This window comes from Pieris rapae, chromosome 18 (genome assembly GCF_905147795.1).
Source record: "Pieris rapae chromosome 18, ilPieRapa1.1, whole genome shotgun sequence".
NCBI lineage: Eukaryota > Metazoa > Arthropoda > Insecta > Lepidoptera > Pieridae > Pieris > Pieris rapae.
The window spans coordinates 3,439,853-3,511,941 of record NC_059526.1 but is presented as its reverse complement, the minus strand read 5'-3'; the positions used below and the strand labels follow the sequence as shown (position 1 = coordinate 3,511,941).

Below are 72,089 nucleotides of genomic sequence, written 5' to 3'. Positions count from 1 at the left end.
CAAACAGGCTTAGTCGGCCGTATGATTTCACGAACCATTTACTTAATAAGAACAAAAATGTCATTGAAGTTGAATGAGGTAATCTACTAGTTGTGACTCATTCAAAATTGCCATTCATCGTAAGATATATGCCGAAGTTCAACAACATGAAAAAATAACTTATTAATACTTCATTTAATCAATGCATTCTAATTGTGACATATTTCACATTCCTGCAGTTCTTGAATTTATTTCTTAAATACATATAAAATACAAGTTCTTCGTTTTACTAATATAAGTAACAATCATCTAATTGAAATTGGGTTTTATAACTAGTCAAAAGCATTAAATAATGAAAAGTTTTCATCGCACTGGAAATTTTCTTCAATAATCCAATCAAATATCACAGGTTAACACGGTTATGTTTAAAAGTTTCTTCATCCTCCTTAAGCGAATTACTGCAAATTTATTTATTCTTAATAATTAGAATCGATTAATCGACCAAATCTTTCAGAGAACGCGATAATGAAATAATAAAAAAAACTATTTTAAAATTCTGAAAGTATTCGAAGTACAAATACTTCTGTTATGTGACTCAATTAATATATATTTAGGTCTCAAGTAAATACTAGTAAGCTACGCTTTCAAGGTAAAACCTCTCACTCTGACATGATTGTTGAGATAAACGTGCGGGTTCTATTGCGTATTATATCACAATTTACAGGTCTATGGAGAAAGTAAAAGCTAGTTGTGGTTGACATTTGCGACCTATCTCATACTTTATAGTGTATTGTCGAAATAGTATTAGATATTTGCGGTTTATTCTGATTAGCTTAAGGCAGTATAATGTTTTGCTTTTTTTTTAGATCGTTAACGACATTGTATAGCATATTTTTAATTGATTATATTTAGTATATTTCGTAACGGCAAATTTCCACAGATTATTTTAACCTTCACTAGCGGCATACTAAGGGCCTGTTTCACAGTGTATGGATAAAGTGCCAAATAGCTATGCAACACATAAATTATTCGAAAGATAAAAGTTCCGAATAAGATACTTGGCATTTCATGACAAATAGCGCTATCTGACAGTCGTGAAACGCAAAAATACTGTTTATCCTACAAATAAGTAACAAATAGCTTATTTGGAACTTATCCGGACATTGTGAAACAGGCCCTAAGTATAACATTCGCTATTCTATAAAAAATGTTGTTATAAAAAATTTATATTAGAATTTAAACTTCGCATTAGACTGCAAAATTTCTTTATACGAATTTGTCTTTAGTGAATTTTATTTATTTATTTTTTCACATTCTAAAACAATGTGTATGCCTAAAAAATACAAGAAATATGACATCACAAATTTAACACACTTACACATACACATCAATTACATTAGAACTTAAGCAATATATCAAAAGAAAAACAAAAGAAACGGCCACAAAATAAAAATTTCACTATGTTATTATTATTTGTTCAAATTATACACTCAATTGGTTTATTATAGATTTCTATCTGCTTTATAAGATTCACGTGTAATTTAAAAATCTATTGGTGTATCGAATATGTTTGATAAGATTTGCTTCTAAATAAGTCAATGGTTCATGGCATCTAAAGTGCGCTATTGACTTGCTTACAAATGATTATTTAGATCCATATACACAATAATAGCGTTATTATTCGCCGCACCAAGGACATCTGTTCAATCTTGAACAGCACTGAGTGTTTTGAATTCTAGAAACGATTAAATCTCGGTATTCGGTGACCTAAAACCTTGGTTGTTTTGTTGTTGAACACTAATTAAAGAGAAATGACGCGAGCAAAAACAAGCTTACCTGACTTACCTCACATCTTGTTAAAATTGTGACGTTATTAAAGAAGCGGACACATTTTTTATCTCCACTAAGGGTTAACTTAGGGGTTTTCGGTTCGCTAAACAGAATACCTAGATGCTGCAACATGTTTTTGTAATATTTTTAAGGTATTTTAAATTTATTTTTAGAATTATCTTGTATTGTTTATCTATGTAAACTTATAAATAACATTATTATGTAATGTACCACCGTCCCTATTATCAAGCAATTGTTTTTAAATTGTATAACATAGTTTTTTTCTCTTGTCGAATTATCACTCCAGATGATCGGCCAAGGCGCGAAGGTTCATGAAACATTCCCGTTTGATTGAGATTGGTCAACATCACCAACTTGTCCAATAACAGAGGCGTTCTATGGCGTATCGTATGGCAAATCACATATAAGCAAACCCCTGTTCCATCTTTCATTTTAAGGTACATTGAAATCTGGTGACTTACGATAAAACGTCATACAAAAACACAATAAGCGAAAGTAATAAATTAACAATTATTGATCGTATTAGGACTATATTGTATAAACTACGAATTTGCGTGTTGTTCTCACGAGTATGTAAGTGTGTGCTCCTATTTCACTATGCCTCCTGCTGATAGAGGACAAATCTTTGTTTTTAATTTATTTTATTATTTTTTATTACTCAATATGTCATATGGAACATCGTGTTGTGATTGCAGCTCCTTACAAACATTGTGTAAAAAAAAACTTGGCGATTAAAAAGAGTAACGGAGAGTTTATTGCCAGTTCTTCTCTTCCGTTCTACGGCCTTGATTTGAAAACTGGCAGTAAATGTAAAATTAGAATCATTTAAAGTATATTTTGACGTCCATAAGTGTACATTATGTTACCTATATGAATAAATTATTTTTGATTTGATTTGATTTGATATACGTTAGGAAGTTTATTTAAAGACAGCGGATTCGACTCTCGACTTACGGATTTTTCGCTGTCCTTCTATTATGTGTACCCAACCAAAAATAATCGTGCATGTGGGATAATTTTATGACGATGTACACCGGTAAAGGACTGTGAAATAGTAGTTTAGTGTATGCCGCATGGGATACTAAAAACTGGTAATTACCTTTGTGGATACGATACTTTTACGGCCTTGATCGTTCCAGGCGTACATAGCTGCCTGGCTTCAGGTTGTGCAGTATCCTTATACTATTTTTTGTACTTTTTTTTACGACAGAAAATGCTGTTACGCAAATTCCTGCGGAGTATTACACCAGCTGGTATTATGTGGGACTCAAACTTAAAATTTATCTCAAACTTTAATTTACCCAATAAAACCTAACGGATGCCTTTGTAAGTTGCTTTTTCTGTGGCTAAGGTTTTTGTTATATTTTACATAGTAGTAATCTATTCAAGGGAAACGGTAGGAGAACTGATGTGAAACGTAGATAGCTTATTTGAAACGTTGGTACTTTTAACACAGCACCATCTGTTAGAATTATATCAAATAATAAACAAATATTTGCAATAAAATACTATTGCGGGTATAAAGTGAGATGTAAGCTATTCTATCTTATAAGTTATATCAAACTGCACACGGTGTGCAAATTTGATTGATATCGGTTCGGTAGTTTAGGAGGCCATCGCGGACAAACAACGTGACACGTGATTTATATATATTTATACTATAAAGGACCATTGTTTTATACAAGCATAAGTATATCTTCTTTTCTTGATAAGCAAGTAGATGATAAATTTTCTGTTCCCCATTTTTAGGACATCCTAGTTTCTATTCAATATTTTCCTTCGCCGTACCAGCAAGTGTTTTGTGCACAAAGAGCACAAAGAAAAGCCTTGATACAACGATGTTTCAATAGTTGTCAATCAGTTGTTTTGTTTTGTTTAATATTAGATCTCTTCGTGTATGTCATGTTTGTCTATAAGTGCTTGTCACATTAAAAATAATATTTTGTGATTTTTTTTAGCGATGTAACAGTGTGCCAAGCGTTGGCAAGCTTTTTATCAATAAATAAATAAATGGTCAACGGTCAACGGTCGACGGAGCCACTAAACAAATACTGCACTAAACATCTTAAAAAACCTAATAACATTATCTCTAAAATATCACGGTACAGCCAATTACTGATAGTCATATGATAAAGGGATCAATTATACGATCTGACGACAACATACCAGGCTGTTTTTACATTCATACCATTGAGTTAATAAAATGTTTCGATGCGGAACTCCGAGAACTACATCAACAAGATTCCCAGGTGTAACTGTGAAAAAGTCAAGGTTGATGGCAACAACTTGGTTGTAAATGGCCTAGATCGCTAAGGGTTATTATACACGTGTTGTATTGGTCTGTTGAATACTGATTTATTTATTAATAACTTCGTTTCATATAATTCAAGCAAAGGGCCACATTAAAGAACCAATAATCATAAGGAATAAAAAAAAAATTGATCAAGTCTGAATCTACAGATAATAAATAAAAATAAATGTTGTTCGCATTCGAATTGCAAAACCATTTTCCTGTTGGATATTGAAGGCTACATCGTGGTATGACCGAATTAGATCGCAGTCATTTTATAATCGAATTGTTACACTATATTTCCTAATACCCAACATTTGAATACTGCAGTTGTGAACATTGTAGCAAAAAATGTAAAAATATAATTATTAGTATAATATAATTTAGTTTAAAAAAATAAATTCAATCTAATTACTATATATTGTATACGAACTTTAAAAAAACATTAATTGTGCTCAACCTTTGATTGTTTTTAGTTTAATTATTGTTTAACAAAATAAATGTAGCCTTGTTTTGTTGTTTTATGTTTATTAAAATTATTAATAATGAGCATAAAATAAATTCAATCTATATATTATTAAATTAGTGCTTAATTTTTAAGTTTTTTTTAAATGTATTTTATTATGTGGTTCATAACTCGAATAACTAACTTACTGAAAATAAGTAGTTGACATTCCTTTATTTCTTAATTTTAAATTCTCCATACTGGGTAATTAAATAACAATAATAAAAAACCCTAAAACCCATTTTAGGCTAAAGTAATCTTGTTCAATTTATTCATTTTTATTAATAAAATTAAGTATTTTTCTTTCTGTGTACATTATATTGGATATGGACTCAAAGAATAAACTATTACAAACTAGACTTTATATATTAACGAGAATAAAAATGAAACTAAATAAATTGCAGGAATTGACAAAAAAGTTTTGATCAATCCCATGAATTGCAAATTACAAGGCTGTATGTTAAAACTTGAAAACTTTGCAAAATGATTGTTTCAACGAAAACTGTACAGAGATGTACTCATCTCGATACACAATAATATTTCAAATAAACAACAATAAAACACAACATATCACAAACTTCCAACCCATAGTCTCCTGTGAATTCTTTTACGAGGAGTTCGGAATTTATCTGGAAAAACTATCATGTGCGAGTGAAACACAAACCACATGCCACTTTAAAAGGTATCTAGGTTTCAGCTACTGGTATTATTGTAGAGTTGAACAGAAGTAATAATTTTGATTAGTAATCATAACAATCAAATATACAGTAATTACAATGTTCTTAAGCTATATAGTCATAATTCAAATAATTAAATATTATTATAAATAAAAAAATTTATTTACATGAGAAACTTAATATTAATATGGCGAGATACACGTCGCCATTAGCCGTCTCAATTTTAGTCAACTGTGTTCAGATTTACATGCAAGATGCGTACTGCCTTTTTGAATTTGTCAAATGCACCAATATTGCGAATTTTAGATGGTAATTGATAAAATAATTGCACACCCTCATACCTAATAGACTTCTTAAAATAATTTGTACACGGCTTCGGCAAGATAAGCAACCTCGCTCGACGAGTATTGCGTGTAGTTGTGTATTTGATAATATTTAAAACAAATTTATGAATAGAACGAATTCTATTTGAAATGCATCAATATAATATAAATCTAAGCTTAGTAACACATATTGCATAGAGTGTATCGCTTGTAAGATCTGTCAAAATGAACCTTCGGCGCTTCCCACGACTTTTCTGTTTTCTGTTTCTGAACTGAGCGTTTGAATGTTAACACCTATAAAAGTAAAGTTTTCCGAGAAATCAAATTATATATGAACCTTAAGCCTTGATAGATTATGTAAAGATAATGACAAGGATGTATGTAGTCATCAATTTCAATACCGCGTGTTCTTCCGCATACAATTAAACAAAGATTAGATTTATTTGTTGAATGTTTTGATTTATTGGCGAGTAATAGATAAATCCGATAAAATCAAGCTAATAAAAGATAAGTCAAGCAGATTCATCATCAACTTTCTAAGTCAAACTACCTCCATACTTGGCGGCAAGTTTCCTAGTATGATTTCCATTTTCATATAACTGCGTAAGCCCACAACTCATTTGTTCTCGTATTGGTCTGGTAATGGGAATATTACGTGAAGTGATAAAAAGGTTGTTAAATAAACTAATGCGCAAATGCACGGGCTCTTCTGTGTTCATGTCAACTAACACTTTAAAAGACGCCATAAACTCCTTTTTAAATCATTGACCCATCATGACCCATTTGAAGATGGATTAGCTGCACATCAGCACCTTAAAAAGGTGGTCTAAAAATCCATCGAGTAGAACTGTAGCCTTTTATGAGTCAACACTTCCTCCACGATAATCTTTCACTTTTAATTCATCATTCGTAAGTCATCTTTGGTGGTCTAGTATAGAATATCTCATAATATTTCTTTCAATAGACTTCGCTCCACGCCTGTGTTAGAGTCGCCCTTTAACGAGGTATAAGTAAGATGGGGCCAAACGATGGGGAAACAGCGGGGCATGTGAGGCGTCATGCCAGAGAAATTCTTTTTAAAAGGTGGTCTGACGATCTTGCTACGCCCCGCGCTGGTGCATTGACGGTAGGGGCAATCCGCCCAGTCCTAAAAGACTGGGTGAATAGACATTGGGGTGCTGTGACGTTTCGGCTATCGCAGATATTGTCTGGGCATGGATGCTTTGGTCGGTATCTACATAAGGTGCCTAGAAGGGAGATGCATCCGTTGTGCCACCACTGCGGCGCTCCAAATGACACGGCGGAGCATACTGTGGCTGAGTGTGTCACCTGGACAAGGGAGCGTCATGACCTGGTATCGGTTATAGGGGCGGACCTCACTTTACCGGGTATTATAATAGCAATGCTAGGGAGCGAGGAGGCCTGGAGTGCAATGGTCTCCTTCTGTGAGCATGTAATGCTGCAGAAGGAGGCAGCTGAGCGACTGAGGGAGAGGTCTGGGGATGCCTGTAGAAGGACCGGTAGTTCAAGGTTGGGGGCTCGACCTCGAGTAGCCCGGAACCGCAGGTCATGATTAGCTCTCTATGTCGGATATAAGCCCGGGTCCCTGGGGTAGAATGCCTAGCGAACCCCGAGGGCCCATCTTAAGGGCGTGTGATGGGCTGAGGTGGTTTTAGTGGGTAGGGTCTCGCTACCCCTCTGAATAGCAGAGGGTTTTGAGTGTAGATCCAGCCCCACAGTCCCCGCGTCAAGTTCGATTCTTGATGCAGGCCTGCATAAGTGCATTTCCACCTCATTTAAAAAAAAAAAAAAAAAAAAAAAAGGGGCCAAACGATAGCGCGTAAATAATTAGTTTTCACACCAGACAAAGCAGTCTAAATATGCCTAAGAGAATATAATTAAATATCCTATGTGTGAACTGGTTTTAAAGCAATAAATATAACTGTGAAATACTGAATAAAAGTTTCGTAAAAGTTTGTAAAAAAATAGAAACGGAAACAATGATTTCTCATAGCGAACTTTGAGCCAAGTCTCGTTAGCAAAGTTAAATAATTCTTATATAATACATGTGGAAATTGTTTGTTCTTAAAGTCACCAAGCAAGTGGCAATCGGGTCGACACAATGAGACGTTGATATTTTTTGGTTATAGCTAAGGCCCACTTTTGGGCCAACATTTATCCAAATAATCTTGAATGGGAATGGGAAAAAAGATGAGAGTAAATTTTTGCGATACGCGCGCACGCCGTCACAAAAACCCTAAAGAAAGCTAAAGTGAAAATTTTAGTTTCTTTGTGATATATAAATATTCTTTATTTAATTAGACAATGTTCGTAATAAAACTTTCAATGTATTAAATACTTTTTTTGGTAAGTGTCGTTTTTTCTATAAACGTAGAATCATATTTTTTAAAAAGATTTCATCTTGTTACGCCAAAGAATACTTTTACGCGTGTACATAGCATAAGCACGTTTTTTAATAAGCTCGGGAGTATCGCACAATTAATTTCTTTTGAAATATTTAAAATAATATCTCTCAAAACAACACGTTATGGTTAATCTTACAAGCACGGCTTGTATTTTTAAAACGACTACGTTTGAAATTCTATGAACGATTTTAACCCATTGTATTTTTTAACGTTCATCATAATTAAATAACGGTTAATATTTTACTCTTTTCTGATATATGCTAAAAGTACACGTATTATTAAAGTATGTGAAATATATATTATTTGCAATATAATGAAATTTAAAAATAGCCTTCAAATAAAGGTAAGTTTGTATAAATATAGAATATCTTGGCTTAATGCGTTTACGTGGGTGACACTGAAAACATTTAGAACTCGCCAAAGTTAGAAATATTGCTGATGAAAACTTTTTGAATTTCGTTATGAGAACTCTTTGGTAACTTATGTAGTAAAGTGCATTCATTTGTCATTTGTTTTTGTGAATTGACGGCAAATCTAAAACTCTTGTTACACAAAATGAACCTAACGCGAGAATATTTTCGGTCAGTGATTTATTACGATTTTCGTTGTGGGCTTATTCAAAAACAAAGCTTTGTTAGTTTTCGATTAGGATTTCTTAATGTGCCACTTCACTTCATCTCGTGCCTCAATTTACCATTGGTTTAACGAGTTAGCGGTTAAGCGTGGACGACGAAGCGGCGATGTGTAGAGGAGCGGAGATTACTTCGAAAACCAATAAAAGTATTGGCAACTTTCTACATTAAGCCGTCTTCCATTTTCTAATCATTTTCAGTGTTACCTAAGTATAACAGCGGCTGGAATGGCGTTTCCTCAGATCCTTCGAATCTCGCTTCTGGTGGATGGTGAAAAGTCGTCCAAATGTCCTGAGACGAACCGTACAATATTAGGTCAAAGATATCACATCTAATTCCCTTCAGGAATTCCCTTATCAGTTGTAGGCGGGTTAAAGTAATTTATTTTTTGGTAGTTCAATAACCAAGTCGGAGGCAAATCGAATAACGATACGTGTAATACATATTATTTTTTTATGAACAAAGTGGAAGGAACGAATAATATTTTAAGAACACAAATGGTTAACGCTTTCGTTACAGACAGAACATCTGCTGTTTTATACATTTTCCACTAATGAATATTCAGATGGGACTAAAGGTTTTTGACCTTGAATATTCCAGATCTTTTTCTTTCCAACGATTATATTTTAACACTAATTTTGTACAGTAAGTTAAATAAACACAAAGTCATCATAAACTACAAATTTATCAGAATAATGTAAATTAGCCCATTACTACAGACTGATAAAATTATTTGGTTATTTATAATTTAAGTATCACTTGTGCTATTTAGATTATACTTAAACTCCCTAAGCCTGATTATTTAAATAAAGAACAGGATATGCTGAACACCGTTTATTTAAATTCTAATTTACTTTACTAATAGCGAATATCATTTAATTTATTTAGTAAAGAAAAATATACATCCACACATTTTTAATCGACTTCGAAGAACAATCCGTAACTTTTAATGATTCAAAAATAATAACAACTCGGTGACGTTGCAAACTAAAGAAACTAAAGAGCCTCAGATTGCATATCTTTCATTGATCAAATTATTGTAGCTAGCCTTGCCCGACTCATGTCGTCGTTTTTTTAGCCTAGAGGTTTTCTGAGACTACTTTACCCTCAACGTAAGAGAAACAAAATATGGGCAATTAAAAATTACAAGATTGTTTTACGATTGTTATAGAAAGAAAAAAATATCTAAGAAGGTAATGTAAATTTATTAATTCAGAGTCTAGTCGGTCAGCTCTCGCTCGTGATTTTGAAAACAACTCGAAATGTTAGGTTATGTAAATAATTTGTGATGATTTCTGCTTATGATATTATTCGGACTACCGCAGATAACATAGCAGAATGTCATGTGTTAATGCCAGTTTTGGATAATAGTAAAATAGCAATAATGTTTGGCAAGATTACAACTGTATTCAGGTTGAGAGGGTGTTGTTGTTAAGAATTAATTATAGTATTCAAATTACTTAAAGTCTTTACAACGATTTACATCGATTGACGGGTATAACTTCTCAATGTATTGGTATAATAGGAATACCTTCGTACATTCGACGCGATAGAGATATAAATTAGATACCCTAACAAAACAAGGCCCCGTTGTATAATTGTAGATACTTATGTCAGTTTATTTTACATTCTACTCTCATTCAAGTACTGTCCTAACAAAACTTACTTTATGAGTCTACCCACCTTAAATATTATGTTAAATTCTATTTACCTTTAAAAAACCGCTCCATAAATACAAGAAAAAATATTCAAATATTATACTTTGTTTGTTTAAAAGAAAGAAATAAAATCAAAAAGAAAGTCAATCCGTAAGACTTTTGGAATCTTCACTTGTAATGGGAAGTCTTCGAAATAAATTGAAATCCGTCAGTCAAGTTGCCGACGACAGATAGTCTTGCCAATTATTAAGTATACAAAACAGTATTGAGGTTCTAAAAGTCCACGTAGGACGTTTAGGATTCTACCATTACAATATAACTAGTTTTCCGGTAGTTTTACGAATATTTTCTATGTTAGTGGTATCCAACAGACACTAAACTATTGAATTGTATGGGACAGCAACACATAGCAGGTGGAAAATGTATTCATTCAATAATAAAAAAAAACATATTTTTCAGATAGAAATAACAAAATGGGACACTGCGAGAAAAAAGGCACTATAATTCTGGACAATTTCAATTCGACGTAAGTAAATTTTAAATTTATTAAAGTTATATATATATACATATATATATATATAATATATATAGTATATAATATATATATGTATATATATATACTATGAAATTACTTTACGTAACGGTGGAACGACATCGTTTTCACATAAAAAAATATTAACGGAAAAATAACCTTTATATTAAATTTAAAACCAATGCCGTCAATATAGTCGTTACGTCTACAGAAATGCAGCTTAGAACGCATTTAGTCAATGTCCATATATAATATATCCACATATATTAGCTATCCTAGACGTGTCACGATCAAAAAATCAAACAACAAAATATGTTAATTCCTTCGTACGTCTATTATTTATTATGGATTCAAGAAATTAATTATTGTGAGCTAAATTAAACTACCAGCCAGTCCTGGGTTTCCAGGAATTAGTTTTAAATATAGTGCAAAAGGCAAAGACAATAGACTTTGATAGATATTAGAAAGATCAAAGGTCTTAGTTACGGGGAACCGCAGTCACCCGTCTACCCGCCGTACATCACAGCGCCACAGACCATTAAATAAACGAATTTGGTAAATGTTCTGTCGCGAGAACAATGATGAAGTCACCGTATAAAAACGTATTTAAAGGCTAAAATATAAGATCTTAACTTTCTTAGTTCCTTTACAGTAATTCAATATTGCCAATTATTTGATAATACGTCTGTGGTTTTCACAAGTACTACACATTTTAATACTAACTCTTGAGCAAATATAAATTAATTTATTGACACTGTCAATGATATTTATTGCTATATAAAATAATATATTGCAATAAATATCATCATATATATCATAATATATATTACATTGCCTTATATCTTTTGTAACTGTTTTTTTTTGTTATGTGTGTTTTTGTATAAGGCGATAAAGGATAAATAAATAAATGATTTTGAACATGTTCTTCGCGCACGTTGTAAGCCCTCGAGCCTACGGGATGTGTTCAAAAATTTTCATAAGTATTCGTATATAAAATAATAAAAACATTACATAGGCATTAAGGCTTATTATATTTGCAGTCAGCAAGAAGAGTACCACGTTTTATTGCGAACGTCAACCAAGAAGCAACTCTCAAATATATACTGTTACGTTTTTTCATCGAAGCAATACGTGATACGTCACAGTCTTATAGACTTGGAAATGTTCTTGAGTAGTTTCGATCGGTTTGTTCATTTGTACAAGGGGTCAGCACTTATCATTTCCTGCACTTTGTTTTTACATTTCTCATTTGTTATAAATTTGAAATACACCAAAATAATAATATTTTTTTTATTGTTTCTCAAATTTGTACATCATTAAATGAGTATGAGACAACCCCCGTAAGTAGTCAAGAGACACTTGTTTGAGAAATTATGTTTTAGAGAAATCATGAACGCCTAACGTATTGTATAACGCAAATAACGCGTAGCAAGGAATTACTCTCATTTGTTATTATATTATAGAAATTTGCATCCACAGATTAGAGCAATGATTTAGCCAAAATTGTTCTTATTAGTAAAAATTGTCTTTCTATGATTTCTCAGTCACCGCAGATATTTCATGAGTTATTTATTTACTTTCTTATTACCGTTTTAATTATGGGTAAAGGCAAATACCGTGCATAAAAGTAATTGAATATTTTATATTTTCAGTTCCAACCTCACATCCAACCCTGGTTTCCAGTCGACGTTAACTTTGGGATCAAAAGATGCTATTAACGAAAAGGCTTATAATCCCTTTGAGCACAGAAAAGTCGAACATCCAAATTCGTGAGTATTGGTTATTTTTCAATATTTATCAAGTGGATAAATGATTGTATCGTTACGATCGTTCTTTCGCATAAAATTGTTAATTTTATTTTATATTTCTTTAAGAGCTAAAAGACATGGAAGAGCTTTTGTTCAAGAGAGAGGTATGCGTAAGATAAGAAACATACGGCAAAGTGTGACTTCGGTTAGTGAAATCGCGTATTGGATTATCATATACCGGAATCATAGTTAGTTAGTTCATTACGTCTCGTTTCTGATCATTTCGTAACCTTATTTTTTATACTAAAATCAATAAGCAACACAATTCTCTGAAAATATTTGGATTGTTTTCATCTATCTGCTTGATGGTTCTAGAATATTAATCAATATTTTTTTACAGTAATGTACTTCCAAGTAGATGACAAAGTTAAATACCATATTTGTATGCCTACATAGAATTAAATTAATATTGCGTCTGTGTCACTGATTAACAAGTGTGTATTAATAATTTTCAATAACTCTAATTAGCTGGTATTGGCATTCTAATTAAGTGCCAATTAAATTATTATGACATCATCTTAAGACGTCACAAAGTAGGCCTTTCAAATTCCGAAGCTTAATCGCGATTTTAATATTAAGAGAACTTAATATTGGATTGTAATTGAGATTAGATTTCAAAATTATACATAAGCCAATAAAAAATCTAGTTAATAAAACGAATCATAATTATAGATTAGGCACTAAAAAAAAATAATTGCCTACTTTTAGGTTTGGATATATCCAAAAAATATTGAAATTTATATCGCAATATCACTGATTGAATGGTCTTCTAAGTATTAACAATAACAATTTATTTCGACGAACTTTAAAACTCTATAAAATACGTTTAACAGCTTTAAAACTAAACATAAAGCTTCCGAACGCCTCGCCTAAGAGGAATCTCATTCCAAGACAATAAAACACTTTTAACTTCCCTAATGGTGATGTATTCTTTCACTTTACAAAAGCTAGAAAATAAAGTTTACAGAACACTAAGGAATCGGAAGCACAAAGCAACAAATGAATGACGCTTATATCAAAAACATTACTGTGAATCAACAATTTGTTGAGTTCCGTCGATCAATTGCTGAATCATGATTTTATTATAATGCATTGAATTTTACATTACATTTTTTTAAGTCCCTGTATAAAGCCGGTGACTTTGGACTATTTGGGTATACAAAATTAATTACGGGATTAAAAAAGACACTCAAAATACCCAGGACTAAACTAAATAAATACCAAGACTGTTTAATGATTTTTATCTTCTTAATTATGAGTAAACCGTTTCAACTGCATTTGATTTTTTATTTACGAAGCTTGCTGGTTTAAGTACTTCTGAGCAATTGTGATCAGCGACAGGATGTCACTTGTTGAAATTATGATTTGATCTCAGTAGCTGGAGAGTTTTTGATTAATTGTAATACATATATTATTAATAATTGCACTTTTCTACTGTTTAAAAGGTTTCAATTTGCCCCCTGTTCTATAAAAAAATGAAAACATAAAGTATTTTTATGTAGGACAATAATGTGTCGTTCTATGGAATTTGTAATAACTGTGAAGATAGAATAATGAAGAAGTTTTTTTTATATATATTGAATACTATAACGCCTAACTGAAATTGTATACATCGTGCTACAATAGGCTAAAAAAGCATGCTATGTATAACTAACGTAAACAGACGAAAAAGAATAAATAAAATAAGGTTAAATAATGTAATTATTTTAAATAATTAAGAATTTAGTTTGTGTATGGAAGAGCTGTGAACCCCGACACAGGTATGCAATGTTTCGAAGAATAAATGGTCACTTTATGTATAACAGCAAATTACGTTTCAAACTATAAAGTGAATTTAAATAATAAAATGAGATAGAGATCTCTCTTTTGTCTTGAGAACAGAAGGACAATATAATTCGTACGTGTTCCGTAATGAAATTCGGTAGTAAATATTTGAAACGTTCCTATTACCGTTGGTATTTATCATTATTATTGTAATTTAGATGTACCTAATTTCTAATCGTATATAATAAATCTAAATAAAATTCTATATATACAACCAGGTTGTATTAACAAATACTTTGTCTTGCTCCTGGTTTGAATAAAAAAATATTTTTGTAACGCTTAAACAAAATTAAGGGACGTGAAACTCCTACCAACCTAATTACTACACTAACATTAGACTCAATAAGTCGACAGCATGTGTCAGGTATAGAAGACTGGTCACCAAATTGTTTATTAAAAAAACAGATGATCATGAAACGATCTGACTGAGGGCCTTAAAATTTTTTTTAAAACAGTTTCACACACACATACTTATGTTTAATAAGAAATTTGTGTTTGCAGGACAATTGGTTCCCTGGCTCACCTTTTGAAATCCTCACTCGGCTCGGGGATCTTGGCAATGCCGGCTGCCTTCAGGAATGCTGGATTGGCTGGCGGGGCCTTTGGAACGATTGTCGTTGGATTTATTTGCACGCATTGCGTATATGTACTCGTAAGTAGTTTTTAATATACCTTTTACTTATTAACTCACCATCTGAAATACGATATGACGTAAACCATATCGACAACGCCGAGTGCGTTAAGGGTATGCCGCGACAGTGGGCAATCTTCGTGGGCAGTGGGCTTTCATGGTTATATATACGTTCATTGACATCCTGTCAAGGCATTACATAATTTATTACACACAATTAAGAGAATTGAGTAGAATAGTTTAGTCCTCAAAGCTCTTTTGTGCAATACAGATCAATTATTTAATTAATTCTGAATTTTCACTAACATTATTTTATTTTATTTGTTATCAGAATAAAAGCACATTATGAACGTTTTCTAAATAAAAAAAAAACAAATATAGTTGACAAAAACGAGCAAATATAAATAAATGACAAAAATTTAAAGCTATATAACGCTAGTACGATTCTGAATAGGTTGATACGTTTACAGGCAGATATAAATGATTCGTTAGAGTTTTAGAAAAAATTAAAGATTATTTTTATTTATAAAAAAATTAAATAAAAGTTTAATAATAATAAAGTTTAATTTTATCTGACACGTACTCGTTTACCGCTATAGTACTTGAATTCTAATGAAAAGCCCAAACCGCGTGGAGTAATCTTATTACAAATTCATGTACGTGAATTATTTTTCTACTTTGGTTTTACGAGAAAAATAATACTTTATTTAATGCATATTTTAGGGTTTGTACATGAATGTTTCACTTCAAACTTATTTAAATATATAAATGGTCGAATTATCATTCTTTATTTATTGAAGAATACATATTTTATTCATAATAAACTTCACTTGCATAGATGTTACTCTTCTATCTGTAAAGCATCTTTTGGCGATATTTAAAAAACAGAATGAGAAACAGTTTATCCATTTATTGATATCCAATATTCTTACAAAATTATATTACATTTTGTATCCTCATAAGAATCAACTTTTATGAACTCTGAGAGCGAAACTACGATATTAACAAAGTTGTTTTCAGTAAATTTACAGTTCTAGACAATTTTTATCTTGGCTCTTTCCAAACTTCTGTTACCTGTTTTATGTACTCTCAGAATACTGCATTAACAAGGCTTCACGCTAGAGTGACGCGGCATTATTGCCTCTTTGCGTAATTGATATATAACTCCCTAGTGAGTTGTCTTTATATAATTCGCATATAAAACATCGGGGCTCACCAAAACCCTAAATTCTTTCTGGAGTTCTGATGTTTTATCAGCAATATACAAATGTCGTCTTGCCTTTTTGTGAATTGTACATTGACAGCGCAACCGGACGGAACGGAAATCCGAAAACAAAGGATTGCAACCAAGCCATCATATTATAATACTAGAGTTTCTTTGTTCATCTATCATATACTTTTCGCTGGGTTTCAGGTGAAAACATCACAAGAAGTATGTGTAGAAGCAAAGAAGCCGTCAATGGGTTTTGCGGAGACTTGTGGAGCAGCCTTCGAGTTTGGCCCTAAAAGATTGAGACCGTGGGCGAACTTTGTTCGGTTTGTATTTTAGACATGTTTTAATACATTACGGCTTTAACGATGCTCTACGATTTTGCAAATATTTAATAATTATATTTGACTTTAAAAACGAGAGATTTAACAGAGGTACTGCTTTGTTGATTTTTTATGTCAAAACATGCATGTCTCGTTGATATGTTTTTATTTCACATACTAAAAAAATCCATCTGTTTATTGGAACATCAGGGATCAAGTTGGTGAGCACAAAATTGCTGTAATTTAAGATCCTTAATCCAAGAAACTATGTCAATTACAAACTTTATACCTATTGGAAGAATCAGTATACGATAAATTTTAGTATTGGTAACTTTATTAAAAACAGGAAATATTAACAATTCCAATAACAGCTATTAATTATTTCATCTTTATAAGCGATTTTAATCACAGGTTTTTATTATTTATATTTATTATCTAAAAGAGGCATCTATTTCTTTAATGTTTTCCTTTAATATGGACGTAATCAGCCTTCACAAGATTTTTGGATCTAAAGCATGCTAGACTTTTAAAGAATAAAAACTAATTTATTATGATTTAAAAAATAAAGAATGTTGTATTGTTTTGTTTCAGAATCTTTATTGACTGGGCTTTGACATGTACATATTTAGCCGCACTCAGTGTTTATATCGTATTTATCGCAGAAAATTTTAAAGAGGTAAATTTTAGGTTTTTCATTAGTATGTCTTCCATTATGACCGCATTAACAATCGCTCGTAAGGTGAAGGAAAACATCGCGAGGAATCTGGACACAAATTGTCGACGGCGTGTGTCAGACTCAGAAGACTCGATCACTTGCTGATTGGAGATGGTCAGGAAATAGGTACAGAAATCTGAGGCCGAGACCTAAAAGATGTTAACGCTGCAGTTCCCTTTTAGTTTCTTATGCTCATGTGCTCTCTGAAGCTGACCCAAGTTTCACGAGTCTGGGAATTCGCAGTGCATTTCCACCTGTAAAAACAAAATACAGATAAAACTCCATTCACTATTCTACGGATACATAAGACACTAACATCATCATCAAGGAGTATGATTTTGTTGTAATAGTATAAGTTTGTTTTGTATTAGTTGAAGTTATTTATGAATTAAAGACATGAAAATGCCTGCACCGAAATTTTAAACATAGTTTCAGAAGTTAACTAACCGTCCCCAGGTTTCATTATCGCCAAATCAGGTGATAAGTTGATTTGTGCATGTACTAATAGCAATTACGATCCTGAAAAACTTATAAATAAAATGAGGCTATATGACAGTTTAAACCCAAACAGTAGTTTGCTTTGAAATTCATAACCGGGAAGTTTTTGTTTTTTATATTACGCATAGGGACAAGTATAGACTTGTATTATAATATGGTAATTTATTACTTATTACTGAAAACATTTGCGCATTACATTTATTCAGTTACGTATTAAAACATACGTATGATAACCTTCATTATTTACTAACTATCAATTTCAATATATATTTGTTTATTTGTAAACTTGAATTTCAAACTAATAAATAATGTCCATTGTTGTGATTCCATCCATTTCAAAAGGAAAACAAATTAATATTTAATATTCAATTCCAGTATAAAATCAAGTTTCTAGCTATTTCGCTTTGATCTGACAAAAAGCGATTCTGCTATTAAATGCAAAACCACTATTCTAATTTATGTCTGGTACTTATGCGTTATAAGGGCTATGTTGATTAAATATATGTATTTTTCTAATTATTACAAAATGCTAGAGAGGTATTCAAAAAAGTACCTTCACACAAAAAATTCAAAACGAATTTATTATAAGTGTCATGCTTGGGTTAAAAATGTATATGTAGAAGAAAATGAATTTTCTTGGTTAGAAAAAAAAATTAGTTTTTGACTCAATAAATCAATTTAAAATAATAATCTTATGACAAGTGTGTATTAATATAAGATTTAAATGTATATGTAAATAATTTTAAAATTTTATTATTTTAAATATGTATACATATGCATATTAAAGAAGTCACTGGACTGGCTTTTGAGAAAAATCCTTGATTCGATAATATTTACAATTAAAGCCACACATAATCTGTTTTGTTAGGTAATTGGTACATTTCTTATCTGAGTTAATATGATGTGTTGAACTTTATCCCAATTTCCATAGATTTAATTTTCGACCCGTATTATGGTTTGATCGGAATGTACATTATCGGAATTGTATAAATATTAATTTCCCGAAAACTAAATATCTTTTGCAATTCTTCTTTTAAAATATACATAAATAATGTTGACAAATGACTGATGGTAGTTTAATTTTTCTAAATCATGTATTGTGTTCAAAAATAAATAAACACAATTCAAAACATACCATGTTAATATTATAGAACTCTCTTACAATTGTTTGAGAACAATAGAAAACTATAACAAACTATTGGAAATTCAAAAGAAACCTTAGGACTTAACTACTTAGTGTTTAAAAGTTTCTATTGTTTGTTATATTTATTATCTTAAATTAACATTGAGTTATTTTCGTACTAGACATTTATGCGCCAATAACAATTCAAAGTACTTTTACATCTGTAGCGACAAATACTATTGGGATAACTAATCACTGCTTTTTTAATACAATTTAGTTCTAATTTTAAAACTTCAATGTTTACATTATTAATTAATATTATATAATAAATAATATATTTTGCGAAAAATGTAACAGAATATTAATGACATTTTACAATTCTAAATTTAAATTTCAGGTTCTCGACGCTTACGTACCGGAATACAAGTTGTCTGTGGAAACTTACTGCGCTCTTACTCTATTACCTCTGGTGCTTATCTGTCAAATTCGCAATTTAAAGTGGCTGGTACCTTTCTCTGCTATCGCCAATGTTTTTCTCGTCATCTGTTTCGCGATAACTATGTACTATATATTTACCGATTTACCCAGCCCCGTGGAAAGGGAAATGATTGCTAGTGTTTCTCAATGGCCATTGTTTATAAGGTAAGTTATAATTATGCACAGAAATAATTTATTCTACCGCAGAACGTTAAAAATTATTCTATCCTTTAATTATAAGAGTCATTCTTGGGTTAATAATATCTATGTTTTCTTAGGTAGGTTAGAACAAATTATGTATTAGTTTATCCTTTGATACTCAATAAAACATATTTAAAACTAGCTGACCCGGCGAACTTTGTTCCGCCTTAATGGCAATAAATAAGCAGTTTGGGTTTTTTTATTGGAAAATATACAAAAAAATTAAATACCTACATTAATCATTCATTATTATTTCTGTATTTTAGTACATAGGTTGCTCTTCACTTAAGTACCTTGTGATACACATTTTTTCATTTTATGTTTTATTATCAGGCGCAAAAACAAACAACGCTGATGGTCTTCCGACCCGTGAACATGCCACGTATAATTGACCATGGGAAAAACATGAATGTTCTAGATTTAAACCACAAACTTTTAAGGATTGGCCTTGTGATTTGTTGATGGTCATGGCAAATGCAAGACGTATCGGAAATTGAAGTCTTTTAAATTCAAACGGCATATCGGTTGGGATCATCGGGATCCTCGGAATAAGAACTTCCTCACCTTTGAATTTTCCTATCATTATCGTAGCGTAAATTACATTGTTCTTCAATTTTCTAACCACCAAACGCATACCATTATGTAGTTCAGGTCATCTACATCTTTATTCTTTTTCTTCTTTTTTATCAGTAAGCAATGTAACTCTCATGTTTGTTGTCAGCTGCAGTTTCGTCACATAGCGCCATAGATTTGACGATTTGAGGCAAGCGTTTATTTCGTCGACAGCCGTAGATCTTGGAATTACTGGCAGTATTTGGCGGAAATCGCCAGACAGTAAAATCATTGCTCCTCCAAAACATCTCGATTCATTGCGTAAATCTTTTAATGTTCGGTTAAGTGCTTCCAATGCACGTTTATGCGCCATTGTGCATTCGTCCCAGATGATGATTTTCGATGCCGCTAAAACTTTGGCCATTGCTGAGTGTTTTGCAATATTACACGTTGGTTCTCCAATAGTTTGAAGATTTAACGGTAATTTTAATTCTGAATGAGCCGTACGGCATCCTTCTAACAATGTGGCTGCTATTTCAGAAGAAGCAACTGCAACCGCTATGTTGGATCTCGCCCGAACAGTTGCTAAAACTAATGACATGAGGAATGTCTTGCCAAAGGGCATCTAGGAAATATAAACCACCATTTTCATCATCGTTTGCCTTCATTAAAGTATCATAAACTTCCTTTTGTTGGTATTTCAACAGGGGTACATTCGTTTGAACTACTAAATCTAATTCCTGGTGATCATATTCACGTTCCCGTTCCAATACTCGATTAAATGCGTCATTCGACAACAACAACAAATAGAAACATTCATCATTCTTTGGATGAACTGTATACATACGACAATACCGAGTTTTATAGTTCTCTTCACTGTTTATACGAATGGGCAATAGCACTATCATTATAATTAAATTGTAAATTGTAAAAATAATTAAACGTATTTATTTAATAGAAATATTTTGAATATTGATTTCTTACAAATATCAAATTGTCATATATACGTCATTACATAGCTGTCATTATACGTCAATTACATAGCTATCATTTGCGTTTTATTATTCCAAGTCTGATTCTTATTTGTTATACCACTTTTTATAGTGACTGACGTTTCATGTCAAGTCCCACGGGAACGCTGTCGAACGGGATAAAAAGTATCCTATGTCCGTCTCCTGGCTCTAAGCTACCTCCATACCAATTTTCACTCAAATCTGTTCTTTCGTTCTTGAGTTATAAGTGGTGTAACTAACACGACTTTCTTTTATATATATAGATAATGCTCTTAACAACTTTAAACTCTATGTCTTGTTTAATCGACATTGAATCTTGTCTTATCGACCTGGAATCTCTATAATAATTATTACTTATAGTTATACTTATTCGCTTAATTTTATAATTAAAATTTGGTTTGATAATCTTTATAGCGGACACGGCAGAAAATGTAAACATTTAGAATAAAAATCTAATAATTGTAATAGTAAACCATTCTTGAATCTAGAACATACCTGCAATAATTTAATCAAATCGATATATCCTTTAAGGAGGAATTTAAAAACAAACACAGCCACAGAAGATGTATAATGTATATGGAATTAAGTCTCGCAGAAACAGATATATACTAGATATCGTAGTAAATCGAAATAAGAAACCTGCCAATTTTAAATATTTACATAAGAGTAATTGTTATTCTTTTTAAATAAACAATCCCTCACAAAATCAATGTTAACATTTTTAAATACTTTTGGTAATAGCGGCCTTCAATCAATGATAATTTTAAAATATTACTAGCAGAATCGGCCAAGCTTTGCTGTCTGTGACTAAGGTTTTTGTTATATAGTAGTAAACTATTCAAGGGAACGGTAGGACTTATGCTGTAGATAGATAGCTTATGTAACGTTGGTCCTTTTAACACAGCGCCATCTGTTAGAATTGTATCAAATTATAAACAAATAATTTGCAATAAAATAAAATTGCGACTATAATTAAAGATCTAAGCTATCCTATCTCGACTAGACTGCTCACGGTGTGCCAATTTAATTTAAAATCGGTAAAGTAGTATAGGAGTCCATCGCGGACAAACATCGTCACAGGAGATTTATATATATTAAGATAATAAATAGGTATAGCGATCGTTAGTACGTTAAAATACAGTTCATTTATCACTGGCCATCGTCATTTACGAATCAAGTTAGGAATATAAGCCTTTCTTAAAATGTTATAAAACTTGTTTAAACGTAGACATCAAATTTCCTTTCTAATTACATAACTTAATCTAACTTTATTGCTTCTAAGTTATTTAAAGGCACTTTACTTAAGTACTGGACGACTTGAAAAGTCTTAATGGAGCATAATTTTCTGTGATATTGTCTTGTCGTTAGGCGCTTGCTGTTTTTAGGTACGCCATATTTTAGATTAGAAACTAACAGGAAAAATTATAAGTGTGACTGGTAAGTAAGTAAATCGTAAGTAAGCAAGCCTTTGTGACCAAATACTGTTACTCAAGAACTGTTAAATGTACCTGGTTTTTGATTTGTTGTGTGTATATGTCCTGGAAAAAAAACTGTTCAAAACATATGAAAACGATACAATAAAAATAAAATAACCAATACTGAAAGTTATATTACGTAGCTGTCAAACCTTTAATGTTCATCTTGTCGATACCATTAACCTCAAATTATAATATGTAGTTAAATAAAAGTTTTAATTCGACAATATACATGTACATCGATAAAATTCGGATAATGGCGTATTGTATAATTTAGATTAAATTCTGTAATAAAAAGAATTGTCATAAATATTATGTGCGATATGAAGTTTATTTTAGGTATTCGCGTTAAATCGGTGTCAGTCAAAGAACACACAAATTTATTAAGAAAAGTATATCAAGCCTGTTAAATTTACTCCATTACTATGAACTTATATATTTTTTTAGATTCATTGTATTACTTTCCGATTTCGACGTTCAATTACTGTTAGGCGGTACAAAGTTCACCGGATCAGCCACTATTAATAAAACGATAATTATAGAATATCCCTAAACTTGATCCTAGATTAAAAGCTTTGCAAATTATAAGGAATGTATATTCCTTTCAGCACAGTGATCTTCGCAATGGAAGGCATCGGTGTCGTGATGCCAGTTGAAAATGAGATGGCTAAACCAGAACAATTCCTGGGATGCCCTGGTGTCCTCAATGTAGCTATGACAGTCGTGATCGGCTTGTATGGTATTGTTGGATTCTTTGGATACATGAAGTTTGGTGATGAAGTGAGGGGAAGTGTCACTTTGAATTTACCTCAGGATGAAATGTGAGTATCAGCCAGAATTCAATTTCAGTACCAATTTTATATGTTAAATGCTTTACACTAAAAATTCTGCAAGATATAGGCATTAAAAGAAATGTCTGACTAAGTTTACGTTATTTAAAATTAAAATGAGTTTTGAATTTATAAAAGAATCAAGCCTACAACTAAACAATTGCTAAAAGAAACAGAACTAATTCTTTATATAACCAAAGTAAATAAATGGCACAAGAAGGATTTTTGTTCTATCCTACTACTATTAATTTCCACAGCTAAAAAGAAATGAGTGCAAGTAACTTAATATTTAAAGAAAACATTGACAAAGTAATAAAAATCTAGTTTAATAAAACACAAGAAATAGTTAATAACACTAGAACGTCCAATACAAGGCCATCACTGTTCATGTCAATTTTTTTCCACTACTCTCATCCTATTACAACGTGGAAACAAATACAATCGGCGAAATTATTTTTGTCTTATAAATGATATTGAGCTGGACCACAATTTAACTAACGCTAGCACTACATACTACCACCAACTGCCCAGCATTGAGAGTGTCCATGGGCGGCGGTATTACTTAACATCAGGTGAGCCTCCTGCCCGTTTGCCCCCGGTTCTATAAAAAAACATTTTACATAAATTCTGTATAGTTCTCGATGATCATATTTAGTAAGGGTCAAAGTCAAAGTCAAAAATCATTTATTCACGTAGGTAACACAATGTGCACTTATGAATGTCAAAAAATAAATATACATTGAATTTTTTGATTTACTGCCAGTTCTCAAATCAAGGTCGTAGAACGGAAGGCAATAAACTCTCCGCCACTCTTTATAATCGAAAAGTTGATTGTTTTACACAACGTTTGTAAAGAGTTGCAACCCTTACACCATGTTCCACATGACATTTAAGTAAAATCATTATAAAATCAATTAAAAACAAAGATTTGTCCCCTATTAGCAGAAGGCATTGTAAATAGGAGCACGCAATTCTCATGGGAGCAACACGCAAATACATAGTCGAAATTAATTTGCGTTTTTACTCATCAGAGTTCATCGAGATCATTCAAAGACAGAAATGTCTGCCTGTAAGCAGAATACGACAAATTCAAAACATGAAATCTAACTCAAAATTCATCTTAAATTATTTAAGCTTTCGACTTGTATATTCACAATTTAATATTATATTTCTGGGCCTTCTTCATAAATCTTCAATCTAAAATTTTCGTCACGACTTTCATTACCTTTTTTGTTTTGTATATCAACGTGGCAATTGTGTGTCAGCTGAAAAAAGTATTTCTAAAATACAATACGGCAATTTTATCTCTCTAAGGATATAAAAAGACTGAACGGCGCAAATGCTTTTAAAATTAAAAGCTTGCTATATTTTACTCTAAATACCAATATATCGAAGTGAAATATCGTTAAACGGTACTTTTTTTTAACGTTCCATAAATGAAAAGTCCCTGTTTCCGCGTGATATGGGATACAAACATCTGGTTTTATATATTTCCTTTCAAATATTTATTTACTTGATATAAAAATATATATTCGTTTGTTGCAGGCTGGCGCAAAGCGCGAAAATTCTTATGGCGTTGGCCATTCTGTTTACATACAGCTTGCAGTTCTACGTACCTATGGAAATGATATGGCGGCAACTCCATCATAAAATTGCTGTCAAATTCCATAACATCACACAGATTAGTATACGCACTGCTTGCGTCATTGGATCAGGTATATTATTTATTCGCGAATTCATCTTCATTTTATAGTTATAATCTGTGAGTATTTTTGGGCAAATCGAAAAAGATGACTTTAATGTAATGATAGATAATTAACTAAACATGAAAATTAATAATTTCAAGAATCCATAACGTGCCATGATCTTCAAGTTTAATACATATTTATTTAAGTGCTAATAGGGTAGATTAATTTTAACAATTTGCTTGCATATAAAACTTGACTTTTGTTACAGTCGCTCTCGCCGCAGCATTCCCAGATCTAGAATTATTCATCAACCTATGTGGAGCCATCTTCCTCTCAACACTCGGTCTTTTAACACCAGCCATCGTAGACACTGTTCATAAATGGGAGCGTGGACTAGGTATCTTTAAATGGATTCTTATAAAGAACATTGGCATCGCTTTACTTTCACTGGTGGCATTGTTCGCCGGGTCATACTCTTCAATCCATGCTATGGTGGTAAAGTTCAGTACTGTAGAAGCGATGAACGTAACAACTAGTTTTAATGACACTTTGACGGTATAAGATACATTGTATACATATTTTTTAAAACAGGTGTAATTATTGTCTATAATAATCTTATAATACAGCCGTAGAGAGTCGTTAATTGAATTATTACTAATTTTATCATAATTAAGATTAACTAAATGCCCGTTTACCTGATTCAAGGAAACAGTTCAGTGAGTGATCTTTGAAATTAATACCTGTGTACTGTATATTTAAACGACGTAAGAATATATAAAAAAATAAGACTCTTGTATGGCTGTATGTTACATAAGTAAACGTTAATTTATAAAACGTTAATATTATATATGTTTCAAAAGTACAAAATATTTGCCAAGTTTAACATCCGAAATAGCCTTAATGAGTTATGTTGTCTAAGTACAGATTGACTGCTAATATTAAAATGCTAATTATTTTAAGATTTTTACTATGTAGGCTGTATAGACTAAAAATTGGTGCTAAGCCAGAATCTCGCAAACATGCACTGCATAAAGTACATTAAGCCTCTTTTTGCTTGACTTATTTGTAAATAGAACAAATTGATAAAATATATGCAGCCCACCAAATTTCATTATTCATTTAGGAGTTGTCTCAATGGATGGACAGTATTAAATTAAATATTTTACGTGGAATATAAAATATAATTTAAAACATATTATTCATTAAGCCCATGATACGGTAAAACCGGAAGGTTCATATGTAATAATAGAAAATATATTATAAATTAGATTTAGAAGAAAATCATAAAATTCGATTTGCTGGATTAAGATATTGTGATGCATTTGTGATTAAAAATTGAAATTGAAACATTTTCTTTAACTAATATTTAATTTAGATTGAAAATTAAAATTTATTATAATCAAATGTTTTCCGAATGAATGTATAATTTTATCAATAGAGTATACTGCCATAATAATAGAAAGTAATTAATATTCATTGACAGTACAGTTGATATTACGATGACATAATAAAAATAATATTTTATTTAAATTAATAAACCGGCTGTGTTAACAAAAAACTTATTAAATATAACTCTTTCTCAATAATTGAATGGTTTGAAATCTGGTGAACACTCGCTACAGAAAGAAGTTTAGAAAATAGTATAGTATATATTATTATAGCATATATCTTCCTCCGCAACAGATGAGGGTTAAAATTCAACGTCACTTGACAGTGGTACTACACATATATATATAAAATATTTTGCACCAGTTCGACAACTGTTGCATATTAATCCGTTTCATTTTGTTCGCTAGGACTGATGCTTTACTTAATATATATTGATGTAAGCGCCTTATCGCAATGCACAGGTTAACTGTAATGCAAGTCTATTAAAACTCGTAAATTATTGACAAATGTTGCTTGACTTAGATTACTCAAAGGCTTCTTTATTCCTATAAAAGTATCACCAGATTTCAAACCATCACGGCCATATATCTACTATTACAAAATAATGGTATGGCGTCGTAGCTCGGGTCGTTATAAAAACATATATATTTAATAGTTAATTTTTGGGAAATAAACTTTTATGTTATAATCTGTATTTACCTGGCTAATTAATTCTAACTATAGATTGTAAATACATACATACAGTACAACTGTGTAAATTCCTAGCAATACAATTGGACAAACAAAATGAAAAATTTAAATATTGGACTCTTTAATTAGTTTATATTTAAGTTATACGAGAATCAATTGATGACAATCGAAATATGACCATTGTGTAATTAAACTTTTCTATAAAAGCGATGACTTCGATATTGCATGACTTAAGATAATTATAGATGTTTTAAATATGTAAAGAACTTAAATAGCCTATGTATTGGCTATATCCGGTGTCACTGCAACAAATAGCCGTTTTTAATTTATTATTATTTTTATTTTATATACCCAACCTATAATGTAGCTGAACCGTGTTACTTTAATTAATTACGATATTCTGTTGTATATTTTAGTTATTTTACTATGAGTTGTGCGGAATGTGATATTTAATGTAGAAATAGAAATTAATATAATTTTTAAGTAATAAAATGCAATACGATATAAGTGCCTTTTAATTCGAATTAGGGTCCTTCAAAATAAAAGCATACTAGTTCTTAAGCGGCCGGCAACGGTCTTGCGAGCCTTAAAAAAATATTCTGTTTCCGTGTTTTCTTGTCTTCCGATTTTCAGTTTCAGTTTTTTAGCCTATACAAATATTATGTGAGGAACATTTAAGATATTCAAATTGCATTTATACATATTTAAATTACATTAAAAATAATTCAAGAATTCCATAATATTATAATTCTAGAATTTATATATTCTGTAATAATAAAATATACAAATTCAAAGCCCTCGTTGAAAGTAAATTAATCAATAAAGCTTTTTATAAATTTAACGAATACTTAAATGATTCTAATCCTTGGGATTGATTTGTTTAAACAATTTGTATGACTTGGCGATTCAAAAGAGTGGCGGAAAGTTTCTTGTCCGCTATTCGCCCTTGACTTGCGAACTAGTAGTAAATGTAAATTTACTTGCTTTAATTTATTAATTTTAATTTGTTTTCTTTGACGTTCATAAGTGTACTTGTTAACCTATATGAATAAAGATATTTTGAGTTTGAGTATGAAAAGTATTCAACTTACTGCATAGGACTTTATGGCATACTTAAGACAAAGTCTTCGGATTACCGAACGTAATACGTTCGGTACGCTACTGTGAATTTTATCCTTAATCGTACCTTACATAATGTGTCTGTATCGTTCATTCCTTCTTAAAATGAATTCTACCATTAGCCTTTGTGATATAATTAAGAATAAAACCTTTAAATCTAAATCTCTCTAGTCTAAACCCTGCAAAGCCGCTACTAAAGTTTTATTGTCACAATAAATTCTTCAATTATTTTCTAAAATAGGTATCTTATAAATTTAATGGTTATAAAATTAATTGGTATCTTATCAATAAAAAGGTTAAAAGGAAATCTGCATAATCTGTTAATTTGAAACTTTGTCTTTGATAAAGTAGTAAGTATCTTAATAGTAAATTCTATTAAATTATCTATTAAAACTATAATGTTTTTAATATCAATGTATACATACATTTAAAAACGATAAAATATGATACAAAATATGTTTATGCAGTTAAGATTCATACTTATGTATGTCGAAAACGTTTACGAAATTCGCGAGAGAGCAAGAATACGCCATTTATAAAATATATTTATAGTCCAGCCTTGTAACGGATATAAAGCTTTATTTCATGTCTTTCCTTATTCCACGTCTACATAAGTAGTGGGGTAATTTTTTTTCAAGAAAGTGTTTGACAATATTGTCAGGCATTTACCACGCGGCGGGAACACTCATGTGAATGAAGGCTGGTGAAAATCACAGAAAGGCCACCGCAACATTAAAACAAAATTACATTGTTCTCGCAAATGGTAACCGCTTTTAAATCTATATTTTTATTTAATTATGAATTTAAAACTGCCTTATTTAAAAAGGTGATGGTAAAGAAAGCCTATAAAGATTAAATTCACCCATGAAAATATGTGCCTTATTTATTATACCGGAGATTTAGCCATCGCCGGCTATTTGACCTTTTGCATAACATATATACGGCAAAATAATTCAAGAGGAATCTATGTAACTATATAGTAAGTGTATATATATGTAACAATGGTCTTACGCTTGTTATTTCAATTACAACAGAAACGAAGCCCGCAAAAAAAATAAACAAGGTCTCTATCCTGACATTTCAACCATTTTACCATTTGATCACACTATAATCACTGACTTTTTGTTACATAATTAGAAATTTATCTACTGGAAAATAACCTATTTTTATTTATGTTATTTATAATCGTCGAATTTAATGACGTGTAATAAGTGATACCTTGATGATCTTGTGTTCCAAAAAATAAACGTATTTTATTAAAGACACATTGTCTTTGCTATAATATATATATGTAAGTGTGTGCTCCTATTTTACTATGTCATCTTATGCTAAGCGTTTGTTGTTTTATTATTGTCTCATTGTTTCAATATATAAAATTGAGCATGGTGAAATGGTTCTAATGCCAATTTCCTTGTAAACAAATATCAATTTAAAAGGGTAGCGGAGTGTTTCTTGCCAATTCTTCTCGCGGGGGAAATCAACCGATTGAAAGTCGTCATTTTATAAATAATAAAAATTATTGCTATTTCGATTCAAGAACAATGTTTAAGTGATAGTAATTAAAAAAAAATATTAAACGTAAATCTAGGCTGAGATAATTTATTTTGTTCATAGAAAAAATTCTTAATTCCTGTATTCTTACTTAAAAAGGAAATAAAAATTCGTAGTTATTTATTAGCTATATATAGCTATATATAGCTTATTATGGAACTCAAATATCCCAGTTTTATCCTAAAGCAATAAAATAAACAGTTATATTTTTAAACTGTAACATAGTATAAGTTTAAAATAAAAGTTTAAACATAATTATAATTATTATAATCTTAAAACTAAAACATAATATAAGTAATTTTATTATGAACAAAACAAATTATCTCTACTCAGATGTACGTTCCAAATGTTTAATTAATATCACTTAAACATTGTTCTCCATTCGAAATAGCAGATAATTATTTTAATTACTTATAAAATGACGACTTTCAATTAGTTGATTTCCTCAGCTGATTGTCAAAGAGAATTTAGCAATTGTCTTAAGTCATAATAAAGGCATTGTTAACAATTTAAATTTAATTTAATGGCAACATGAGATTTGTTCTTGTTCAAAGTTTTTTTTTTAATTTTCATCTAAACAAATTTAAGTGTACCAAAGGAGCTACAACCAAGGTCCTCTGATTTAAGTAAAGTATGTAGTCGTGTCATGTATCAACCAGTGTTAAAAAAAATACAGTACAGATGAAAAATATCAACACACTACAGTTACTTGACGATGAAGGATAACGTATTAAGTAATTTTAAGGGTATGTATGGAATATTAAAATACTTTAAGTTTCGACTTTATCCTGAAGTCACAGGCTACCTATTGATGAATGTGGGTGTACACAAATATATAAACTAAACAGTTTATGTATATTTGTAGAATATTTGCAAAATTTTGTAACTATTGATCAAGGAATGTACTATGTATAACATAAATGAAAAATTTATTAATATTAAACCTTATTTTGTCGTATCAAAGTTTAAATATTTCAAGCGTTATATTACAAATCATCGAATATTGTCTAAACTTAATTTTATTAAAGATAAATCTCTGCAAAGTGATATACCAATATTACTGAAGTATATTGAACGATTTTCATAACTTTCTTTCGCAGACAAAGATTTTTTGGAGAAGCAATGAATTTTATTGAATAAAGGTGTTTTAAGAATCAAATCAAAACAAAATTTATTCATATGTAATGTGGCAAAGTTCTAAATTTAAATATCACGGACTTTTCCATATCGCGGACAAGCAAGCGATAAAAAGTCACGTTTTTGAAATCGCCTTACACATACATTGTCTACACATATTTACCTAATGTATACAAATATTGTAATTTCTATTTTAAAAGAGTAAGTGTGGAGTTCTTCTCCACACGGAATACCTTTTGTAAGTGGCAACTATAATGATCTTTTTATTTTATTTATCTATAAAAGTGGCATTTTATGAGGTCTAAATGGACTAAATATAATAATAAAATGCCTAAGTTTTTTACGCTTCGCGGGACAAACGGCATCTCACTCACGTAGTGAGCGTGAGAAGTAAAGGTTCACACACAACGCACACAGAAATCCATCAGGGTCTATCCACGGTGAAGGCGGTTTTTTACCCAAATCTGATTTTGACTTTTCTTTTCAGCCTTTAATTTGTCGTTAGCGATGGTGATAGATTATTCGAATCAGTTAGTACATGTGCCTCCTACGGGCCTCTTTTGTCGGGATGGGGTAATGAGTGCTTTTACGCACCAATGGATTGGGATAATGTTTAGAATAAATAAAAGAATCCTGATAAAAAATGATACAGAACATTCTTTTTACTAATATACTTTACAATCGTAATCAATTGTAAAAATACTGGAATGATACAGAATAATGTACATTAGTATTTAACCTTAATTTTATCTGATTTTAATTTATTATGAGTTGAATTTGTTAAATTCCTTTTTGATAACGTGAAGTATTTTAAATTTTGATATCATTATGTTTAATGTATAGCAAAAGTAAAATTAGAATTCATTTAACTTTTTTTTCTGACGTTCATAACAAATTATTTGCAGTGTATTTCGCTTCCATGGCTTAGTCATTGACATATAAACTCGTATATCCTGCATTCGTTTCCCAGATAAACAATAGTTATTCGTTATAATGAGACTTAAAAGAGATAAAAAATATCTGCATCGACGCGACGGAGCAGCAATGATCACCCGCAATTAATTATGGTATAATACCAAAATCATAATAGACCACACTATTATACGTAGAACACACACGCGTACACTGATCTAAATTATTGATCGATTAAGAGCGTGATCTTATTTCGAGAGACCATTATATACTGGTCTTCTCAGGGTGATTGTCAACAATGAATGTTTTCTTCACCCAATGTTTTCTGAAGCCGTGAACAGTGCGCACGCGTTGAAAAATAAAAATACTACTGTGAATATGCACAAAAGTTAAATAGTGATCTTATGTTTTGTAAGTAATATATTTAAATATAAATTTTCACTTTCACTTTTACAACATTTTTAGCAAAATTACTGTGTTTTTAAGAGTTTTGAAACACAATAATTGGGAGGTCATAGAATATTGTTTTTCTTTTTCTCGTATTTTTTATCACTATACGGGAACTAACGCACTTCCGGCTTAGCTTACTGTCTACAACTACTACTTCTGTAGTCTTACTTGTCTTCTGGAATATGCTTTACGATGGGTACGCTAGGGAAAAAACACCCAGTTTTGATAGGACTTAATAAAAATTATGATCCGCATCTAAACAATTCTTTTGTTGTCAGTGTAATGTGTATGGCACATACTTTTCTGTTTTAAAATAATGCTTAGACAATAGGATATTGTTAGAATGTTATTTATAACAGTTTTAAAATTCTGTCTTGTATCGTGACTAAATCACGTATATATACAAGAGTATGTATTACTACTTTGTTGGTGCAAAATAACATATGGCTAATAACAAAAATATTCACAGAGCAATCTATTGCTGGGTCTGCTTTCCCTTGCTACATTATTTTATTATTTCCACTACATATTGAACTTTAATTATTATTTAATTGATACTTAATGAATGCAGTTCAGACTTGTTGGTCTTGAGTGTCAAGTCTTAAAACCGACCGGTTTCACAAAGTTATTTTAGCCTCATTCTAGATATAAACATGCAATTCTGTATGACATGCATTTAAAACATTATTACCACTTACATTGGATTCAATTGTATTTACCCTTTTTTAACATAAGTTTCTGACAGCGTCAGAATTTGTAAAGCAAAGCCTTATTTTAAGTATATAATAAAAAAATACGTGTTAGCGATATAACCGCATAGTTTAGTGAACCAACAGTTTAAAGGTATTAAGAAATGCTGTTAGGAAAGAAGATGGAAATATGATAGTGCGTTTCGTTTAATTATGATTGGTTAATAAAACGTCGAGTTCAATCACAGAGTAGTAACACGATCCGTTCTGCTATTTGAGCAATCACAATATTTCTTTCCTTTCCTGTATATATCTTATATATAAAATTCTCGTGTCGCGGTGTTTGTGGTTAAACTCCTCCGAAACGGCTTTCCCGATTCTCATAAAATTTTGTGTGCATATTGAGTAGGTCTGAGAATCGGACAACATCTATTTTTCATCCCCCTAAATGTTAAAGGTAATCTACCCCTATTTTTTTTAATTTTAGATAAAAAAAACAACAACTTCAACCCTCTACGATAAACACATATTTCTTATTATAGTCGATAGTTATTATTATTGAACTAAAAAATGTTTCCTACAAATAATATTCATGGCAAAACGACGTTTGCAGGGTTACCTGGTATAATATATAAAAGACACAAACACTAATTTAATATCTATAATTAAACGTAAGTGACCCAACGTAGGTACTTTATATTTATCATTCATAGGCTTAAGAGATCTTCGATGTGGACATCCTTAAATACATTATATATCATATTTATCTTTGGAAGTAAATTCTTTATTCAATTTTGCACCACAGAAGGTGTTTTTCCGTTTATAGCAATTACCGTAATTGTATTAACTTAACAATAATGAGACGTCAAAAAAGGTATTTTTCGAGTTGTGTATTCAATGCGATTCCACAAAGGAATTTGACTTTTTAAATTGTTTGGTCTCTCGTACATTGTCCTGTAATATCTTATATATCAACCTTTAATATCTTATCGTGAGCACCGAAAATAATAATGTTTATTAGAATGGTAATAGGAGCCGTCCAAAACTAAGATATTTAGGTCAGCATAGAAAAAAAGAGAAATAAGTTTTTTCGTGATTTTACCTTTATCTTTCTTTAAATCAATCGTTAGTAAAAAGAACATTTGTCATTTGTTTTCAGTTGAACAGTTTTTAATAATACGAGAAGGTATCTTTTTTTGCTTTATAGTGTTTTTTACACGCACACTTAGTACCCAATACTTGAACGTAATGTGAAAAAAAAATATCGTAAGCCAAAACCGAAAAATCGACGACCCTTTTTGAAATCTCCTAGTCGTTATAAATAATATGATTAAAGTATCAGATTCTAAGTACACAAAGCATTACAAACTGGAGTCATTTCAGAAACTCGACAGGCAAAAAATTGTTTGACAATTCACGAAAGTAGATTGAATCAATTTAAAAGAGCTAAAGCTCCTATTTTAACGAGTTAAATTAATTAATCTTAAGGGTCGGTCAAAGTGTAGGTCAAACCGAATTAGTACTTTAGCTTTACATTTACTTACCTACGCAATGCAATATATAAAAATCTGATACTTATAAAAAAAAATCTCTGGATTAGCTTGTATTTTTTTTATGATTAACTTTTCTGTTAAAAACGAGAAAAGATGATGTTATATTGGCAAATAAGATTAACTATGGATCTATTTTACTTATTATGTGTATGACATTAAACTAAGTGTAGAATTTTATATTAAACTAAAAGTTTCTTCTTTTAGAGTATGAATTCAGTTAATGTTTGTAAATATGGCTTTAGTTTAAATACAGTAGCGATAAAACAACCTATTAAATTTATGTATAGTATAAGTATTTAGTAGCGCTCAAAAAGTATCATTGAATAAGATAAATAAATAAATACATTTAAAATTGTAAATGATTTTGATTTAACGAATTTAAATGCACGCATAAATTTGCCTACATAATGAGAATCTATGAAGCATTTATCATATAAATACCAAGAACAAGTTATTTGTAGAAATATAACAATTACAACGAACCCGAAGTGCGTTAATTAAAATTTATGTAAGAATTAAGCAGATTTAAATGCCCTCTAACCGATGTCCGCAAAAACAACAAATAAGTGTATTTGAAAATTAACGAAATGGAATTAGTAAGTAACTTTTCTTTTTTTATAGCAGGCAACGGGCAGGAGGCTCACCTGATATTAAGTTATACCGCCGCCCATGGACACTCTCAATGCCAGAGGCTTCGCGAGTGCGTTGCCGGCCTTTTAAGAATTAGTATGCTCTTTTTTTGAATGACCAAAACTTAAGGATAAAACTTGCATAAGAAACAAATAGTCGAAATTTTCCTGTAACTGAACTTGAACTTTAAAAAAAATCTCTTTACGGAATCGATTCATATAAGGTATATAGTCAGCTACAGATAATTAAAATTACCATTTGCCCTACTGAGCGAGCGACCCTGAATCTCTAAGGTCTTCTAACATTTATTTATACTTTAAAAAAGGAAAACACGGTGAGGTAACATGGGCCATAAATTCTGATAACTTATTTGCCTATAAGAATATATATTATTCCAATAAACAATTGAAAACTTCTCTTAAACATAAATTTTTAAATATTTTTGTTAATGCATAAGCCTAAATCACACGATCACTTCGCCTTTATTATATAAGAATATACATTAAGAAATGAAAGGCGCAATTACCGACACGAACAATTCAACAAACCAAAATTGTGAGGAAATATATTACATTGTTCTTGCGTTATCTTACTCAACACTCTTGGCTTTAATAGCCAAGTCTACTTCCTTTGTATGGATCTTTTTCTTTGTGTTTTTAATAACTTTTTGTTTTCCGGTTGTTTTTAATATTTAATTTGTGAAAGCTGTATATTCTGTATGAAATCTCACATGCTTTAGTTCGTCATAACATAGTAAGAAATATACTAGTAAATTAGCATTGCGTTGTTGATTAGGCTCGTTAGAAGTAACTGAAACTAAATATCGGATAATACATAAATAGATTTGTATCTAAAAACGGAAATCAATATTTTAAAACAAAGCCTGTAAAGTAATTTTCTTTTTACTTTCTGAGAAATTATCGACTCAATTTTTCAAACTGTTTCAATCAATTCAGGTCAAAATACTGAAACGAAAATTATGTTGGTTTCTTATTTATTTATCCTTTAACACCTTATACAAAAACACACATAATAATTAAAAAAAAAGCAGTTAAGAAACTTCTTACTACTTTCTGTTTACTTACTACACTTTACATTTAAATGTGCATTTTCGGAATGTTTTATCTATCTTTTATAAAAGCTGACTTTTACCAAAGCACTTTTACCAAAGTACCATTTATTATTTTTCTCAAATCGAGCAGACAAAGAGAGAGCTCAGCTGTGATGCAGTATTCAATTAAATTGATTTAATCGTGGTCAGTGACGTTGGTATAAGTTAGTTAAACAATCGCCAACACTTGATGTCGAGCTGTCAAACCCTTTTCTTATGTACGAAATAAACACATGTTCGTACAGTGATCCAAAATCGATACATCAAACTTTAAGAAACTTTCTTTCCTATAGAAAACTTAATCTATAAAGTAATCAGATCTAAATTCTTAGTCCGAAACATGAAAAGATTTTGATTTATATGAACTTTAGAAAAAAAAAATGTTATTCGCATTTTATATATTAATTAATCTTTCACTTAACAAATCTCTTAATGAGGTAGTTTTTTTAATTTATTTGTGTTTAGAACCTATCATTAAATATCGAGATCGTCAACCATATAACACCAAAACCTGCTCAGTTGTTACTCTATATTCATTGAAGTCATAACAATCTAAGTTCTCTACTTCGGATAATGCCATTTCAACGCAAGGCTGTTGTGATATATTATGGTATGGTTTATTATATATTTAACTTTCCGTTCTAATACCTTGAAAGATACAATCATTGGAATAATAAATAAATTGAAACTCACACTTATACATTGCTTATTTAGATAGGCCAGGTCTAATAGAAATGTATAGACAATGCGTCTGTTCTAACAAACAAACAAATATCATTTATTCATATAGGTCACATAATGTACACTTATGAACGTCAAAAAAAAGAAATATACATTAAATTAAATGATTCTAATTTTACATTTACTGCTAGTTCTCAAATCAAGGGCGTAGAACGGAAGAGAAGAACTGGCAATAAACTCTCCGCCACTCTTTTTAATCGCCAAATTTTTTTTATTCAATGTTTGTAAGGAGCTGCAACCATTACAATATGTATGTAACCATGTTACAATAAATATTTCGTTTACAAATTCTTTCCAATACTCGATGTATTGTATATTATATTATTTTCTAGTCCAGAATTAGACCCTATAATTTTCGGTTTAACAGCAGTTTGACAATTTTTGTAGTTCTATTTTTCTGACGGAGTCTTCTTGTATCTGTCGCTAGTACCTTGGATATACGATACGGCTGATACTAAGCTTATGAAGTGTCTAGAATATGACCAACGCCTCCATACCCAGTTTCTGCAAGGCGATCACTACAATCTTATTATCTTTAACACACCATTCCTCATTGTAATTTGATAATAAAGACGAAAATATATGTGACATGGCGCCAAATCGAAAGAGGTTTTTAAATAATTTATGTGTTCCAAATTCAAAATTATATAAAAGTTGAAAAAAAATTATTTTCCACTTGTAACGGAGAATGGCCAGACGAGTTATATTGTTTATCAAAAAATATTTTCTGTTCATACAAAGGTTATATAAATTGGTTTATAACATATATTTTTATAATTTAATAATAAACAGTCAAAATGGTGCTACAAAGGTATGTGGGTCCTGGCCTAAGTTTTTTTTCGATTAATTCTTGTATGGAGAGTAAGTGATTGGCATTTGTGTCTGACACGTCATCGGTTTTTGGGTTTGATTGCCAAAAGCGAAAATGGCATTGGGGTTGCCCCGGTGACTTTAGTTTAGCCTTAATATGATTTCTTTACTGATCCTACCTTTTTACTATCAACATATGGAACAATATGATTGGTTGCCTGGAAAAGATCGCTCGATGAGGCCGCTAGTTTCCCTCCTTTTTATTTAATTATTTCAATTGTACTGTATTTCGTCAGCAACGACGGGTGAATAAATAAAACCAATAATTAAATAAACATTTTAATAAAGACGCTTTTCCGGAATAGAAATCTAAATATTAAACAATATGTATCTAATTTATTTAATGTTTATTAGTAATTCTAATTATCAATATAATTTAAAATTAATAAAGAGAAAATTAAAACAAATTTAAAAAGTTATTTATTTTACTCTTCATAAGGCCTTTTTACTTAAATTGGTATCCTAACCCTTTTTGAGTTTGTGTTTAGCAACATATTTTGCGTTTTGTATACATGTTGTTTTATATACTTGGATTTGTCTAGACTAATCTAAGATCACTAGAAAACCGTTATATTTAGTAATGATTCCAACGCACCGCACTTTTACCTAAAGTTCAAAACATAACGTAAATTAAATAAAACCGGACTTGAATAAGTCAATAAACTAAAGCAAGAAAATATAATAAAGCAAAATTCTGCATCAAATTGAAAAATTAAATAACCTTTTACAATCTGATAAATACATACAGCGAAATTTAAATAAAACCTGTCTTGAATACAGATAATACTGTTGCCTTGTTCCACTTCCTGAGGTCGCTGAGTCACTACGACAATTCTTATTTTGACCATCAAACAGCAATAAACAATAAAATTATTTAGTTTCTCATTTTAAGGAGTAAAACGAGTTTCTCCAACATGTTTTTCACTAAGCAATCTGTGTATACGCTAAACAAACGGCAGTGTTGGCCTAGTGGCTTCAGCGTGCGATTCTCATACCTGAGGTCGTAGGTTCGATCCCGCTTGTGCACCAATGGAGTTTCTTTCTATGTGCGCATTTAACATTTGCCAGAACGGTGAAGGAAAACATCGTGAGGAAACCGACATGTCTTAGACCCAAAAAGTCGACGGGGTGTGTCAGACACTGAAGGCTGATCATCTACTTGCCTATTAGATTTAAAACTGATCATGAAACAGATTCAGAAATCTGAGGGCAAGACCTAAAGAGGTTGTAGCACCACTGATTTTTTTTAAACAAACGGCCAGGATAGGCCAGAAGTCTTTCAGGATATTATTGGTATTTGACACATACCTAAAGGATACTTTGACTCTGAGGCTGCGAGAACTGTAAAATTTAATGAAATGTTATACATTTAATTAAATTCCTTATATATTATCCGATATTAATTAGCTACGTTGTTGAGGAAGAAGGTTTCTTTATTAATAAAAGAACACGTTTATTGGCTAATAACTGTGCATATAAACCTAGCCGAAACAGGAAAGAAAATATCGTTATTGCTTCAACCTCCTTCTTTTAGTTACCCTTAATTATTTTCCATTGTCTGTATTTAACAAGGCCCTTAGAACTCTAATTATTTCTGAGAATAAGTGAGATATGAAAAGAATTGTTTTATTAATGAAACTTTTACTTCTATGTAAAGATAATATAGGCTTTATGTTTGAAATAGAAAACAACTAAAATATTGTCTTAATTAGATTTTCCAAGGGAAGTTAGATGTTCTAGTTAATTTAGAATTACCAGCATACGCATATAATTGCGTAAAGTATGAACGATATTTGCACTTAACATTTGGCTTATTGCTCTGTTGATCACTTTCACCACCAAGGTAAGTATGTGTTTTATTAAGAGTTGGCACGACATTACAAACTTACAACTTGATACTCCAAAAATAATTGTTTCATCATTAAGAAGAAGAAGAGAGAAGAAGTGCATTTCTATGTGAATTTGTTACATTACTAAATAATTATATTCTATAGTTATCTATAATAGATCCTTTTATTAATGTATGATACATTCGTATTTATTTTTCCAATCCCAAACTGTCAATCATATAAATCGATTCACAGAGAAACTAAACGTGAGATTGGTTTATGTTCAAGAGATTTATTGCTATGAAAATTGAAATCATAAGTGGTCTACGTGAACCCAAAAAATATTTATTACTTATATTTCACCACTGCCAGCAAAAATTTGCATACCAAAGTCTTATTTAAGTATAACAGAGGGACTGTTAACTCATAACAATCACAAGAAACCAAATAAATGTTGACAATCAAAAACATATATTTTAAACTTTATTGATTAAAATATATTTTTTATATATGCGATATGGAAGTCATATCTTCCTTGCTCTTGGATCGGTTGATCACAAATTCTTAATTGGTATTGTTACAAAATAGATTTATGCAATACTCTTCGATCGTTTACTTTAATACTATATTGAAAACTTATATTATTAATGAAAAATTAATCTCACTGATCGTCACAGCCTTGTCAAAATTATATAAATAAGTTCATATAATTTTGACAGTGACAGTGACAACTCATTTTTTTTTACCAAACCAGACGTCGAGCGAAGTATTGTTTTTCATTATACGCATGTCCACGTTATTTGTAGGCATTTTCATACAAAATTCTATTTTATTATTATATTATATACCTTGCAATCAGTAAAGTTTATCGACCATACCACCTTACGTATATGCCATAACTCTTTTAAATCAAGAAACCGTCACGAACAATATTAACAAAATAGCGCCATATGTTATAAGTTTTAATAAAAATACTAATGACTATGAAACATTTTCATTTAATATTCTTACCATAACACCTTGTCATAGAAGAATTTCAGTAATTTAACAGTCTCGCATAGAAAAGCGTCAAAGCCCGCCATTTTTTGTCAAATATGCTATAAATGGCGGAAAAACCAGCAGGCCCACAGAATATAATTCGAAATTGGAACATGGCAGATATAGCACGTTTCATATAAAGGATTATGAATAATTGATAATATCATTTATTAGAAACAATATTTACTTACTATGTTCATATCACTTTCAATAATCCTACGGCTCTAATAGCTATTGAAATTTGCTTATCAGTTGCAAAGTGAACACAACATTGTACCTATATTATGTGACGTTCGTGTTTACCTATAATTAATTTAGTAATGTATTTAAAAACGCTATTTAAATTCTAAAATTAACTTTTACAATTTGTATAAGTATTCAATTTTAAAAATAACGGTTTCACTTACATTCCAATTATTGCAGTACTTATCTTAGTTCCTTGTTATGAATCGAGGTGCATTACTTAACGTAGAATTAAGATAATACAAACAGTATGTTACCATAGTAACGATGTGTTTCTGTTTTGCGAGTTTGACATAAAAAAAACGAACGAAATGTAAGACATACATACGACTTTTGTCTTACATTTAGATCCTGAGGTTTTTGTATGCAGGTTTCAATGTAGTTCTCTCAATATCGCTGCTGTCGCAACCTAATCTGTGGCAGCAAACCTCATCCTCAGAGTTAGCTCTGATAATACCAAATACAGGAAGAAAATTATTTTATATTACATATATATATATATATATTTAAATTATTAATTTAAAGTAAAATTTTATCTAGTTTAGCATAGTGAAAAACGTTTCTTTTTTTATTAGAAAAGAAGTGAAAAACTTAGATAGCACCAAGGTTAAATGATAAAAGCGAATATCCGTTTTAAGAATTACATAACTTGACGTCAGTTTTCGATTTGTAACGTGCCAAAAAAAAATTATCCATAAGTGACCAGGGATTTTATTCAATCTTTTATTTTTTACTGAACATGATATGTATATAACAACATTAACATAATGTCGTAATACATATTTATTTATTTCGTAAACCTACAGCTAAATCAATATACTTCATAAATAATTCTAATATAATAACTTACCTTAAAATGTGATAACTAAAATATTTTAATAAAAGGAGTCCCTTTATGTAAGGTTCCGAAGATACTGGCAGCGTTCCCGCTTAGAATAGTTAAATATATTACCTATTTTATATTATTTGCCGCTGTTAGGTATCAATAAATTTTCACCCCAGTTCCTTACACTTGACCGTATTCAACGAAGACCGATTCGAATCGTCAACGACCAGTCACTTTCCGTGCGGATTGATTCCTTGGCGTTGCGTAGAGATCTTCTAACGTATTTACCAAGGAGAGAGTTCAGAGGAGTCGTTCGATCTAATACCTGCAGCTGAGTTTGATTATCGGACGTAAAGGCAAAATTCAAATTTCGTTCATTTCGTGTTTTGTTTTTATAGTATAGATAATACATCGATGACTCCACATGAAATGAAATCGTTCATTTGCTAAGATAGTGGTACAATTATTATAAAAATCCGCACAATCAGCCAAATATAAATCGGCATACAAATGTCATTAATTTTATTATGTCACATAATAGAAGCATTAACATAATGTCGTAATAATAGGAAAGTTAAGTTAATTAGAATTGGTGTTAAACTTATGATCTAGATACTCGCCCACGCTATAAAAGCACCTTTGCCTTTAAAAACCCAATCACCTTCCCCTTCAACATTGACTTGACAAAACATGGCAGCGATCTATAACTTCTAGGAAGGTGATTAAATATTCTTACAGCCATGGCGTAACAGTTTTTGGAATATAGCGTGGTGCAACAAGCAGGCACCCGCATACTAGGAACGTCTCGCACACAAATTAGTTTAATCAAATTAGTAAGAAAAAATAAGTTAAATTCCCATATACAGCATAGAATTTTGTTGGTATTTAATCGTATAATAAATAAGTAAAGTCCTTGTCCCTCCGACAGTTACAAAAAATTACATTCAAGCGCGTGTCAGCAGGTTTGCATAAGCGAGATCCCGTTTGGCGTATAGCTCTAAACAATTGCTACTGTTGCTCGTTCTAAGTTGTTTTTTTTTGTAAAGGCCGTTCCATAAATTATAATAAATTAGCATAGCTTAAGGTGCAAATGCATTGAAAATGCAAATAGTTTCTCAGTAGGTATGCTTAGCAAAGTAATTGAAGTGAAAGTGTTTTATCAGGTGTTCAAGGAGATCCTTGTAGGTACAAATTAATTAAAATTGCTAATGTCGGAATCATTTGAAGTCTCATTAATGTATGAAAGAGAATTTATAAGCCCCTTTGGAATTCGAGAGTAATCATCCTTACACACTTCACAAAGAAAGTATTTATTTCTATATCGGATATTCTTTCCTTCCGGGATCTCGCTGAGAGTAGTCGTGTGTAACCCGTGTTTGATTTAATTGAAAAAGTTTCAAAATTCTAATAATTAAAATATTAGCAAGTACTAGGATAACAGTGCGACGTAGGAGTAGCTACCTTTGTTAAATCACTGCCCACTTGTTGACGCCCCCAGCGCATACGCACGTTGCAGGAAGGAGTGTCAACCAAGGCCACACCCCCGAACGGTGACTAAATCCAAGATATATCTCCTTGCCATTTCTGTGCTCTTGGTACAAGATCAAGGTAACAACACTACCACACAATGAATACCTCAATGAATAATTCCCTGGAAAAATCTACGTCAGAGCCTAGCTTACAGGAACAGGAAGAGCATACCTTTGTCACTTCTAGACAGAAACGTAAACGCCTTGCAAAAACTCACAGTGAGGAAATTTCTGACTTTAGGGAAGAAATGAAAAATATTATTACTTTGTGGGGAGAGAACCATCAGAAGCAAATGGACAAGCTATTTCCAATGATTTCAGCCCTTAATCTGAGTAACTCCAATATAGAAAAGTCTATTACTTTCTTGGCAGAACAAAATGCAGAGTTTCAAAATAAAATTGAATCATTGGAAATGGATTTAAAAAAGCGCGATGAGCAAATTTTGATTTTAGAACAAAAACTAGAAGATACCGCCAGACAACAAAAGAAGACAACCATTGAGATGAGAAATGTACCTCTAGAAGGTAAAGAATCTAAAGAGGACCTCATTAAACTTATGGCAAACCTTGCCCAAAATATAAATTCAGAATTTAACAAAGAGGACATAAGGGACATATACAAAACAAAGAGAAAATCTTCCACAAAAACAGTAGTTGTTGAACTAACTTCTACAGTTATAAAAGACAAATTACTCCACGCCGCTAAGAAGTTTAATACTGGTCCAAACAACAAACTGTGTGCTAAACACCTCGGTTTTAAAAAGGATCCTGATGTACCGATCTTCATCTCAGAGTCTTTAACGCAAAAGGCAAGCAGGCTTTACTTCCTAGCTCGGGACTTGAAAAGAGTGAAGAACTACAAGTATTGCTGGACGGCCATAGGACTAGTATATCTGCGAAAAGACGATACGTCTACCATAATACAAATAACAAATGAGGCCCAAGTTCAAAGCCTAATGAACATGGACTGACTGATCGTTAAATTAGTTCATTTCCAACCTTTATTTAAACCATATTGTATCTCACTCTCTTGCGTGCTGAATTCAGGTATTGTAATTATTTCTAATATTTGTTACTTAAGTTTATATAACTCACATGTACTGGCTAGTCAACTTGCCTCTTTTATGTTATGGACTAACTCACACTCCTATCTTACTTTCCCTATAAATAGTTTTAAACCACTACACATAACTGCTTACTCTTGTACAATCGTGCCTCAATACCTACCATTGCATAAACACTTCAAAATAAAATTACTTGATCGCCAATTCCTAATACATACCCTATCCTGCTTCATCCTACCTTGCTCCCTACTGGTTCCTCGCTTATGGAAAACGCCATATTTAAATACACCTCTCTACCCCATGGACCTCACCAAACCCAGATATGGATAGATATTTTGATGATATAGACAAAACATCAAAATTCTCCTCAACCCTCTGCTCACAATTACAATTACAAACCAATATTGACTCCTTTTCTAATTCTGACTGTGTAGAATGTAATATTGAGGACGTTCATAGTTTAATTCATAACCCAAATCATTTTACTAAAGTCTTAAATCAGAATATTCGTGGTATATCAGCAAACTTTGCAGGTTTACAAACTTTGTTAGTTAGGTCACGCACAAGTTGGGATGTCATTATACTGACTGAATGTCGGATAAGGGACAACAATAACTTGCCAACACTGCATGGCTATAATTCTTTTCATACCACATCAAACTTACTACAAAACGATGGCGTGGTAATGTACATCAAGGACTATATCCCTACCCATATAGAGGAACCGGTGTTCATGGATGCTAATTGCTTGGTAGCTAAAATTGACCCAAATACAATTATCATTGGCATATACCGTTCTCCATCATATAGCAATAAATCGAATTTTATATCATCACTAAATCACTTACTGACAAGATACACTAGCTACAAAACTATTGTATTGACAGGCGATATGAATGTTATAATTAATAGAGAAATAATAAAAGATGATGTCAGAGACTATTTAAACCTAGCAGCCTATCACGGTTTGCTCCCTACCCACACATTTGCGACACGAGTAGATAACTGCCTTGATCATGTCCTTCTGAAAACTAAGGTTCAAGCACACACATTTGTTGCCCAAACATCACTGACAGATCATAAAACCGTTTTACTATTTCTTAAGTCTAAATTAAACCATGGTGGTACCGTGAGTAGGCCGTTAACTAAAATAGACTACGAGGGCCTCGCACTTAGCCTTTATAATATGGATTTAAGTCCTCTCTTTAATTCGTCTGATGTAAATTTCGCTGCGAGCTTTTTGATTGCATCTGTTACTGAAGCCATCAAGTCGAACTCGACGCAAGTTAGTCCCTCGAAAAGAAAAATGATAATTAAACCCTGGATAACTCCCGGTCTTTTGAAGTGCATGCGAAACAGGGATAACCTACACAAAAAGGCAAAAAAATATCACAATAATGAGATAATAATTACCACATATAAACGATACCGGAATTTCTGCAACAATTTGTTAAGAAAACTAAAAAGGAACTATGAAAATAATGAACTAAATAAAGCCAAAAACAATCCAAAACTACTTTGGAAAACAATTGACACAATAACAAATAGACAAAAATCGCTAACACCTCCTAATGAATTGCTAAAAAATTACTCCAATAATTTGGAAGCGGTCAATGATATAAATCAATTTTTCGTGGGCGTTGGCAAGAATCTGGCGGAAAATATATTACAAAAGAATTATTCTAATTCTGTTGTTGAATGCAGTTTTGGAGATAATAATAACCATAAATCTCTTGTACTATTACCAACTGATGAGAGTGAGGTGGAAAAACTTGTTATAGCCCTCAAGAGCGATGCCACAGGGCGAGACGGGATTAGCGCTAAGATTCTAAGGTCATATAAAGCAATTATTGTACCCCCTCTCACATATATATGTAATTTGGCTCTCAGCAATGGTTCCTTTCCATCTGCTTTTAAACAAGCGTTAGTAATACCAGTTCATAAAGGAGGCCTCGCTAGGGACCGTGTCAACAGTTATAGACCGATATCCATCTTACCAGCAATGTCTAAGGTTTTGGAAAAAATAATCAATAACAGGCTTATAAAATTTCTAGAGATGAACAACATTCTATCTACTTCCCAGTACGGTTTTCGCTCTGGAAGATCCACCGGGGATGCAGTTCATGCACTTACTGACTACATTATTAGGAACCTAGAGGGGGGCATGAAGTGCATAGCTATATTTCTGGATCTAGCTAAGGCTTTTGACACGGTTTCTATCGAAATCCTATTAAAAAAACTTGAGAATACTGGTGTGAGAGGGGCCCAATTGGGACTATTCAGTGACTATTTGAGCAATAGGACCCAGGCCACAAAGATTGGTGATAGTGTGAGCGAGGACCTTCCTGTTCGATACGGTGTCCCGCAGGGTAGCGTATTGGGTCCTACCCTGTTTTTAGTGTATATTAATCAGCTATGCAACCTACAGTTAACCAATGGAACCATTGTAACCTTTGCGGATGATACGGCTTTATTATTTAATGCACCGACTTGGGGGGAGGTTTACGCTCACGCCCAATCTGGCCTGGATAGGGTGACGGATTGGCTTAGCGACAATGTCTTAACGCTCAATGCAGACAAAACAAAATACATGGCATTTACAAAACGAGGGTGCCATCCACAACATCAGTGGACAATCGTGACTCATTGCTGTCCCCGTCTGCAACGCTCGAATGGTTCGTGCGACTGCCCACGGCTGCAAAACGTTAGTACACTAATGTACCTCGGCGTACTTATAGACCATAATCTTAGCTATAATGGTCACATTGAATTGCTTTCGGGACGCTTGCGTAAGCTAATGTATGTATTCAGGAGCCTGCGTGGGGTTGCTGACTCTACTACAATTAGAATGGTGTACGAGTCGCTTTGCCAATCCCTGCTAATTTACTGTGTCTGGGTCTGGGGAGGCACCTATAAAACCTCTCTCCTGAAACTTGAGCGAGCCCAACGTGCAGTTCTTAAAACCTCATTGTCTCTCCCCTTCCGATTCCCTACTGATGAACTTTATAAAACCTGTTCTGTACTTACAGTTCGTCAACTTTTTATCTTATACACTATTCTGAAACAACATTCGCTCTTATTCTTTGATACCGCTATATTGGACAAACGTCGCAAATATAACGTTTGTACAACCCCATCTTTTTCTAATTTTTCTCAACGATCGTTCTCTTTTCTTGGCTGTTACTTATATAACAAACTCAACAAAACTCTGAACATATATGCTAAAACAAAAAAATGTGTAAAGAAAACAATTCATAAATTTTTAAGTACTTTGAGCTATGATGAAACTGAAATTCTACTGGAAGTAATAAAATAATAATTTTCACATAATATGTTCTTGTCATGTCAAACACCCTTTAACACTCACTAACACACGCATGCGTACCCTTCCCCACTATCACACACACTCACATACACAATCCCTTACAAACTACCTTTTTGTTATGTATATGCTATGGAATGGAAGCCTGGTTATCCATATTACAGGTTCTTACCTAGTTTGGAAACCAGTCTCCCAATACTGTTACTATATTAAGAATTATTATTGTTTAATGTTTAAGGGAGAAAAATAAATAAATTATTATTATTATTATTATTATTATATATGCTTGTGAATAAATGTAATGTGCTAAAACCCGGTTTTTAACGATGAGAGAATAAAGGCTTTTAATCATGATTATACTTGTAATCTCATATTTAAGCCAGCTCATATAAGCACATCATCCTGGGATGAGACGTCGGCTAATTAAACAAGCTAAAATTTATTCACAGGAGTCGCTGTTACATTGTACTCGACACACTTTATCAAATCTTCACTTCATTCGTGTATATGCAAAATTAATTACAAGTATATAAAATAACTTAAATTACGTTTGATAAAGATTTTTTACGATAAAAAACGTTTTTAAATTTTTACGTTGTTTAAATTACATGTTGAATAATATAATATTTAGTCATTATTTATACTTAATATCTACCGAAAAACTGTTATTTATATATTCATTTTAACCTCGTACTTCGAGACCTTTGACAAAATGTAGAGGACTACATTTCTGCAATCTTGGCGTCCTCTAGCGGTTCGAATTCACATTGGACCCACTACCTTTTTTATATCTTCCTTCCTCTTTATCGTTTGCCACTTCATGACTACCACTACATTTGGATAGTGTTTTTTTGTTAATTTTCTCTCATCATATGATCTATCTCTATCCTTTTTACTCCTCTTTCCATACTGTATTAAATTTAAATATACATATTGTAGATCCAATTTTAATATTTCATCGTTTCCGTAGTAACGTAAAGTGTATATATAAGTATTACGTATACGCAGCAGACACAAGGCAAAATCAGTGAGGCTTATTGTTCCGAGAGTTCTTCAGAGAGCTTTAAGAACAACTTCTAAACTTAGAACGAACTTCCTATGTTATTTTTAGACTGAAATCTACATCTATGTTCTCACACACACAATCGAAAGTTTACTTATTTACTTCATAGATTCATTTAGAAAGTATAAAATTAGTATCTCCTGAGATAAGTGAGCCTCTAAGTCTCAAACTATTTAAATAACATACGATAGTTTTAATACAGAGTTCTCTTCAAATTTCCGTTATAATCTGTTTTTGACATAAATTTCCTGTGTACAAAATAGTAGTTCCAAAACAAACCCTTTTCGCAAATACCATATTTAACTAATCTAAAGGTTTATACAGTTTTAAAGTACCATCGTCTACTAAAATAAATAATCGGCTAAAAGGCTACAAAAATATTTTTACAAAATTATAAAAAAATAAGCCCCGAGAGAAAGGTGGTTCATATATGAAGATATTAATTTACTTTGGTAACTATGAAGGCATTATAAACTGAATTCTTCGAAATAAATGAATATGAATATGAATTTAACTGTTACTCCCTTATTTAAATTACACAGACACCTACGTGAGCATTTTTTAAGATACGGGTATTTTATTATTATATTGTAGTAGAACAACAAAACAATTTTCTATTTTCCTTTTTTAATTACGTATTGATATTAAACTTGATTTATTCATATCTGCAATTGAATGCAAGCTGCGAAATAGATATTTCAATGTCATTAACATTAAAACTATATATGTCAGCCGTCATATTATGTTAAGTGTAATGTATTCTGTGTTATTTTATTGTAGTTTCTAAAAATGAGATAGCATGCGTTTTTACATTAGTTAGGCATTTTCTGCCGCGCTCTATTCTTTGTAGAACCAGCTGCCAGCATTCAAGACCCTGAATGGTCCGCATTACACCTACTAGTCCCAAGCCATGCTTTGGATGAGATTTTTTTTATGGAATCTCGCTGTTGACCTTAAGGGCCTTTACAACTCAGCTTAGGCTGTTTTAATGATGAAATGGCGTTATGCCGCGACTAGCACAAGGGAAACTCGAACCTCCGTTTGGACAGTCGCGGGCAGACAATCGCCTGAAAGACAAGACGGAAACTCGCTGAAGTGATAATAATCTAATCTGATTGTTAAGATTATTTGCCGCGCGGATTTTAATTTGCATATGCCCATGGGCAGCGGTTATAACTTTAAACATACATTCGCGTTTACTTTCTGTCTCGTAAAAAAGGCCTGAACTGAGTCCAAAAATAGTGTTATTATACCTGGCAATTATCTGCAGAAGAATTCTCTCGGTAAGTGTTCTAAGGTCATAAAGCTGTGTGATAATAAACAGTTTACGATGAGTATTACTGCTATCAGAATAACAAGAGGTTTATATGTATTAGATTTATAACAGATAATGTTATCGCTAGAGGGTTCAAGAATACAATATTGCCAAGAAATATAATACAATTAACTTAATTTCGGTATATATTCTTTAAATTAAATACATACTTACTTGTCGTTTAACTGAATTATAGAGGCTTTCTCTTTAACCGTCTCTGTGTTTGGTGAAGCGACTTTTTCGTCTTTGACTTCAGTATCTTGTGTCCCTAGTTTACCGTCATTTTAACCATTAATAATTTAATAATTAGCAAACCGTTGGTCTGTATTTTTAACTTTCAAGCAAATAGATCGAGTCGTTGGACTTTATGGCTATCTCAAACAGTTGACCAAATTCGTTTTCATTTTAAACAGACTTACATCTTGAATCGCATCAGTATTTAATAAAATTTAACAAGACATCAGACTGTATATAGACAACATGTGACAGGAGTCGATAAGAGATTCTTTAATGATAAGGCAAACATCACTAATTACTGCCAACGGTGAGTCAAATATAACTATTAAAAAATAATATATTAGAATAGAATATGTTGCAATATTTTTTTTATTGTTTCCCGACCAATGCTCCTATAGTGCTTACGTGGTGAAACTTGCGTAATAAATAATAGAAGTTCCTAAATTGACAGTTTAAGATATTTTTATGAAATAAAAATCTTGTCCTGTTTCATATGCAAGGAGTAATTATTATGTTATTAGTGGGTTAATGTTTTACTATGTGGTAAGTCTTGCAGTTTAACTTGAATGTATCGGACGATATTGATACTTTTTTTTAAATTTAGAACAAAACAGCATTATATAAATACTGTTACATAAAAAAACTTTTCTCATTTTTCAACTTTTTAAATATCTTAATTTGAACACGTGTTATATTTCTTTTTAAATTCTTTTGATTTTGCGCCATTTCACATATTTTCTGTATCACAGATCTTTTCGTGTTCATTAGCAAATTACAATATGGAATGGGATATTAAATAAAGTCGTATATATGTTCGTATATCGTATGGTTCTTAGAACTTTTGTAGGCTGTTAATGGTGTTAGCTAGAATTCGTCGAAACCCCATTAGGAAGCAAAAAATTAAGGTTCCTGCTAGGGCTCTGTCGCGTATTTTACGAGTAAATTAGGACCTGATGCTCGGTGCTTATGTTGGATATACAGGATATGCTCTAAATCAATCCTTACAATTAAAGGGAGTAGATAGATGTACGCTCACAGTTCCCAAGGAGCATACGTGGTCATCATCCTGCGTCAGTGAAGGTTTCGTGGGGCGTATCTTACCAAGCTGTCACAAAACTACATTTTTGTGAAAAAGGACTGAAAACATCAGCCAAAGTGTATCAAGACACAGTCTTGGATCATGTTGAGAAACCTCTCAGCATTACAGTTTTTAAAATATACTGTGGTCAGACATCTGGTTACAAGGCACGAACTACCCCAACCGGGCTTGAAACCAACATTCCGGACCTTATAAGAGCTGAAGACTGGCCCTGATCTAGCCCAGACCTCAACCTTTTAGACTTCAAATTATGGTCAGTTTTAGAGAACATGGTTTCCTCTAAACGCCATGGCAACATTCCCTTAAAGAACCTTTGGACCAAACAGTGGCGAAATTTCACTTGAAAACAAAGCGTAAATTCATAGATTCGTGGCCAAACAAATTAAATGTCTGTATAAAATCCAAATGTTTTTAATTTCATCTGAGACTTATAAATATGTAGGTATACATTTTATTAATATTTCATTACTTCATTGCAATGCATTTTTATTTGTAACAGTACTTATGGCTGAACTAAGTAAATAGCTTCAACCATACGAAAAAGATATATTTTATATCAAATTAATCACGTTTCAATGACTTCCTATATAATTTGCAAGTACGTTAGATAAAGAACGCGTGCAACTTGATTTTATGTAATCACGTCTTTATTTTATAATCGGCTTGGCGACTTGACGACATGTCTCTTGTTAAAATCAAAGAACAAGGGAGATTATCCTATAACGAAAATACATTTATTTATTTATTTATTCACACTTCATTGCTAGAAAGAAACACAAATAACGCAATATATATAAATTACAAGGGTTGCAACGGGCGGCCTTATCGCAATTTATATTTTTCTTTTACTTAAATTTTATTAAATCTTAGATTAGAATTTCTTGCAAGAAACAGCCCTTACTCCGTAACTTCTAATTACAATATTTTTTAGGCTTTATATACACGTGTTCTCAATGTTAAGATCAGCGCTATGGCTATTTTGAAATCCACACCGATATTGCGCAACAAAGGCGTTAAGACCGTCTCCTAAAACTGTTCAAAGTTTCAAAGTACGCGTACGAAGCGAGAACTATACGATAGTTTCATCAATATTTCCTTAACGGCATTACTTATTATAAATAAAAAATATTAAATTGTTAAACTGGCCAATTTCCCATAAAATAAATAATATTTTATTTACATACATTAATAATATAATAGTTGTAACTTGTCATGTATGAAGTTTTGTAAGTTTTTGTGAGAAAATAAATAAAGATTATTATTATTATTATTAATATACTTTACTACACGAAAGATGCACATTCACGCCTCCGTTTCATGTTTGATACTATAATACCTCAATTTGACGTATTCTAAATACGTGCCAAATATATCTGTTCTGTCCGTGGTAAATCTAATCGAATTAGCTAAAATGATAACAAAAAACCTAGGTGAATACCCGAACTAAGTGACAAACAATGCGACATCAATAATTGATATGAATTATACTCTTTAAACTTCAAACGAGTGTTTGTTTTGATGTTAATCAATAAAAGAGATGTAAACAAATGACAGTCGCGTTCATAAACCTTTTTCACACTATCTTGTCTCGGATGTATGTAATAATATTAATCTGAGGGGGCCAGTAAATACAAAGGCTAGGGTGTCCGCGACCAATTTTGGCTTCTATATGCCACCCTTGTGATCGCGGGTTTAAATCGCGGCTGTGCACTAATGGATTCGTTTGCAATTTTTCTCCTACAGTGAAGGGAGATTTAGAGAGGAAACTGGTACTAGACCCTAAAGTCGACTACGTATTTTAGGTACACAAGTAAAATAATTACATTAAGCATAGACAAAACAGGTACAGAAGTTTGAGGCCTAAACGAGCGTTAAACTAGTCATATAATTATTAATTTTAAATTTTTACGGAGTCATTTTTTTTTATATTATAGAACAGGGGGCAAACTGGCAGGAGGCTCACCTGATGTTAAGTGATACCAGTGATAATATATATTTTAAATTGCGTACCTTTCTTTTTAATCGCGTTTTCATATTTGTATACATTTCTTTTAGGTTCAATAATTTAACGACATAAGGACTGGAATCAAAGTTCTGAAAACCAAGATTTGTACCAAATTTCATTACGCCAAAAAGAGAACTACGTTATAATATTATATTATCGTTAAACAAGATATTTTCCTGTTACAGGATTCGTGGCGATGCAGAGCGAGACTTAAATTCAAATACAATACTCAAGACCCATTCAAGTTAAAGAAAATGGATAAAATGCCAACTGGACATGAAAATGGGAAAACTGATGCACCCATTGCGCCAGTTCGTAGCGTTCTTGACCCGTACAGCTCAAAGTAAGTGTTCCTCGTTTATCATGTCTTATAAAATACATTTATTTGCTAAGAACTGAAGGTAAAGATAGTATTAATCTTAGGACTGGCCGCGGTTTGTTTTCGTTTCGGCGATCATTTAGATTTTTTCATAGACAAGTAGAGAAGCAGCCTCATGCAATGCAGCTCTAATGCATCTGACAGATGTCATCGATTGTTAAATTTGAGTAATGGCGGTTTCTTCACGATGTTTACTTTTACCCTAGGAGGAAATGTTAGGTTCGCAAATAGAAAAATCCATTAGTGCGCGCCGTGATCAAACTGCCTCAGGGTTAAAGGCTTCCTTCTTCACTCCTTTTACTGAAAATAAAGATGTATGTTAATTTATGCCGCCTTATTTGAATATTAGTACCATCTTTGTTGAGTCTTAATAGGTAAAATACAAGTTAATTAAGTAATAATTACTAATGTTTAATAACAAAACACACCGCAAAACCTATTTTCGAGTTTACCCTTAATAGTCTTAGACCATTAATTTGTTGAATGTTCTGACGTAATCAGACATATCCAATTCAAATAACATTCCCTTTAACGAAACTGTCGAGTTCTCTTTGATGATATATTTTCGGGGCTTATATAATAAGTGTAGCTAATAAAGTAAAATAGTAAATAAGTGACATACTTCATATTCAAATTTTTTTAAGTTATTTATATTATTTTTTATTTTATTGTAGATTTCGAAAAATACAAACTATTCTAAAAGGTGAAAACTCTTTTCGGCCTGATTGTGGTTGTATAGAAATGGTTGCAAACCTTATAGTTCTTTCTTCAAAAATGTTGTATTGTTCGGGACGATAGCGTTCTGGACTTTGATCGATAAGTTAAAAAGTAGCTATAAACGTGAAAATTTACCCCAAAATATAGTAAAGGCTTTAACGAACGACTGTCATCGAGGTTTATGTGTTTGAATTATGCCTATGTGTGCATTTAATAATCGTTCGTAATGAAAAACAGCGTGAGGCAACCGGCATGTCCAAATAATCGAACTGTCTGGCACAGAAGACCGATCAAATCAAATCAGAATACGTTTATTCAGTTTAAATGCGTTCAGCGCATGCTTATGAATGTCAAAATTCCCATAAGAGCCAGACTACGCCATCCGTTTGCAAAACTACCAGGAGGCTTTGTTCTGATAAGAACGGGCAAGAAACTCAGCAATTTTTACCCTCCCTCTACTATTAATATATTACAATTATTCAAAGGAAAATGTCTGACCAACCAGGAGGCAATTAGAAAACATCTTAAGAAAAGAGGGTGCATCTCCACTGTTTTTTGTTATTTGATCAAATGCCTTTTTCATTGTAATTTATAAAATGATCACATAATTATAACGATTATATTTTACGATGATATTATCTTTTATTATATCTTTTTTATTTTTTTGTTGATTCCTAAGCAGTCTTATTTTTACGTACTTTATTTATTATATATTACACTTTATTTCTACGCACCAAGCTTTTCTTACTATCGGTATATTGCATATTATGTATTTATATATGCCCAAATCTCATTACTTATAAGTAATTGATCTTAGCTTGTAATAATTCTATGCTGAATATCACACGGCATGCATCATTATACAAACACCCAAAACTTTTTATTTCATTGTAGAAATATCTACAATGAAATAAAAAGTTTCGACCGTTAATATTATGGTTATATTTTTATGTACATTAGATGCATAGGTAAAAAGTAATACTGCTCAGTTGCAACAACTTAAAAAAATAGACAGTAAAGGTTTTTTTTCCAGCGTATAGAATAAAAAAAAACAAATCTTACTTCTACAATTAATATTCAACAGACTGCGACCCCCTTTTAAAACTAACTCGCCCTTTGCCCGTTTGAGCGACAATGGTCTAGAGAAAGATGTTTATTTTTCATATTTTTAAGAAGTTACGAAGAAAAATACTCTCGGCTTAGGTTGTACTCTTTTTATTAATTAAGTCAATTGCACTCATAGAAGCGTGTTACAAGAAATTAATTAGAATAATAAAAATGCAAAATCACACGTTTTACATGATGCAATGAAAAACATTTGTTTCATCACCCTACGCGCTAAATTGGGATCAATTTCATTCAACATCAATGATATATTGTCACGTTTAGCTTAACGTTTGGAATATTCGACATGACAACTGAAGGGACTGCTCGTAGGGAAAACATGGATTTAAATAGGTTAATAAATGATAGCAAAATCCTTAAAGAGAATAGTTGAAAAATTTTGCTTGTCAATCATTTCTAACAACGAAATAATACGCTAACGGAACCAATAAAAATGATAATACAATTGTTCGTTTAAATAAAAGTGTCATAAAAAATGCAATAAATAAAATAAATCTACAATTTATTCACTCTTTGTTAAGTTTAATGCGTACACGTGTTTCTAAATGAAGTTGAAGTGCAATTTTTTAAAATCACGGAATTCCTATCAACCGTAATTTTTATTGATATAAGTAAATAAAACATCAATTACAGCGTATTGTTAAAATATAAAATAATTGTTTATGGTTATAAATTTGTTCATATGTATTTTCTTTTGTTCTAGGATAGAGTTAACTTGCAATGGCTCTAGAGAAGACTTGGACCCCTACGTACCTGCACAAAACAGACCATTGGAATCGAATACATCGTAAGTATAAAAAAATCATTACTAATTTCAATAACGATTCACATGACGTCATTATACGATGGTTGTTAGAAAAACCTCAAACGTCAACTGTTTTTATATGTCAAACAAAGGAAATAAGACTTTTTAAATTAAGGGAACGTCAACGACCTCTATCTACTGTCACCCCGTAATATGCACTTTTGTATTTTTGAGTTATTTTAAAAATTCCTAAATTGACGTAACGACATTCTGCAAAGTCGATTCTTATCTGGATCGCTTGGTAGTATTTCAACTTTGATTACATGTTAGTTACATTTAAGATATTGCAAGTTTTCTAAAGCAAGCTAATTTAATAGTACCGGGTCAAGGCTTTAGAAGTAGAAAAATATTCGTAGTCTATGGTAGGTATATTGTCAGATACAGCTCGTCGTCAGACATAAACTTCTATTAATTATTAAGCTTTCAGAGATAAGGCCACTAAGCGGGATAAAGTTTTACTCAAATTGAAAGGCTTTTAATTTTATAAAGCAATTATTCAATGGGAGTTAATTATCATGCTGCTTTTGTACATTAATAAAACAGTGACACTTGCTCACTGTATAATTTTAGAACTATTAACTAAAAGATTAATTACTTTTTTCTATATAGAAAGTTTGCAGTTAACTCTGTAGTTAACTGCATTCAAATGAATATAAATTATTATAAGAAAAATAGATGAATAAAGTCCTATTTTTACAATTTCCATTATGAACATTTATTATATATCTTATCAAAGAATTTTTTATAACTGACGTAAAATTACGTATTGCAGAGGCCTTTAGATAAACATAAGATTATACATTACTTCGTGAGCCAAATATGTATTAGATTTCACACGAGCATACTTAGGGAGTTAGGCTGAGATTAAAAGACATTCTTAATATGGTCAAAGTCCGGGCCAAAGTAAGATACTATCAATCCATGTTTATAATTGTATTCAGAAATATTATTCTTGTCATGAAGAACGTTCATAGAAGTCTGATGTCTATAGTTTTGCAGCCATATAAAATTTATTACCTAATGTTTTCGTTGCAAAAAATATTAAATTAAAAATACATAATATTAAAAAAAATTAACAAATAATCTAAGTGTGATCAAACTTGAATTTACAGAAATTTTAATTAATTAAGTTAAGTTAAATTTTAATTAATTAAAATTTAACTGGATATCAACATTGCCTATCCTGCCCAACGCTGCCTAATGTATAAAAAGTCTGTATTTATATGTATGTTTTATTAATTGATTGTTGGGTGGCACATTTTTGTTAAAACAATGGCCGTTATGGACATTTCATTCAAAATAGTTACTTGTCGTTTAATTTAAAAAATCAATGATGTATCATAAACAATACTATGTGATGTTTACTTTCTAGTATAGTGGTACTCAATGCGAATAACTTATAGCCTAAAAGCGTGGATTGGTAATTTTGAATAGATATTTTTTACGAAAGGAAGAAGGCATGAAATTAATAATAAAATATATATTTTTTTCGAATAACAATTCGTGTCATTTAATACGCGTAACCAAGTAGAAAAACCGCTGAACCGCAGTTATTAGAACTTTCAGAGCTTCCTGCTTAATGTTTAACGTTATATAATATCTAATTCTCTCACCGAAGCGAAATAAATCTATCTAATTAAATTGTGCTTTGGTATTCCAAAATTCGTAATCAAAAACAAGTTCAATACTTAATCAGCAATCAATCCAATTGATTGATTTCACTTCATTTCCGAAGTTAGTTGCCAGGAAGTTTATTTGACACAAGCTTCGTATTTTGATAATCTCGATTGTAAACTCACCCTACGCGGAAGTGATTTTAAGTCGAAATACGTACGATTTGATAACGAATAGCCACTTAATTAATTTCATTACGTTTCAAATATTTTACAATAGCACAAGTACATTTATTATGCGACACAACATTAAGTACATTAGTATACGACATCTATAATTTCCGCCCACAAAACGATATCACACCCTGAAGCGCAAACAAAGGTATTCTAATAATATGTACACTTCTTCACTTTAGTCGCTTGGGCCTCAGGGCTAATCAGTGGTTAATGTTCCCTCCTTCATTCCTCAAAGTACTGAACTAACGCGACACTGTTATTGGTACCGCCGTAAGATATTATATTAGCAACCTAATACCTCGCTGAAGACATAGAATATCAGCCTGTGGAAGATATTAATTAAACTTTTGTTGCAGGAGTTTCGGAGCGCTGGCTCATCTTTTGAAGGCTTCACTTGGTTCGGGAGTACTTGCTATGCCCTTGGCTTTTAAAAATGCTGGGCTTCTTGTTGGATGCTTTGGAACTATTATTATTGGCTTTATTTGTGCACACGTCATACATATTTTGGTAAGTATCATTGTTTCATTCATCCACGGCTTGGGTTATCTCTCTGCCTAAAATATGACTGACCATGCGTCAAACTGCTACAGCTTATGGTGACTGGTCGGACTTAATTGTTGTATTGTTGCAGTATTGTTAGTTACTACGACTATTTATTTCCCGTGTTGTTGCTACGAGAATGTAAGTGAGTGCTCCTATTTCACCATGCCTCCTGCTGATAGAGGACTAATCTTTGTTTTTAATTTATTTTATTATTATTCATTAACTATTATTTACTTAAGAAGTCATATGTCACTATTTTACCATGTGTTAGTCATGGCACATAGTGTAAAACAAAAAACTTGGCGATTTAAAAGAGTGGCGGATTGTATATTATCTCTTCCGTTCTACACCCTTGATGTGAAAACTGCTAGTAAATGTAATATTAGAAACAATAAAAATATGTATTTCTGTTTCGCTTATGTAAACTAGAAAATATTGACTGAAAAGTTGTAAAAAAACATTTTAATTTGAATAGAACTAGAAATTCCTACGAAGGACTACCAAGAAACAGAGTTATAGAAGTAGACTTATATTATTATGTTCAGGACACAAGTACTAAAGGATTACACGTCACCTTCACTAGTTTTCTTTGAATTTACTGTACTAAGAGTCGCAATACAAGGAAAAGCAAAGGTTGAGCACAAAAAAAACACAGTTCCAGTAGCATATACAATAGCTGTTCTATAGTTAGTTTTTAGAAAGAGTTCTGGACGTTTCACGTATTACTATTTAAAAAACGTGTGGCAAACGGGGACTGCCGCGGTTATAATTATTTATTTAGGTTTTTTTTTCTTTGATATTAATCCTATCTACCACTATACCAGACTCGGGCTAACAGGCCTATATAGTATGTCTCATTCTAACGCGTAACGGCTGCACCGACCGCGCTTACGCTACGTCACTGAACTCGTCAGAGAGATGTGAATACGCAGTATGAGTTCTGTCCCACTCTAACGCACCTGCGCTACGTCACCAATCACGCCAGACCAATGTCAGACGCAGCATGCGTTTTGTCCCGCTCTTACGCGTATGGACCGCAACTATTTTACATCATCGTGTGTTAGGTTAGGTTCATGATGCGGTCGCCACGCTCAAAGCGCAATAAAATCTGTGCAATAGCTTTACATATTATATTAAACTATCAGGAACTATAGAACTATCGTATGTGCTACTTAAACTCTACACCACTGCCATCGGGTCCACACGTTTGAAATTTATTTTATTATGCATTTTTAATTGTTATTGTAATAATATTATGTTATAAATAGTTATATTATCTTATATTGCATAATATTATTTTTACAGGTTTAAACACCGTACGAAAAAAATTTGACAAAATTCATCGTTTAATAACAGACTTAATTAAGGAAAGAAATATTTAATTTTAGGCAGTGATTGTGAAATATCATTTAATTTGTAAATTTTAAGTCTGAGCTTTTGTCTTCGTTTTATCAAAGTTCCTTAATAGAACGCACAAAACAAGCTTACCAAGTATTAAACATAGAGTACAAAAACAAATATTTCCTTTCAAAGTTACTAATTAGATAAACTGGAAGAGATTTCATTAATTAAAACTCTCTTACAGGTGAAAACGTCACAGCAACTTTGCATCGAAGTGAAAAAGCCATGTTTGGGATATGCCGATACTTGTGATTTAGTATTTCAAAATGGGCCTAAATCCGTTAGACGTTTTGCACCACATGTCAGGTAAAACTAATTATTAACGTTATAATGATATGAATAATCTTTGTGTACTTGATGGGTAAAAAACGGCGTTATAAGATTATCCTGTAACTAATAATATCTATTTCGCCGAGAATCGAACTCTAGAACTCTATTATATGGTTAATCACAGCATAAACAGCATTGCAGGAGTTATCTTTAGGAACAAGCTAATCTAGAACTTGTCTCTAGAACAGACTTTACCTTTAATCAGTTTGCTCTCAGTCTTATGCATATTTGAAATTTACTATAGTAAAATGTATAGTAGACATTTTTGCCATTACATCGTGTATTGAATATCGTATTTTCTACTACATTTCTACTATTTTTTTTTATTTGGACCCCAAAATTAGGACAAACACATGCCAAAATTAACATACATACAGAAATATAAAAAGCGGCGTCGTCCCTATAATATTTGGACAGGACCAGCAAAATCAAGTAGATACAATAGACAGTGTTAATACAAAAAAAAACATAAAATTAAAAATACAAACTATAAAGAATTAAACTATTTGAACTAAGAAAAGAAATTATCGGTAACAGTACCGATAATACACAGGTCCCAATTCTACTCTTAGCTGAGGCCAGCGAACCATGAAAAATGTCAAAACTCAGTCCAATATCATTATGGTGGCGACATAACCTATTAATTGGAGCGTTTCTGCCAACGTTCGACAATGTGGGATGTGAAAACATATTTGATTGTATAATCGACTCTCGACCCGAGGAACTCTAAGAATAAACATTTTTTTTCTGTTTTTCAGAGAATTAGCAGATTGGGCGTTGGCTGTTACGCACCTTGGTGCTTGTTGTGTGTACGTTGTTGTTATTTCGGAATCATTTAAACAGGTTAGTATATTCTGAATTGATCGTTACATTTTTTAATGACTAGCTGCCCCCGTCAACTTCGTAACAGTTTCATATGGTTTTTATCCATATCCTTCTAAGTAGCTACATACTTACTAACATATGGAACATTTTGCTGTGCTATCTGTAGTCTCGATTCTCAACCACATTTAACGCCCGACACCAATAATTAATCACCAATCACAGTGACAGTCAATCGATTTCCTATCTGCATCCCAGTAGCTAAACCCTACGAAGACAATCCATTTTCGGCGATGGATAGAATGCAATGTCTTCGCTCTTTATACTCATATTTGATTATGAATATAAACCAAATAAAATAAATAAAACCGTACAAATAATATTAAAATTTACAAGTATATGTTTAAAACATATCAAATAGCTTTTTAATTATTTTATGGTGTAAGTTAAAATCTTAAGGTAGGATATTGGCACAATTGAACTGTCATTTTCATACAAAGGTCTATCCACATACACCGCATCCGACCTACCGCTTGTATCGACAGATGGCTATTATTAATACACACATACGCACACTTTTATTAATATTTGGATTCAGATGTGTATCTCAGATGGTCAAAAATGGATTGAGATAGGTTATTGGGTTTGAGCGTAAGTCCAGACCCACAAAAAAGGCAAACAGTCTTGCGACCGCGTCACTGTAAAATTATAATAAATATATTGTACATAGCGCGCTTATGGTAACGAACCTTCTGTATGTAGTTTATATTTATTATTTTTCAACAAATTGCAACTAAATTTTAACAACAATTTTTCATTTTCTAAACATTTTCAGTGTTACCTAGGTAAAGACTATTTACGCATGAATTAAAAATATTTTTTACGAATATTAAATTTCATAATTATCTGAACGTGAATAACAATATCATCATAAATTATTTTTGAATTTTTCAAGTACAATACACTTTGCGACTTTTATTAATAGAATAGAAATACGGTTCACAATACAATATAATTAAACTAGCTGCCTCCATGAACTTCGTTTCTCCATAATTTGATTTTACTTAGCTTACTTTTAGTACATGGAACTTTTTGCTATACTGGGAGACTGTTCGGTTTTCCGGAATGAAAACTTTTTAGGATATTCTGTAATTTTTTTCTATTAACCTCCAAGTTCAAGTCATAAGTTTTTAATTAACAAATAAAAAATAGGGGTAAATTGTAGAAGAGGGGTGAAAATACAGCGTTATATATAAAATTTTGTATATAAAAAGTGTAATAAATAAAAGAATATGTTAAGGAGTAGACCACCCTTAAACATTTGAATGAAAAATAGCGCACACGTAACCACACGATATGCACACAAAATTTCACGACAATCGGTCGAGCCATTTCAGATGTGTTTAATTACACAAACGTAACACGAGAATTTTACATATTAGAAGTATATTTTTATAGTAAATTAAAATTAAATTTAGGTTAATTATGACCTTTAATAAAGTCTAAACTAATGATGTTTTAGGAATTAAATAAATGTATTTTTAATTTTATTTTAATACTACTATTCCCAAGAGAACAATTTACAAAAGCTATGATCTAATGAATTTTCTAGTACCTTTTAATGTATCCCCGGCGGAATTAAAATCAAACAAAGTAATTTACGTTATTATAAGTTTATTAGTTACGTTTGAACTGAAAGAAAAAACAATTCGTATGGAAAAAGCAGATCTTGAACACTACCTTCAAGAAAGTGAAAGTTGATACACAATAAAGACTCTAAAATATCGTACTAATAGTAAATATATAAGCGTACAAAAATCGACTTCTTTTAATAATAGTAAAAGTATAATTTTAGGTTAAAGAGATGTCGGTTTCCTTAGGAAAAGCAACTAAGCCTTCTTCCTTCATATAGAGGCAAGGGTAGTTAATCTTTATATATGTACATAAAATGTTTGAAGGTTTTCGAACACTTAACCATTAGTCCAGAACCGCAATAAGGCTTTATAATATGATTGGCAAAGAGGTGGCATTAATTCCAAATTTTCTTTTAATTTTTTTTTTAATTTCAGATATCAGATGAATACGGAGGTCCCAAATGGTCGGTTTCCGTCTTCTGTGCTCTTTGCCTCATCATCCTGATACCACTAAATCAAATCACGAAACTAAAGTACCTCGTTCCTTTCTCAGCGGTTGCCAATTTTGTATGGCTTGCTTCCATTTGTATATCCATTTACTACTGTCTAAGAGATCCCCCACCATTATCATCAAGGAATTTGTCTACATCAATTGCTGGGCTGCCAAACTTTATAAGGTATTTACAATTTCACCTAATAAAAAGTAAAATAATGGCTATAAAGCTTATAATTACTTTATTCTTTTACTTTAATGTTGAACGAAATATTAAGCCGAAAGCAATTTTTATAAATTTGTATATTTGTGTAACATTTACACTTTTAAATCTTAATTGAATGAAATATTAATTCATATGACAAATTAATTAAAACTAAGTGCTTTCCCGTCAGAGGATTCAAATACCGATGACAAGTCACTCTATATTAAAATTTATTTTTCTTTTGAATCTTCTTTGATTTAATTTTTTACAGTACATCCTTATTCGCTATGGAAGGGATAGGCGTGGTAATGCCAATAGAGAATGAAATGACAAAACCCCAACACTTCCTTGGTTGTCCGGGTGTATTGAACATTGCCATGGGCGCTGTAGTGGCATTGTATGGTTTTGTGGGCTTCTGTGGCTACCTCAGTTTCGGTGAAACTGTAAGAGGAAGCCTGACGCTCAACCTACCGCAGGATGAAATGTAAGTCATCTCCATAAACTACAGAATTGTGTACCCATCTCAGATTATCGGGTAAACGATTCAAAGCTCTAGGTTAACTTTACCTAACGATGTACACCGCCATATCCTGAAATTTATATAGGCTTTGACAAAACTTTTACGCTGCCTTTAGCCTCAAATTTCTTCTGTTTCTTCAATTATTTTTTATAGAAAAGTAGACTATGTCTGAGACATGACTTGCATTTTTTGGTTTGAGATATGCCTGTTTCCTCACTATGTTTACCCTCGCGAAAATAGCACACAAAGAAGAAAAATGGTGAGCTTTAGCCACTAGGCCAACACTACTCCATACCTTTGTAGTACTCATAATTTAAGTTAGGTATTGAACTCATTTTCTTAGCGTTTCCACATAATAGGAATAATTTAAAATAATTTATTACAATGATTCTAGTGGAAGTCAAATCAATTAATCAATCAATCAAAATTTATTTATTCAGTTTAGATGCGACTTAAGGCATGCTTATGAATGTCCAAAAACGTTTACAAAATTCGCGAAAGAGCAAAACTACGCCATCCGTTCGCAAGACTACCAGGAGGTCTTGTTCTGAGAAGAACGGGCAAGAAACTCAGCAAGTTTTATCCTCCCTTTACATACAATAATTCAAAAGAAAATGTCATAAACCACAACGTCATTTAAATTACATAAGTAAAAATAAGATAAAATCTGTTCTGTGATTTACCACATTCACCATTACATTATATTACATTCCATTACATTACTTTACATTCACAACACTTCCAAGCGAACAAAGCAAATTATAACAAAGACCTAAGTACATTTTAAAATCATTTGACGAAGTTAGTAACCAGTAAAAAAGTAATGTGAGTAGTTTTTTTATAACTTATTCATTCCACTGGTGCAGGTGGTTTCCGGCGATATTTAGACTTATCTATGATTATTTTAACATGGATCTTCTCCATGACCAGTCCAAGAGTGCCTTATAACATTGTTTATTGTCTTTTGCAGCCTTGCTCAGACCGCTAAAATTCTGGTGGCGTGCGTGATGATCCTCTCCTACGCTCTCATATTTTACGTTCCAGTTGACGTCGCTTGGAGGCGGATATGTGATAGAATACCCGTCAGTAGTCATAGATGGGCTCTGGCAGCTCTAAGGCTATTTGGAACTTTTTTAACAGGTAAATTTACTGTTGATAGATTTATACGAAAATTGCTTTCTCAGTCTTTAACCTTGCGCCGTCGCGAATACGTGATATATTACTTTGGTCACATAAGTTCGAAGCACCTATGGATAATAGCAGATATACCATTGATAGATGTCAGAAAAGATAATTTTGTCTATTTAGATGATATCGACTTAGAACATTTTTTTTACTAGATATCGATCTCCTATTTGTTTTAAACATTGTTTTTATTATATTAATTATTTAGACAAACAATTATGCAAATTCACTCAATTCCGAATTTATTAAGATCGGTAAAGGTCATTACCGAAGTGTGTAATTGCATATATGCTGAATGTATATTGAGCACATTTACAAATATTAAAATGTTTAATAATTGGCATTAAATTGACTGTTACTTGTGCTTGAGCACAGTTCAGTTCACATTTTAAGATAAGCAATCTTAAAAAGTTTACTGATTAACTTTTATAATTGCCATCAGACTTTCAAGACTTTCAAGACTCGTCAAGTTGACGCGGTTAATCAATAATAAATACCTAAGCATAAATGACATCTAAACTTCGAGAGATATTATGATATTTTTGAACCAACTCAAAATTTTTCAACCTTTAACACATTAATACTTATACAATATCGTGTTTTATAAGAATGATGTTTATTTTTTTAGTTGGCCTGGCCTGTGCTATACCAAGACTGGAGCTTTTCATGGAGTTAGTAGGTGCCATCTGTCTGTCATGTCTTGGCCTGTCGCTGCCTGCCATAACTGAAACCGTCTGGCGATGGGGCAAGGACCTCGGCCCTTACAAAATAGTGCTGATAAAAAATTCCATAATTGTTGTTATATCTCTGATAGCTATGGTCTCTGGTGTGACTTTCTCTATTAAAAGTATGATAGACAGCTTGTGATATTAAGACTTATTTATTGTTAGGTGTAAATATTAAAATATTAATTCCGTAATTATTTTTCATTTATTTATGCTTTGACTTCACGCGATATCGATTTTTGTGTCTTATCGTAAGATTCAGTCCTAACTTAAAGTTTAGTATGACACCTTATGTCAAACACAAATACGTTTTTGACATATGGAAGCCATACTTATCTCTAAGTCTCGGTTCAAGCAAGTATTTGTATTTATTAATAATTGCATAACAAGAGTTGATTATTAAAAAAAATAGCAGAAGATGAGCACTCGTCATTTATCTTACTAGTTAAGATTCAAGACATTAAACATAAACCCATACGTAAAAGATTTTCATATAAATACAACGCCAGCGCCATCTTGACCTAGAAACTGCACATACGTCATTAAAAATAAGAATGTTTACTACAAAGCCAATGTTATTTTCATTCCTCGTTAAATCGTCAAATTATTTTGATTGCAATGAATAGAGCAACGGAATTTAATAGGACCGGAATGTTATGCTGATTTGAGCATGCAAAGGATCAAGTGGATTATTACATTTCGATAATGCGGTTTCCGCAGCAACGTGCTCGAAAACAACACAGAATAATGCATAGAATACAATTCCGTGGGTTATTATTATCGTTTATAGGAATAACTTGAGCAAAATAGATATCTGTGATTTACCGCAGCCCGATTTTCTTCTAAAACTTTTAATAGACAATCAGCTATTCCGTCCGGCAGAAGAATCACAAATCCAAATTATGTAAATATAAATTATTATGCAAATATTCAAAACCAACGATTAAAATGACAGGAAATTGTTTTTAAATTTACAAGATGACCGCTTGTTAATTTAACATTTGTCATTTTTAACCACATATGTTTTCGTAATTACTGCTCACATATTATCTTAAATTGTAGTGGCCGACGGAAACATTGCTAATGGCTAGCCTTGATTTATGAGAATCATTCCGAAACATACATTTTTCTACCATCACTTAAAGTTATTATGTTTCGATGTTGTGTTGTTATGTATTAAACAATTAAAAGCAAGAAAACCACATCCCTTACGATAAATTGAAACGTCCATAAATAGTTTATTTTTTATTTGGCATATAATCTAGCAAATAGATAAAAACAAAGGTTAAAACATACAAAAATGACTATATTCTATTGGGAGAGTCACTCAAAAGGTATATGTAAATCAATAATATAAAGATAATATATAAGTTACCTAATATCGCTAAAGAGGAAATTAATAAAATAAATTAAGGCGAACGTACAAATACTTCAATCTAAGAATTATTTTTCATTATAATAATTGCGTTTATAATCCAGTATTTTCAGTTATCCAGTCTCTCAGTAAAGGCGAGGCAATATTAGCGAACGCTGATGGTGAAAGCGCCTGTCCACAGCCTCGGCCAAAGGACACGATGCCAACAGCCATGCCATCTTGAATAGCAGCACCACCTGAATCACCCTAGAAACACGGAAAATTTGAATATCTGTCTTTCAACATTTTTATGTGTATCATCATCACAGCTGTAGATGACAGATTAACCAGCCTTCCGGTGGTGATTAGTCGTACCTTGATCAGCGTTTATATACACACTATTTATGCCTTCATTCACCTTGATAATAAATGTGTGTGTATTTTTAATTTAACTACAGTAACTGCTTTAGCATAATGTAGTGAAATACAAAAATAAATTATATTTTGCTATAATTTGATTTCATTGTTAATCCTGTCGTACATGAGATTGGGTAATAAATTAGGTGTTTTTAGAGTGCACATTCCATGTAGAACTGTGTTTTATAACATAACTAGCGGCCCCGGCTTCGCACGGGTGCAATGATAAGCACGTTTTTATTAACTATTGTTATTTTCCTCGTTAGAGATCTCCGGTAATAAACGCGTCCGATCGCTGCTAAATTCAAAGTGCTATATGAAGAACCGCTTTATTTGTCGTAAAAAGTAAATGACAAAAAAAAATATTGTGGGATATCCTTAAAAGATAGACATATGCCATCGCGGAGTTTTCTATAGACCTTCTCAATGTGTACAATACTTAGTACATTGATAAATCAAAATAATGTACTAAGGTTTATCTCGTAGGGTACAGTGCCTGCTTTTGCAATGTAAGCGGAACAAATGTACTCCTTTTAATAATATTTTTTAATTATTAAATTTTAAGGTTAGTTATTAGGTATATTTTTATGTATTATGTTATTTGTTCTGAATAAAATCTCTCATATTTATTACTTACGACTTAAATCTTTCTCTTCAATTACTTTATCTACTAAATCTATATATAAAAACTGCATGAAAATCCGTTGCGTAGTTTTAAAGATGTAAGCATACATAGGGATATAGAAAGCGACTTTGTTCCTACTATGTAGTGATTTATTAATAAATAGTCTATCGTGGGGGTATGAATTTGTTCCTTGTCCGTTTGTAAAGTACTTATGTTACATTGGCTATTATTATACGAGTAATACCTGGCAAGTACTTTCTCCTCCCAAGAAAAAGTTTCCGGCACAGAACATATTCGTAGTGAGTACTGTAGGGTATACAAGGAAACATTGATAATAGTTCACTACAGGCAATTTCACGGACATAAGACGATCTGGGATAGATGATGCGCCTTGCTGTAATAAATACATTTAAATAAATACGATTTATCTTGAAAAACACTAGGTATAACTAAAATCTATAAATTCAAGTGAGCGGCTTTCTTTATTTTTTTTTAATATCATGAAAGTGGTTTTCAAATGTTTCAAATGTTGTTAATAGAAGGCAAACGAGCTAAAGTCTCACCGTCAAAGTCGTATTAGTTTGGCAATACTTCAGTGGGCAGCTGGTTCCACATAATGGTGGTGGCAAAAACTGCCTTAAGAGGTAATACGGATAGTGTTTTTCTGATCCTGCTTCTGAGGCTTTTTGGAGTGTCTTCGAAGTGAGGAGTAGCGGCAAATGGTGTTGATTGCTTGTGTCTTATTGTGGTTAAGGTGGACTAGATTTACTCTACCTAAGCTTGAGACTCCAAGTATTAGAGTTTAGATTTTAGACACAAGTTTCTCAGCAATCAACAACTGCCCTAAGAAAGAGTAGGTGCTGTCGATCGCATAGCAATGAATGTTGTTATAATATAATTAAATGTATAAGAAAAATACCAGACACCTTTTGGTTTAAGTACTTGTTCTTGACATATATGATGTTCAATTTTTATTGTAAGAAAGCTGTTCTGATTTGCCGAAGCTTTAATAATTGAAATAAAATACATACCCTTGTCCTTCCCCAACCACTGACAACTATTTCCGAATTACCACGCACCGCCCTATTTCTAGGAGGTAGAGCAACAGGCTGCATTGTTTCGCTGAATTCAATAGGTTTTGCCGTTTTCATAAATGCCACATCTTTGTCAAAGGGTGGATCGTCATATTCTGGGAAAGGAGTGACTTCTGCTATTTCTATAACGGTGCCGTTCTTTCGGTATGAACTTCCGGCTCGTAGGACTACTGTTTTTGGATCCACGCTAAGAATTAAATTTGTAACTTAATTAAAAAGAACTCCATATTTACTGCGTAGTTTTCAAATTAAAATTGTTAGCTTAAAACTTTAATTAGATTAAATGTATAGATTAGATTAAATCTTGCTCGTATACATATTAATATTAAGATTCTCATGTTAATAAAATATATTATTATTATGAGAAATAAAGTTCTTTAAACATTAAATAACTATATATTAATTAGGATAAATTTAAATTAAATGCACATTTTCTTCACTGATTTGTATGGCGTAAGGTATGCGGACGTGTTTGACACTTTCACACGTCAGTGATTAGATTATGCTAATGTAGACTGTTTTAATCCTAGCAGCCATCCGAAGTCACGGGTCACCTAGTATCAAAGAGCAATGTACAATATTCTACTATCATGAACATTCACTTACTTTTGTGCACAGTGTGCAGCTGTCATAATATAATTTTCGCTGACTATGAAACCTCCACAAAAGTAGGAGTTATTCACAATAAACGAAACTTGGTAAGGGTAATCCTTTATGTCAGCTTCCTGTCCATTCACAATTCTATCATCAGTCACACTGGGAACGGAAGCGATATCCTTGCCATTTACAGGAACCTTTTCCGATAATATAATATCGGACACAAAAATATTTATCCCTAACACTGAAAAAGGCAATGCAAAATTGTATATTACTGGTAACCGGAAAGAGGTAAATATCTTCTTTGTGATCCACTAATAACAGTAATTTTATAACAATATATACATTCATATAAGTAGTATAGATCCCCATATAGTCATTAATAGAACTCACAGACATAAGATGCACACGATAAATTAACTTTAAAGTGTTTAAATTATATTTAACAGTTGTATTAATATGGTTTTGAAAAATAAAAAACAATAAATTTAAATTTTATCTTAAAATAGTAGTTATGTCAGGGTTCTAGGTTCCCGTTGATTCTGATTAAGAGAGTGAGAATTTATGAAACCTATATTTTATTTTGTTCTATTTTTCTTACCTGTTTGAGCACAAACAGCCGAAAGCGACACAAAGCACATAAACCACATCGTTAGGGAGTTGGCAAGAAAGTGTAATGCTTCACTAAGTGTACGAGAAATGAATTACAATTAGAAACTACCTTTTTATATTACTGTGTCTCATTTGAATATCGCATTGTATGGCCCCTATAACCTATGTATGTGATAATAGCACAACTAGACAGTATGTCATTTTACGATTTATAATTATTTTTTACCGATTAAATTAATTTGTCGCGCATTTGTCACGCTAACTTAAAGATATTTTACAGATCATAATAATTTATCGTAGGAAAAACTAATATTTTACTTGCTTTTCTTTTAAGCCTAGGCGATTAACTATCTGTTTGTCATCGTATCATAATGACGTAATTAAAATAACTTAAAAGGCTGTCAACACACTCGCGAATTCTTTGGCATTGAGTGTCCATGCATGCCTTGTGGCCATTTTTACACCGTTCTATTAAAAAAAGTGCAATTTTCCCCGTCCCATCTGATGTTAAGTGATATGCGGCTTATTAGACGCAACGCCAGCCAAGAGATGCCTACTTAGCCACTGTTTGACCCATGTTGTACACTTTAGGAGAGGTCGAAGTGGGCAAGAACTTACGAAAAGTAGAACAGAGAGGTGCTTATAGTAGGGAAACAATTAAGATGGATGGATCAGTCATTAAGCGTTCAATATGATAATATAATCAAATAAATAAAATATATTATTATAAGGGTAAAAAAGACTGTTCTGAAATCATTTTGTGTACTTATTTTCTTATAGGCAAGGCCTCATTGCCTGAATTGACAGCTTTATGCGTTATGGTTTTCTCTCTACGCTGTTTAGGGACTATAACTATCAATACCAATAGTGTATGCAATTCTTTGCCTATAAATAAGCCCGTTTTATTTTTTTAATACAAAACTGCATCGACGTTATTCCAATAATCCACATGAGCTATTTGTTACCACAATTAGTGTCATACAAATCTCAAGGTGTTGTACAT

General features: G+C 31.8%; 3 protein-coding genes across 7 annotated transcripts in view; 2 read left to right on the top strand and 1 right to left on the bottom strand.

Annotated features, from left to right (window-relative positions):
* Positions 1-27,845, top strand: part of LOC110999359 (proton-coupled amino acid transporter-like protein pathetic) — a 37,245-nt gene extending 9,400 nt beyond the window's left edge. The window contains exons 2-10 of one of the 2 annotated variants that reach the window (XM_045632214.1): positions 10,801-10,867; positions 12,526-12,642; positions 15,007-15,157; positions 16,551-16,672; positions 17,261-17,345; positions 19,403-19,647; positions 23,332-23,544; positions 25,099-25,268; positions 25,510-27,845. In XM_045632214.1, coding sequence (XP_045488170.1) covers positions 10,815-10,867; positions 12,526-12,642; positions 15,007-15,157; positions 16,551-16,672; positions 17,261-17,345; positions 19,403-19,647; positions 23,332-23,544; positions 25,099-25,268; positions 25,510-25,802 — 1,449 coding nt within the window. In that variant the 5' untranslated portion in view covers positions 10,801-10,814 and the 3' untranslated portion in view covers positions 25,803-27,845. Of the gene's footprint in view, positions 1-10,800; positions 10,868-11,941; positions 12,058-12,525; positions 12,643-15,006; positions 15,158-16,550; positions 16,673-17,260; positions 17,346-19,402; positions 19,648-23,331; positions 23,545-25,098; positions 25,269-25,509 lie in introns of those variants that run through there. The other variant, XM_045632215.1, reaches the window with a different exon arrangement.
* A 4,484-nt stretch (positions 27,846-32,329) lies between these two features.
* On the top strand, positions 32,330-66,581 carry LOC110999356 (proton-coupled amino acid transporter-like protein CG1139). 4 transcript variants are annotated; one of them, XM_022268370.2, is made up of 10 exons: positions 32,330-32,450; positions 53,839-53,996; positions 56,578-56,661; positions 58,886-59,036; positions 60,658-60,779; positions 61,562-61,646; positions 63,695-63,936; positions 64,229-64,441; positions 65,448-65,617; positions 66,291-66,581. In XM_022268370.2, the coding sequence occupies exons 2-10, from the start codon at positions 53,908-53,910 to the stop codon at positions 66,527-66,529; spliced, it is 1,395 nt and encodes a 464-aa protein (XP_022124062.1). In that variant the 5' UTR covers positions 32,330-32,450; positions 53,839-53,907; the 3' UTR covers positions 66,530-66,581. The 4 variants fall into 4 exon arrangements, with proteins under 4 accessions (XP_022124062.1, XP_045488080.1, XP_022124063.1 ...); XM_045632124.1 differs by lacking the exon at positions 32,330-32,450 and adding an exon at positions 50,259-50,280; XM_022268371.2 differs by lacking the exon at positions 32,330-32,450 and adding an exon at positions 50,772-50,856.
* Positions 66,582-67,596: 1,015 nt separating this feature from the next.
* Positions 67,597-71,158, bottom strand: LOC110999354 (trypsin-3-like). The gene is made up of 5 exons (XM_022268367.2): positions 71,076-71,158; positions 70,484-70,718; positions 69,815-70,064; positions 69,028-69,177; positions 67,597-68,008 (listed from the first exon to the last, which is right to left on the bottom strand). Exons 1-5 carry the CDS (start codon positions 71,122-71,124, stop codon positions 67,856-67,858), a joined length of 837 nt encoding a protein of 278 aa, XP_022124059.1. The 5' UTR covers positions 71,125-71,158; the 3' UTR covers positions 67,597-67,855.
* Between the last annotated feature and the right edge of the window lie 931 nt (positions 71,159-72,089).

Bases quoted from the DNA above. Each gene is read 5' to 3' on its own strand.
- LOC110999356 (XM_045632123.1), top strand. The intron at 59,037-60,657 runs GTAAGTATCATT...ACTCTCTTACAG, and splicing joins CACACGTCATACATATTTTG to GTGAAAACGTCACAGCAACT. The intron at 64,442-65,447 runs GTAAGTCATCTC...TGTCTTTTGCAG, and splicing joins AACCTACCGCAGGATGAAAT to CCTTGCTCAGACCGCTAAAA.
- LOC110999354 (XM_022268367.2), bottom strand. From the start codon at position 71,124: ATGTGGTTTATGTGCTTTGTGTCGCTTTCGGCTGTTTGTGCTCAAACA. The intron at 69,178-69,814 runs GTATGTATTTTA...TATTTATTACAG, and splicing joins GTGGTTGGGGAAGGACAAGG to CAAGGCGCATCATCTATCCC. The intron at 68,009-69,027 runs GTATTACTCGTA...CCGTGTTTCTAG, and splicing joins GAGGAGAAAGTACTTGCCAG to GGTGATTCAGGTGGTGCTGC.